Raw genomic sequence first — 72,089 nt, 5'->3', positions numbered from 1 at the left:
TAGCTGATCCCATCGTCTCACAAGCAGCCAAGTTGCGGACCAAGGCCTTGTCGTTCATCATCTGCTTCATAGCAAAAGCGAGACTTAAAGTCACAGCCAAAGGCAACCCCTCGGGAACAGCGACCACAACAATAGTAACAGCGATTGCGAAGTACTCCAACAATGCCAAAGCTTCATCCCCGCCCCAATACCAATGAGAACCTTCTCGCCATTTACGTGTAATCAGGCCGTTCACAAGCACTGCAAAAGTCACAACAGCAAAGAACAGTCCAATTTTTCCAATAATGGTTGCAACGCCATTGAGTTTGACCTGTAATGGGGTCTCATCATCTCCTCCTTCACTAAGAGTTGCCATCAACTTGCCCCATTGTGTCCTCATCCCAACGGTTGTGATTATCATCTTGCATGATCCATCTTGGACTTTTGTACCCGAGAGAAGAAAAGGGTATTCCTCACTCACCATAACAGGTTCACTTTCTCCCGTTAAGCTTGATTCATCGATTAAAACCGAGAATCCTGACACAAAAAGACCATCAGCTGGGACTTGATCTCCTATAGATAAGTGCACAATGTCACCAGGAAGTAAGTCATATATAGACATTTTCTGCCTGAATCCATTCCTTGTGACTTGGATAGCAATCTTCTTCTTTTCTTTGTCGAGATCCCTGAACTGCAAGGACTGACGGTAATCACTTGTTGCAGTAACGAATACAACAAGTAATATGGAAGCTACAATGCCGAGCCCATCATGCGCCCCTTTAGGCCAACCTTCTGTAGCAACCCCAACTATCAAAGAGACGAAAGAACATACGCCAAGAATCATCAATGTCATGTCCTGGAGAGCTTCCCAAACAAAAACCCAAAAACTCCGAAGTTGAGCTTCAGCAAACTTGTTGATACCAAAAATGTCCTGTCGACGAGCAAGGACAGTTGGGTTTGTTGTGGTAAGCCCGTTTTCAGTTGATGTACGAAGCTTATCTGCAATGCCAGATACCCCTCCATGGGACTTTACCTTCTTTAAGTCATGGCCTTCGACAATACAGCTCAATTCGTCAGCACAGATATCATAACCTGCTGCTTTCACTTCCTCTGGGACTACATAATCACTTGGTGTCACACCTATAATCACAAAACGACACCATCCGTCCCGAAGCTCAGTTTAATCCCTTTCATAATAAGGTAATTACAGAGTAAAATGTTATAATAGTATTAACCTTGGATAAACTGAAATGCAGCTTTGGAAACCAGGACAGCAATTCTCAACTTCTCCTACAATGTGAAAAGCAAAGATTTGAGTTTATTAAAGCTCAGTTTTTTCCAATAAAAGAACAAGGATTTCTCCATTTTTCTTGAATTCCTAGATCTTAGATTGTCATTTGCCTCATTGACCTCTATAATTAAGCAATGTAACCTAGAATAGATTAAGAATTTTCATGTTTTGTAGTAAACAGTCAAAGCTGTGTCTGTTGCTATAAATCCCATGGGTATCAGTTAAGTTTTAAATTAACTATACATATTAGATAGTTAGATACTACAGCCAGAAACTTTTACTAATTTCTCTTCCCATTGTATATTTTAAAACTTATGTTATAATAGAAAACAGTAGTTTCGTTTTTAGAAATAAAATTTAAACACCCAAATTAAAGGAAACCAAAAAACTAAAAGAATTGATAATCCTCTGACTTCTCCTAGTCCAAGCTGCGGATCTAATTCTTCTAAGTTCTGGGTTAACATAAGCGTTTATTTATTACACGGTAGTAGGGATTGTTGGACTTAATTATAGAGTTTCACACTGAATTCACCTCCAAATTGGATTGAGAATGAGTATTAATTTGGCGGATATTAGGCGGATATATGTATAAAATGTCCTACCCATTATGGTCCATAAATAGTGAGTAGGCGGTGGGTATAAATACCAACTTGTCCCGCCCCATACCCACTTAATCCGCCCCTAAAAACAAAAATAATTGATTTCCTTTCCTTGATTGCTCGGATTCTCTAACCTGTCTTATCCCAACGAAGAAAAAATAATAATAATGTTTTATTTGCAAGTCGAAATTAAATAATAAGAATGGTAATAGAAAGTTAGAATAATTTTAGTAACAAAATTATGTTTTTTTAATAAAATTGTTTGTTCTAATTTAATCACCTCATTTTCTTGCAAAAGTTATTTGATTTATATGAATTACACTTTGAAATGTGCTGTTAGGTGACAATGAAAAGTTATGAGCAAAATAATTTTTAATTTTATCGTCAAGAGAATCAGATAATACATTTCATAAAAACTCACACTACAAATAATTTCTATTATTACTATTTAATATTATTAACCAAATAGAGGACAAAGTCATTGTTTCTCTGATTGACTAACTTTTAAAAATTTATATTAATCATGAAAATTGAAAACCGAATTTGTTTAAGGTCCTCCCGGATGATCATTTTTCCTATTTTACCCTTTCTTTTTCCAATTCATTCTCATTGTTTAAATCTAACCTTCGTGACTAAATGCAAGCAAAAAATGTTCAGCTACGGTCTTGAAGCGAAATGGTCATTTCGAGTCTTTGACTTTGGTTCCATCGTTTTTAGTCCTTTACCTTTGTATATTTAAATAGTTTTTATTGAATCATATTCAATTAATCTTATACACATTTTTTTTTACTTTTAATCTTATCCATATAATTAAGGAAAGTTTTATATAGTAATGTTAAATTTTCGGCTTTTTTGCGTTGTAGACAAATATTTAATCTTGAGTTTTTAATTTTTTCACGTACTAAACAGAAGAAAAAGTTTTTAACTTATTGTTAACTTTACGCTATTTTTATTCAATATATTAACTTTTATTCAATTAAAAAAACAACGCCGTCATCACCCTACTTAACCCTACATTTCAAAATTCAATCAATATAAGCATTAATTTAACCAAAATTTTAATATTTTATTTTTTACATGAAAGCAGCTTGAAAACTGAGGGAGTATTATGGAGGGATAAATTATTATGAACATGAACAAATAATATTTATGAGAAACTCAACAAAAAAAGGAGGAGAACACAAACCTGATTGGTTCGACGCATAGCAGCAGCCTCATAACGTTTAGAGAGATTAGCCGTAAATCTAAAACGACGTTTTGGGTTTTTAACAACACCACATAAATTCCTCCATTTTTCCAACGCTTCTTCTGATGATCCTTTCGGTTTCACCTCAAAATTCTGACTTAAATACCTCTCCATTTTCGCTTCCGAATCTGACTCAATCAATTACGCAAACACGATATTGGTCTAAATTTATTTATATTCCCTAATCAACAGAAATGGCCGTGATCTTCACTCCATTAATGTATAGGCCAGAATTGACCTTATCTACTAAATTACGCGCTACTTTAAAGGGTTTTTCTGGGAAGAATTTTCGACGAAAGAGAGAATAAATGTTTTTCCAGAAAAGGAGCAAACGTGTTTTAAGAGATTAAGGGTAAAACAAAACTGGGTAATGCATTTATTTCTGGTAAACAGTCAAGAAAAAGGGGAATCTTATGTCAGTATTGAGAAATGAATATGGAAAAATTAGCCATTATTGTGGGTTTCTGGGTTGCTTCTGATTATTTGTTGGGAATTGGGATTAGGGATGAATGAAGGAGGAAGAAGAAGAGAATGGTGATCCGAAATTTGGTGGGAATCAGGAAATTGTAGGTGAATTTTGAGCGAATTGCTCGGATACGTCCTCTGTTTACCTTATTATATATATAGGTGCACACGACGAGCTTATAACTAACGTCAAGTTCTTCTAATTAATTGTACCAAACAAACGTAATGGAGATCATGATATTTGTTGTTTTGGTTGTAAGGTCAATAGAAGACACTACTCACTCTATGCTTATAAAAACATATATAAACATATATATATATATATATATATATATATATATATATATATATATATATATATATATATATATATATATATATATATATATATATATAAAAAAGAGCCTTTTGATTTATTTTATTGATAAAAAATATTATAAAGTATTAATTATTACTTCATGATAATAATCATAATATTATACATGTAAGTGTTCTATTATGTTTTATTCATTCATTTAAGATCTTGCTAATTGTTGGGATTTTGGTGACTCGAATCAAGTCCAAGATTATGAAGAAGATGAATCAAGTGTGGGTCAAAAATGTTGGGTGCATGGGGTACGGAGATATGCGCTGAGTTTTACGCGGGGAGCGGAGAAAGTTCTGTCTTAGGCAGATTGTTGGGCGCGTGCGCGAGGCGCGGTATATTACGCGGGGCGCAGACTTCATGCGAGTAATGCGTGAAGCGGGTTTTTTTCCACGTTTTTGGCCAGTTACTCATAGTTTTTGACGGTTTCTTTTGTATTTCTTAACCCTAATTTCTTTTTATTATGAGGTATACTATATAAAGGCCCCATATAATTAGAATTAGTGCATGCAACACAAATTGAGGAATACTAAGAGAGAAAAAGTTTAAAGAGCCATTGTTGTGGCTTCTCGTTCATCTTGTATTCTTCCGGTTCATAGTGAAAAGTTTATTCTCGGTGCCGATGGATGTTGGCCTTTAATTAACTGAGATTAGTTAACAAGTATTGACATAGAGGGATTTTTCAATTTATCGAAATTCCAATCATCCACACGTCTTATCAAGTGGAGTACCTGATATTGGACACCCTTGCTTGTAGATTGTAGCTTGTTCGTAGGGAATTAGTTTTTGCACTCAATAAAATTTTTATCGATGCCTAGTATTAATATTGAAGTTGGTCAAAAGTGCAATAAATTAAAACTTATGAAACACGATTTAAATATTCGAAAAAATTTTATATACTTCCTCCATTTTAAAATAATTACACCAAATATATTTTTGCGTAATCTAAAATGTTTGTCGGATCTTTTATATCTAGAGTTATATATAACTAAAAATTATAAAAATTTGATATTATGAAAATATGCGACGTGACGAATAAAATAAGATCCGACATAACTATGTTTTTTCTCGTATAATAGCCGAAATATATAAATTAGCATAGAATGATGAATAGTGCAACAGTTGGTTTAGTGCAAGTAATAAGGGATGGAGGAAATAGTAAATATTCGACTAATTTAATTGGGGTCTTACTGGCTAACATGATTTTTATAATTAAAAGAGAATATACATACTTTCTCCGTTCCACTATACTTGCAATAGTTGACTTTTTATGCAATTTAATGTGTTATTTCAATCATTTATATATTGAATTATACACATCTAAAATTTATAAAAATTTAATATTGTGAAAGTTTGCAATTAGACGATTCAAGCAAGATCCCACTTGAATATATTTTTTCCTACACATCCGCAACATAAAAAATAAGCTTGAACGATGTATGGAGTTAAAGAATCATTATGTTGTGAGTACTTTAGAACGCATGAAGTATTTTTCAATTACTATATGAGGGATCTATGATTCTTACCTTACATAAGAATATCAAGAAGAGTACTATTGAAATTCACACTCAATCTAGATTAAGTGACTTATCAACTACTTAAAAAAAAGTGATTTAACAGAAGTGTCAATTTGAACTTTAAAAGTGGTAAAAGTCATATATATACTCCACTCTCATTAACGATTACTACAATTGCATAGGATTAGTTGTCATAAAGATAGAACTTTATTTTTAGTTTCGGACTACATTAATATAAATGTGTACCCTTTTATCATTATATAACAATTACTTGTGCTAATGATCCAATTATTGACAGCCTACAGTCCAAGTCAAACCATGAAGAGCATAATTGGATCAACACACGTGCTGAACCTACTGAACTTAGCACGAAAACCCTACAAGATAAGGAAGACTACCTCCAATCTGGACCAAGTATGAGCATAAAGGCATGGCAAGACCAAGAGAGATCAAAAGAAGGCCTCCCAACATCAATCAGACAAAACAGAAACCTTGATCAATACAAACAGACAGCAGAACAGATAGAACAACAAACTGTCTGTCAGCCTACCTTTCAAGACACTGAGAGCCCAACCTGGTGCGTGAAAGAATGAGGAAAATCAGAGGAAGGCATCTCTATACATGGGCTAAGAAGCCAGGATCCAAGGACAATGCTGATAGTCCTTACAGAGCCCACGAGTATAGCTGCAAGGTCCTGTGTTTGTTAGTTTTCTGATAAGGCTGATTTTAGTTGTAAATAAGACTTATTGCATTTCTGTTTTAATACTCATGCATAGCACGTGCTCTAATATTAGACACGGAAGTAGTTAAGTTTTTTAATCATCAAAACTAGCTCTTAGAGTCCTATATAAAGGGACACCCTCAATTGTATGATTCATTCAGATTGTTAATAAAAGTTCCTTTAAGTAAATTGCTTGCAATTTCCTTCCCTGGGTGAGTTCTTTGTGAGTGAAACAAAGAGGGCATTCGGTTTTTCCACGAAGGTTAAGAGAATGAATCTTAATCTTGGTGTGAGGAAGAGGCCAATTGGTTGATATAAGGCCAATTTGTTTCTGTCCAAGGCACAAAACCATTCATCAGAATTGTTTCTGGCCACCTTCTGTTCATTCAGAACAGGAGGCTTATTGTGTGACATTTGTTCAAGATCAATCTTGGTGTTGATCTTGGAGGGATTGATTGAGTTCTTGGATCATTTAACACTTGCACGCATCAGCTAAACAGTGTATGACAAGTATAAGACCTTTTTTTAAGGCAAAACTACATACTCCCTATGTTTCAGAAAAATAACCCCATATTAAATGGGTGAAAATCAAAAAAATTGAATAAAAGTTATAAAAAAATATAATTTTATTTTATAAAAAAATAAAAAAAATATATAAATAAGATAAAAGTATAAATTAAATACATAAACAAAATTTAAAAAATAAGTCATAACCAAAAATAAGACTCACTATAAATTATAAGTAAAAAATGGTGCTAATTCTTTGAGTCGGAGCATAATATAAAGATTCAAAGACGTGGGCATTCCATGTAACGATCATGAGAGGTACCATTACACGCCGGTAGTGCCGGGAACATGGCCATATAAAAGGTAGTATACAAGATGTCATGATGCACAACTGTTGATGGTCCACACCTCTAACTAATCACTGCGCATATATTTTAAATACTACCAACAATTGGCCAACGAAGGTTACTAATTTTAGTTTATAAATTAAGGATACTAGTATAAAATCCAATGCACTGTATTTTTTTCATGACTTTTTTTAAACATTATCTCTTCTGAGAGACCGTCTTTATAAGAGACGACTCTTTAGGCCCAGGCTCAACAATTAAAAAAGGAAAAAAAAACGAAAAACTGACGCGCGCGTTTGAGTCTATTTGGAGTTGGTGTTATAACCTATTGAAGTTGGTGCTATATTTTATTAAAGTTGGTATTATAACCTATTAAAGTTAATATTTGGAGTTGGTGTTATAACTTATTAAAGTTGGTATTATAACCTATTTGGAGATATCAACTTTAATAGGTTATAATTCCAACTCTAATAGGTTATGATACCAACTCTAATAGGTTATAATATCAACTTCAATAGGATATAACATCAACTCTAAATAGGATTACACAACGCGAGTTTTTTTGGTAGTTGTTTTTCTAAGTAATAATGGGCCGGCCCATTTGAGACGCGTCTCTTATAAAGACGTTCTCAAGTAAGAATTTTTGTTTTTTAAATGTAAAATTTAAATTATTGTGTAATTGCATATTATTGATAATTAATTATTTTGATTGAAAAAAATTAACCAATGAAATTTCTCAACCTTATTCTGAAAATGATAATATATTGTATTTTATATTAAAGGAAAAAAGTGAAATTCTATTATTTTTTTTAGTGTAAAATTATAATCTTACAATTAGGTGTCTATATTTTTATTAAAAAATATTTTGTATAAAAAGAAAATAGTGAGATTCTATGCTATATATTTACTATAATATTGCCGACACAATATAAAAATGTATTGTCATGTCATATTATAACATCCAATAATTTTGTTGCATTTGGCAAATGACTGTTAGATTGACGTTTGTCATTTAGCAGCAAAATTATAAGTGCATGATTGTATTAATGTATATTATATACTTCCTTTGTTCCATTAGCTTATTATTGACTTATTAATAGTGAGAAGTTTCCATACAAAATGTCACAATTGGGTGCTCAGTATGAAGAAGGCGTAAATATTGTATTTGTGTTGCAAGTTTATGACAAACTTTAGGTTTTTTAATGTAAGACAACTTAAAGTTTTGTTTTTCATTTGGAGACAAACTTAAAATTAAAAGCTAATTATTACATTAAATGTTGTAAGGTTTCAGTCTATCATAAAAAGAATTCTAACAACATTTAAAATCAAAATGTGTGATATCAATCTCATGAGCTTTTTGGGTAACACCTCTGATCAGTCAATAATATTGTACAGTTGCCCTGACTCCTTTCACCTCTACTTCTACACACTATGTTCAGCGTAACAATTTCATTTCATCAAAATTCGAGTACATATATTTTTTTTTACACTTCAACAGATTTAACATAAATTTAATGCGAAATAAATTTGAATCATAAAGTTAATAATTATCACAATCACATTCAACTCTCAGGTCAATAGTACTCACAAATTTAAAATTACTAATTAGATATAAAAAAATCTTACTGATAAATCAATATATATTTTATACAATTTGTTTTCAAATATGAAGATGACTATGATTTGAAAGTATTTAAAATAAGAACATGTATCATAAAAAGACTATATCGAAATTAGTTGTTGAAAATTCAAAAAGTTGCCGTTGACTTTTATAATTTATCTAAAGTTCACATCTAAATTAAATTTATACTCTTATAATTACATGGTGGAGAGAAATTGGTGAAGCACAAACACTTGCCCTGACACAACGAATAGAAGTATTTCCCACAAGCTCGGATTAATCTCATGTCATGATCACCATCATACCATACATGTTAACTCGTACTCAGCTTCCCACATTTGTTGGGCGTACATGATAAGAAATGGCTCAAACTATAATATTTTATCATTATCTCGTTTATGTCTTGATAATAATCCCCGAATTTCTTTCTTCTCTAATTCTTTTATTAAGGATCTCTCCACCAATCAAACTATACTCAATGGTCAAACCAATCAAGGAGTATATATTTGCTCCTTAATCTCACCAGTTGTCTATTTGACCATCTCCTCCAAATATACCTCCTCTACATGGCATCATCGTCTTGGTCACCTATTTACAAAAGTGTTTAATTTACTTTCTACCTTTTTAGATGTACCCCCTAGTACTCCATCTCTTATTACTCCATGTAATGATTGTCAAGTTAATAAAAGTCACAAATTAGCTTTTTATAATTCCACCCTTATTTCTATTGCTCCTCTTGATCTTATTTTTTATGATGTTTGGACTTCTCCTATTTTATCTTATGATCATCTTAAATAATACATTATCTTTGTTTATCATTTTACTAAATATATATGTTTTTACCCCATTAAACACAAATCAGATTCTTTAAATGTTTTCCTACGATTTCAGTCACTCGTTGAAAAATATTTTAATCGACCAATTAAACAATTTTATAGTGACAATGACGGTGAATATATTAAATTAAAACCTCATTTTTCATCTTGTGGCATTACTCACTTAACCTCTCCTCCTCACACGCCGAAACATAATGGATATGCTGAATGTAGACATCGTTATATTGTTGAAACCAAAATTACTTCCTTATATTTTTATTGGTTATTCTTCGACTCAAAGTGCTTATTATTGTATGAATCCTCTTACTAACAAAATATATATCTCTCATGATGTCAAATTTTTTGAACAGGAATATCCATATGTTTCACTTACCAACAGTCTAAAAACCATCTCATTCTCCTGTGACATTAATTCTTGGGTTCCTTTTTCTGTTCCCGTCATTCAAAAATTAAATCAACTGATTATATATCTCATCCGTCTTCTACTCCTCAACTGTATATTCCCTTAACTAATTCCAATACTTCTACTAATTTGGAATTAGATTTAGAATCCCCTGCTCCTTCGCCAACAATTACTCCATCAAATTCTAGGCATTTGAATGCAAATACCACAAATTCCATTCCACACTCTATGACTCCTACACCCAACTCCAATATTATCTACCCTCAAAGTGATACATCTCCTAATAATAATCTAAGTCAACCCCATTATCATCTCTACCATTCCACAAATTGCTCCACAACTTCTTCACTATCTTTTGTCACAAGGTTTTAAACCTACCATTTCTATTTCATTTTTCCTCTACTACAAATCTCATTTATCTTATTGTTTACGTAGATGACATTATTATAACTGCTGATTAGGCAAGCATTGAAACGGGTTCTTCGATATCTTCATGGCACTATTGGGCAAGGTATATTGTTCCGCTGAAAATCCCCTGTCCTACTTCATGCCTTTACCGGTGCTGATTAGGCTGGTGATAAACATAATTTTCGCAGTACTTCAGGTTATATTATCTATTTGGGTTCTAATCCTATTGCTTGGAGTTCCAAAAGACAGAAAACTTTGGCCCGCTCTTCTGCCGAAGCTGAATTTCGTGCTGTAGCTGCTACCACTACAGAGCTTGATTGGTTAAAATCTCTCATGTCCGAATTAGAATATACATCCACCACTACACCTACCATATTCTGCGATAATCTTAGTGCAACACACTACTCTTGCCAATTCAATTTTCCACTCTCGCATGAAGCACTTAGCAATTGATTTCATTATGTCCATGAGAAAGTTCAAAATGGCAGTATTCGTGTTACTCATATTTCCGGAGATGATTAACTTGCCAATGCACTAACTAAGCCCCTTCTTTGAGGAAAATATCTAACCTCAAAAGGACATTAATAACATGACTTATGGAGTATCCATAGAAAAGGGTGAGTATCATATACCCAACTAGGTGTCCATAGACTTGGGTTGGTATATCCAACAATAATGTAAACTTGGATAAAAATAAAATATGTCAATGTTATCTGTAAATTTGATTGGGTACCGATTCATACGAGGAGAATTTATCTTTTATCTTATTTTTTATGTCCTTTAAATAACCCCTTAGTTCATTGAAAACATTAATTCTGGTAAATCTTCTGATTATCTAGTTAGTTAGTTTATTGAGTCTATTTTATTCCTTGTTTATTAGTCTTAGATTCTTTACATCTTAGTCCCGTCTATTATATTCACATTCATTACTAATCTAAATCCATAATTACTTCCAAAAGAAATGATCGTTTTGATTTGAATTTATTCCAAGATTATTTCTAAAACTAACCAATAAATTTATCTTTAATTTTAACGGTAGAGCTAAACCTAGCAGTCCAATAATTATTCATGTTTTTACCTTACAAAAAATATATTCTTTCAATTCTCACAATTCAACTTTACATGTTCCAAAAATGCTCAAAAATCTCAGAGCGCAAATTTTCTTTCAAATTTTCACAAAATTTACATCCTAAATATACCTTAAATTATCTATTGAATACTATTTTACCCATATACTTCTATTATTATAGGGAGAAAATTAAAATACATGTCATGTTTAATAAGCATACCATAAAATTCATTAAAATTTTAAATTTTATTTGCACAATGACTTGAAAAATTGTTTTAGCTCAATATAATAAGAAAATCTACCCTTTTCTTATCTTAATGAAAAAATTACATGGTACGTTTATTATTTTGTAGTGCAAACAATATAAATACATACTCTATAAATCCATAACCCACTGGGTTAAATTTGAAGAACCCATCCAATCTGATAGGTCTAGCCGTCTAGTTATGTAACTATAGAAAAACAAAAACATATTGTAATTAGAAAGGAAAAATCAATATCAGATTTAATCTCAGTCAAAACAAATATCACTTTTTCTAGATAAGATCGTATGTTCGACCATCACCTCCTTCTTTTACAACTTATCCTACAATAACAAAAACAAAATGCAAAAGCGAAGAATCTAACCTCCATTTACCGATATAAATTAACTTTGAGAAAATTTTATATAGACGTACTATGTTAGTGTGCATCAATCTTATAAAATAAAAATATATAGTATTTTTACTTAACTAGTTTAATTAAATATAATCACCGAATAATACTTGCCATTATTAAGTTGATGTACACTAAAATAAAATAAACTAAGTTTGTATTTCCTCCATTCCACTATAATTGTTATATTTGACTTTTTACGCAATCCAATGCTTTATTTTGATAATTTTTATATGACTATACTGACACATGTAAAAATCATAAAATGTTAATATTATGAAAGCATATAATTAAAAGATTAAAAAAAATCTCAATTAATTATATATTTTCTTACACATTAATCATAATATAAATAATAAACTTAAACGATGAATAATATTAATAATAGAAATGTAACAAAATATTTCAAAGGAAGTATAAGACATATCTCGAGACCTTTGGTGTCGTCCTCGGTCCTTCAATCGCGTGTGTTTTGTTGGTGTTCGACTTGTCGCCACACTCTTTTCATTTTCTCTAAAGATTAGTTCCTCCACCTCTTTCTCCCTGCTTTCTTCATTTTCTTTCTCCTCCATTCTTTCTCTTCTCTCTTTCTCTCTCTCGGTCACTTCAACAATGGTCAACGGTCCTGGCCTATTCTCTGACATCGGCAAACGGGCCAAAGGTATTCTCAATCCTCTTCTTCCTTCGAATTCCTCGCTTTTTGAACTTTTTTGATTTGTTTTTTGAAATGATTTCTCTGTTGTTTTGGATTTGGGAGTGCAGATCTTTTGACGAGAGATTATGTCTCAGATCAGAAATTTTCAATTTCTTCATGCAGTGAAACTGGTGTGGTATGATTTCATTTCGTGCCCTAGTTTCATATATTTTGTTACTATGAGCTGGTTTTGATATAACCGCGAATGGTTTGTATCCAGATTTTAGTTAATTGTTGTTATCTACGCTTTTCTTTTTGTTGTAAGAGCTTTTTGATGTTATGGCACTTCTCGAACTGTGGAGATTGGATCTTGTTAATTTTATGTTTGATGCTTGTATATCTATTTTCAGTAGATTTAAGTTTTTTTCTATTTTGTGTCTTATAGTTGCAGTTCCCAGTTATTGAATACGTTTTGGTGAATCTTTGTAGCAAAATGCCGCCCATTGCTTAGATGATGTGAACATGTGTTTAAAATTAGATCCAATTATGTGCTCGTATGATGGTTTCTGGTGTTGGGAAGGAGGAGGGAACTATAATTAGATCTCAATTCTTGTACATTGCTATTTTTCAGTTTTTCTTGCCAATTGATTTTGTGATGAATTGAAACCTGGATTTCCACATAAACATTGTTTGCTTTGTTTCTGTTTCAGTGGCGGAGTCCAAAACTTGTATTTCACATGTAACATTGTAGTAGTATGTTATTTACTTACTTTTTGTGCAATGCATACTTACTAGTCTTTACTCTTTAGCTAAGGAGAAAGAACTTTGGTAGTTCAATTTCTGAAATTTGAAACTTCGAGAATAGGAGAAATCTACGCTTTAGGTGTCTGTTGCTCTATTTGTGTGTGGTTTTAAGTTAGGGAATTATTTGATCAGCAAGAAATTTTCTATTTGTGGAAAGGCATTTCAGCCAATTGATTTCTACCTTTTTGTCACTGATTAATATTGCTTTGATTGGGAATTGAAGATCCAATTATACTGAACAGCTAGGCGAAAGGGGTTAGAGAGTAAGAGATTTAGGCTTCTTTGTTCTAGAGGTTAGATTTAATTCTCCATTCCCAAAGGGAGGAGAGTCTCAAGGAAGGTTTTAGACGTAATATATCTATTTCATTACGTTGACAATGACCCTTGTTATCAAGGAGTTGACACGAAAGAACATGTATCAAGCCTAGGCCTTTTAATTGAAGTGATTATACTAATTTAATTGGTCTTTTTTTTTGGAGTGTGATATGGAATGGATAGGCTAAAATCATATTGGGGATCCATTAACATGACTAGGTAATTTGTATTAAATGATTTTCTATATAACCTCATACTTGAGCCTTGAAGTGAGTGTTACTTGTAACTCTATTATCTTTTATCTTTTCAATACATTAAAATAAGTTTCATTGTTGACGTATGTGAACTCTATACAGATAGATATTAGTGATAGGTTCTGTATGATAAAGTTGGAATCTTTTTGTGGTTTCATAGTTTGTGGAGCAGGGTAGGGTTAGGAAGCTTTGAAATTTGGGGTTCTTATGATCAAAGTTCAAATCTTTTTGTGGTGATTAAGTTTTATTTATTTTGGATCTATGAGTGGGTGTAATAATCAAATCACAAAGTTCAAAGTTATTTTATGAGCTCCAATTTGACGCATGGTTTGAGGGTTTTGCTTTTGCGGTTTTTGAAAGAGAAGAACAAAGCTTTTGTTATGATTTATGGAGCATCAGTTTAATTTATGTGGATCTATGTGTGGGTGAAGAAAGATGAGTGAAGATTTAAGCTTTGTTTATTCTTCATTTGACGCAGGAAGAATAGGGAAGATGGGATCTTTTTTATGTATGGAATTTGGTAAATGGAAGGGATGAGGGTTTTTGGTTTTTGGTTTTTGGTTTTAATGTTTGATAAATGAGTTAGGGAGTTTATTAAAACAAAATAGGCGTATTTGATAAGGGAAGAAAGATATAATTTTGTTGGGTTTTAATGGAAGATAACGTAAGGAGGGAAGAAAGAAAAGATTGGAACCTTTAAATTTTATGTGGTATGAGGCCTTTAGGATAATACATCAATCTAAATTTAATTTGTAGTGAAATCTGTATTAGAAATTAGACTAAGTATATTAAGATCACAGTTCAGAATTGCTTAAGTGCTGAATAAGCAATGAACGACAACTTCTAGCCACAATCCTGAATCGTTTTAAAATAGCTAAGGTTTGACCGTTTAGATTTTTTTAAATCAAATTTCAAGTCTGATTTTCTATTGATGATGGTGCCTCTATCAATAGAGGAATATAAGAAAGTCGTAGAATCTACGCCAAATCATCAGCTAAATAAAAAATAAAATAAAATAATTTTTACCTTTTGAATTTTTTTTAGATGGCAATAGACTTATGTTTGTTGAGTAGCTATGCCCTATGAGTCTCCAGTAGTATTTTACAAGGGTATAGGCCTTTTTCAGAGAACATATTTGGAACTTTGCAAAGTACATCCTTTGCTATTTTAAATATAGAACTTGTTTTCAATAGATGAACATAAGAAAGTTGTAGAATTTACTCTAAATCACCAGTTAGATAAAATTAAAAGAAAATAATTGTGACCTTTTGAATTTTTTTCTTATTAGATGGCAATAAATTTATGTTTGCTGAGTAGCTATGCCCTATGAGAGTATGAGTCTCCAGTGGTATTTTACAAGGGTATAGGCCTTTTTTTTGAGAACATATTTTAAACTTTGCAATATACATCCTCGCTATTTTAAATTTAGAACTTATTTTCAAGTTTAGACAGGATTTGGTTACACATTGTGCTTATTTCTCCTGTGTATTATTATCTTAGTTTAAAAAAGCATGAGTCGTACCAAGGTGCAAAGGTCCTTGGAGCCTAGGCGCAAAGTGTTGGTAAGATTTTTCTAGGTGAGAATTGAGACGCAGTTTCTTACGAAAAAGCTTAAAAAACTATACAAACATATATGATACGTAAAACAACGTGATATTCATATTATAATAGCACACGAGTTTGAAAACATTCATTATCATTGCGGGAAACACTATTCAACACAAAATATCTTAAGAAAGCATATCTTGGAAAAAGAAAAAAAAAAAACTTAAACATAGAGAAAGATAAAGAAAGCAAACAATGGTTCTTGAGGCTTGTAATATTTTGTGACACACAATTAAAGAAACACTAATACTCTTAATTATAATCATTGTCCTCATAATCATCTTCACTATCTTTGTATAATCTTCATCTCCACCAATATCCTTTTCATCCTCATTTTCCTCCACTAAAACAATATTAAGATATGATTGTGGAGTGGAGCTACTTGCTTTTTACCTTTATTGCTTTTGGAGGAAGGACCCACATTACATCTCACTGTTGAAGACTTGATGTTGTAGTAAAATAACTTGGATCATAAATTCATAATTTCATATGCATTGAAAGCTCTACTTGATCTTGATCCCATGTCAAGTCAAATCAAGTTCATCACCAAACGCAAACTCTACTTCATCACCAGAAGAATCATCTTCCTTCCTCGAAAGCATTCGTTCATTGCTTTCACCTATATCCATCAAAAGAATGGGGTCCATGATGTCTTTTTAAAGAAATAATGTCTCAAAGCACGATTATATTTCACAAAGACCAAATCATTCAATTGACTTTTACATGATAGTATTTTACTATCATGTATAATTGATGATTTTGCAACTTCATTTGTCACATAAAAACTCTCAGGTTGTATGCTTCTCCAATCCATCCCTAGAATAGTGTATGGGATCATCATCGTGGATCAACCCTTAATAATATTGAAAGATTTGCATTTGATTACTTTTGTTGTCATGATGCACTTCTTAGAGTTATCCTTCAGGAAATTCGTTAGTTGGTTTGATTTGTTTCTATTATATGTTGGTTATTTGGGTTAATTTTGGGTGATAATTTTTTTTAAAAATTTTTGATTCTGCTCAATTCTTTGGTTATGTTTCAATTTTTTTCTCCTAGTTTCTTTTTTGTGTTTGATCTATTTCGAACACTAAGCCTCTAACTACTAGTCTATTATTATTTCAACTAGAAAATGATTAAATTGTGTAACAAATCTTTTCATAATCCCACTAATGATATCTCAAAGTCATGCAACTATAATGGATTTGAGCCTATTGCAAATTATGGAACTTGTCCCACATTGATTTTGTTGGCCACTGATGGGGGTTTTATAGATCAAGTGGGCTCTCTCGCCGTCTTTTAAATGAGCTCTTCTATTTGATCTATAACATTGATATTAGAGCTAACTTGGAATGATGCCTCACACTCACACAGTGGTAGCTTGGTTTAAGCTAGTAGTGGCCAACGTGGCTTTTCTCATTGTGCTCTTACTCAGTGGCTATTGAGCCTCAGTACAAACCCTTAGGCGTCTACTGTGACTTTCCTAGATCTAAACTGAAGTAGAAGTAGGATAAATGTACTTGCTTATCAAACCAATGAAAGTTTATCACTTTTGTAATTGGGCAAATTATAATCTGGTAAAAAGGGAAGACTAAATATAAATCCCATCTGCTAGACTCTGCACTATGGAGCATGCATGTGCTGGTTTTGGTAACTACTTGTCAATGGGATCCTCATTTGTACGATCAATGTAGCTCACACAGCCGGTCATGCTGCCTCCTTTGAATTTTGTCCTGAAACTATACTCTAGTAGTCAAGTTGTTCTTAGGCTTCCTTTCAGTCACAATATCCAACTATTATGTTTTTTCGTTGCTAAACTTCTCTTTCTCTTTTGTCTTCATGTTCAAACATGTTTCCAGTACCTTTTATGTCTGCAAACTTGAATTTATATGGGATGTGCAGTATGCTACGTAGCTTATTATTAATTGTGCCATATGGTTGCAATCAAACCTTATTGCAACCTGCTTGACCACCTTGACCCTTACCTTTTCATGATATTGTGGAAATACGAGCTTCCCTTACTTTCTGAGTCAGAGACCAAGGTGCCTAGCCCTAAATTACTCGAGTGCAAGGCCTAGCTGTGTGCTCTCGTGTCATATGGCTTCAGATCTTCCTTATCAATTGTGATTATTGCAACTCGCTTCATCTTTGTGTTTCTTACTTTTGCGAGTCTGCTCTTTCCGGAGGATGCTTGTGTTAGTAGTTGCCTTTCTTCCTGAAAATAGAAGCACTTGATATTTGGGGTAAAACATTGTTCCAAAATAGCCATCTTCCTTACTTTTCACAGGCTTCGCCAGTCAGTCTCTTGAGATTCTCTGTCTAAATAAATATTCTCATCTTAAGGCTTCATTGTGCTTCCAACAAGCAATTTATCATGATTGCCATATTTCTGTGGTAGGGATGCCACAACATGGTTGTGTCAGCAGCCCTCTTTCCCCCCAAAGTTTTCATTTAACCCGGCCATGTAACTTGATCAAATGATATATCATGATACTTTAATCCTCTAATTCATGTTCAAAATATATTTTATTGAATGGCTTTTTGGCTAGATTTACAGATGATAGTTCTTCCCAAACTCATTTCAATTTCATTCTGTAAGAATTATATATAATCTATGAAGTGAGGTTTTTGGGTTGTGCTAATCTCTTGGAGTTCTCTAATAAAAGATCTACGATTAAGCTTTATAAATCTCTAATACAGCACTCCTATTTCCTTCAAAATAAATTAATTTAGAATTGAAATCGTGTTTAGATCTAGTAATTTTTTTAACTAATTATAAAATAAACTGTTAAAATGGATATCAATTTTTTTCTCGGAGACCAGAGTATCTGGAAGAGATGCAGCTTGATCTGTATTTGCCAGCTTCTGGTAACAACCTGCTGTTTAGATCACTTTGGCTCGACTGGTTGGGCATCTTGGCTAATGGTTTGCATGGTCAATCATGTATATTGGACCTTAATTTATCAAGTTTGTGCCTTGTTGATTCTGACAATCACCTTTTTGAAAGGAACAAATATCTTTTGTGCTTCCTTTTCTCAGGGTCCATCCGATGACCTGCATCACAATTACCCCTCCTGAAAGTGGTATAAATGAGGGTGTGTTTATGATGGCAGGGCTAGGCTCTAGGCATATTTTACTTGTATCATCTAATGCCTTATGGCTTTTGTTCTAGTATCTATCTTTTCTCCCACCTCTTGCAAAAACAGGATATTTGGTGGGATTATAAGACGTCTTGTTCATTCTCCAATAAGAAAGGTGTCCTTGTTCTTGTTTGGTGGAAATGCCTGGCATGCAGTTACTATCTTGTTGCATATTCGTGTTTCTTTGTTGATTCAGTAGGCCTAGTGCCATTTGTAACAATGCTTGCAGGATTGCATCTTACTTTTCTTTTTCCTCGGCAAACCTATAGGCATTTACTTCAACAGCTGTGAAGAAAGGAGGGCTGTCATCCGGAGATGTGGCTGCCTTGTATAAGTACAAGAACACCACAACTGATGTCAAACTTGACACGCAGTCAAATGTAAGTTTATGTTCTTTGAATTTGTTGCGGAGATTAAGTTGAAACTGTATAGGCACTCTCTCAGTAACTCTTTGTGGCAGATCTCCACAACAATCACAATCGCCGACGTAGTTCCATCAACAAAAACTATTGTTTCATTCAAGATACCGGATTACTCATCTGGCAAGGTATATATACGCCCCCCAAAAGTAGATTTATCTTTTATTAACCTTATATTAATTGTATTATCATTTGTCAAACAGCTGGAGGTTCAATACTTCCATAATCACGCAACCTTCACCACAGCTCTTGGTCTAAACAAAAACCCTGTTGTTGATGTTACTGCAACACTTGGTACCCCTACAATTAACTTTGGTGTAGAAGCAGGTTATGACACTACTTCCGGTAACTTCACTAAGTATACTGCTGGTTTTAATCTTTCAAAACCAGAGTCATGTGCTTCAATTCTTCTGTAAGTCCGATCCCTGAACTAAGGTTTCATTTTAATAACGCTCTTGATGCAAGATATTTCTTGGTTGGTTTGATGAGAACGGATACTTCTATAACACTTGAGCATCTTACTTCAACAGGGGCGACAAGGGAGATACCGTTAAGGCTTCATATTTACATCACTTGGATCAGGTGAGGAAAAGTGCTGCTGTTGCTGAAATCAGCAGAAGGTTCTCTACAAACGAGAATACTATCACAGTTGGAGGACTATATGCAGTTGATAATCTGACAGTTGTGAAGGCGAAGCTGAACAACCATGGTAAACTGGGCGCTGTCCTCCAGCACGAGGTCATTCCTAAATCAGTGCTCACCATCGCGAGTGAATTTGACACCATGGCCTTGGACAAAACTCCAAAGTTTGGCTTGTCACTTGCTCTTAAACCTTGATAACGATATGATGGGTTCTTTGGGAGATTTTGAACAGTATCATTTCCCCCTGTGGCTCAGTTTATTGGAGCTACCAATAAGTAATTTTGCAGATATATTCATTGTAGGTTCTCTCTGCCGAGGATCTGTTGCTATTATACTCTCTAGTTTATTTTGTCGATAGTGTTCGGGTTTCTTTTACCTGCAAGAACAAATTTGCAGAGATTTCCTCCTGATAACAATTTTTTTTAGTCGGAAGAAGTTTTAACTTTCAATTGCTTATTCTGTTCTGTTTGAACAGAGACATGAAATGAATTTGGTTTTTGACCTGATTATCCTCTTGTATTTATTAATGCAGTCTGCTGCTTCTTATAACGTTTAATTATTTCTGTTGGTGCTTAATTATATACTCTATCTGACACAAGTATTGAAAAATTGGTAGCGATCAAAAAACAACAAAAAAGTTATGGATAAGAACTAAAAAAAATGATAAAAACACTACTTGAAATAGAAATATTCAAAAGTTAAAGATGAATTAAAATGGAAAATATAGTATAATATCTCAGGTTCAGATGGAGTATATAATTTAATTTCTAAGGAAAAATTAATAATAAAGCCTTAATCCCATTGATTAGAATTGGTAATGAACAAGTAGTGTAGATTCTAATCTCAGGTGATTATCTACATATTTTAGTTCACCCAGGTTTATTGAATCACCTCACGTCATAGACAATTCACATTTTATTTCTTTGGCATTGGGAATATTTGACGCTTAATTTGGAGATGAAAAGATGCAACCTAAGTTTTATGTCCAAAAACTGAAATTGATAATCAGGATTTTATCATAATTAAATTATGTTATTTTAGGAATTATATTAAAAGTTTCTAGCAAAACTAGTTGGCCAAACAGGAGCAACTTTTGACTACCGAGTCTAAAGGATGCTTTATAGACATCAAAATGTTGATGAGCGGGGTTTAAGGTTAATTTAACAGCTAGGGAAGTTAATTTATTTACATCACTATAAGATAATTTCATAATACAATGTCAAATTTTTTGTTTAAAAATTGAAATAGTATTTTATTACTCCTATATCATTAAGTTAAAAAGAGCTTTTTAGGTCATTATAGTATAACAAACTCAAAATCCCAAAAAAAATAAATAAAATGCATTAGATTTTTAATCAAAAATATAAATGTAAAAATATTACTATTTGATGGATAAATTTAATAAAAAATTATCAAAAACTACTTATAGAAATTGACTTTTAGTAAAACTTACCTCAAAAAAAGTAATTTTCTGTGAGAACTACTTTAAAAAGTAACTTTTTTATTAAATGATACTAACAATTTTTTTTATCAAAATATTACACTGAAATATGTTTGTTTATCAAAAGCTAATTACTAATTAAAATCATTCATTTAACCGTTAAATATATTATTGGCCGTTATTGATTAAGTAATCTACATTCTCAATCCAAATACCTTCATCTCCATCTTCATCTATAACTTCTCCATTTTCCATGTTATACGTTGCTCATCCCGTAACTAGCTCTTGGCCTGGTGAACCAATGGCTTCTCTCTTAACAATACTCATCCGTCTATTCGAGTTTACTATTAAAAGAACATTTGTTCTTAGCTCTCACAACATAACACTCTCATCACTCTTAGCAGCAAACTCAAAAGACAAACAAAACACAATCTAAAACACAAATTGTTCCTTCGAGCGATAATTGCCACTTAGGTAGTACGGATCATGCTTACTGTTCAAATGGTATCCAGTTACAAACACAGCCACGTTACAAGCATTAGGTCTGCTCTTGCATTTTTTTGGTCTACAATTCCGTACTCTTTTATATCATTTTCATCCAACTTATTTTGATATAGCAAAGTTCCAGAAAATTCATATATAACTCATCTTACAAAAACTAGTGACAGCCAAAACAGCACAAAAGGTTTTGTCGGTGTTAAATGATGATTTGAATTCATCAAATCAATTCTATGCATTAGTAAGTGCATAGAGACAGAATCCCATGAATATATTAAATAGGTGAGTTAAGCAATGTAACTTAATGCGTAATTGATGATGGTGTTTAAGTGCTAAAATTAATTCATAAAGTTATGAATGAATTAAGAAGTGACTTAAACATAAGTATGAATGATAATTAATGAGAAAACTAAAGGGTGAAGATTCTTATATGAGGCATCCCAGTAATGAAGCATTGCCTTAATCGAACATTGGATTCGATTTTTTGACTTTTAGTGTTCTTTGGAGCTGTTTATTATGAAGTTAATCCCTTGTATTAAGTATGCAATACTCATTAATGTAATCACCTCTATAAATAGAGGTCTCATATGTTCATCAGACATATCCACAAAAATACCCAAGCCTAAACACATAGTCTATATCTCTTCTCCATTATAATATTTCCATTTAAGTGTTTTTTAAACTCCTTTTTGATAATATATGAGATATACACCGAAAGATGCAATCTTAATTGAGTGAACCTCGTTAAATCATTGTGTCATTTTATTGCATTATTTTCTCTTACAAACATCATTTTCATTGAAAATGTAATTTGTGCATCACAAAACTTCATACGCTCGATCTTGGTGATATTGGTGTTCGAAACACCAAGTTTGGGAGTACTACTTTAAAGACAAAAGTAAAGCTTCCGTTGCAGTCACCTTTAACAGAAATTTATTAAAGCAAGTAGTTTATAACCAATCAAAACCCTAATTGGTTAATAAAAGGGATTCTATCACAACACTAATCAAGTAGCAAAGGCAGCTAGAGGTGTTCAACCGAGTCACAGGTTGATTTCAAGTTGGGTATTTAGAGTGGATTTAAGATCAAATTTTGTGTCCACTGATTTTTACATTATTGTAAATTCATTTTTAAGTCGAGTCAAATCGGGTTGGGTTATAAGATCGGGTGAATATCAAATCATCGGGTTTATTTTGAACACCTCTAGCAAAACAAGGGTTTCCAGTCCTCAGCATACCCATTTTACACCGAATGATCCCTAAATCCTCATCCGTAACTGAGTCTTCACAACACTAAGCCAAAGAGGCAGCTACTATTATAATTGTTAAAATCGTCTTTGTTTACTTAAAAGAGAATGATTCCGTCAAAACTTCATTTGGTCTGAACATCAACGAAAACTCCATAATAGGAGTGGAGTATACTACACTGCAATATTCACAATCAAAAACATAATGAATATGAACATAATGGCTGTAACATTACCCAAACCCAGATAAAAAAGCTATTGGACTAGATTTGGTTCACAACATAAATAACATGAAACTTTAGGTACAAACCCAACACTAATCAGAGAGGACCACCCCAACATCACAAGCAAACATCAAATGAGCATATCCCATATAGCAGAAACAAGAACAATGCAGCAGGCTCTCTTTCATTCCATTAAACTAACAAAATAAACGCACGTCTGGTGTTACTACTAAGTGGTGGCCATAGAAAAGGTTTGTAGTGTAAATTTTCATGAAATATACCATGTCATTCATATGATTATTAAACATTAATCATGAAAAATTTTGTTCACAAATTTTCATTACCACCCAAGACAACATCACCAAATTGTAAAACATTGGAATAAATTTTGTGAAGAATATGAATTGACAAAGTAGAACGAGCATAAACAATAAACTTTTCATTACCATTCTCACCAAATAATAGCGAGTTATGAGTCTTAAATGGTTCCCGCCCATGAAGGGCATACGCAGTCTGATGTACACAATCTTACTTTGTTGGTAATAAGAAAGAGGTTGTCACACTTCACAAGCCAATACTCTCCTAACGCAAATTCCTCGAACTTACCATCTCGTCAACAATCATCATTCATCAATTCAACTCAACATTCATCAATCCATCCAATCACAATCATCAACATCAATTCACTACACTTCACAAAGATAAGCACAATCTCAAACCAACAGCCACCAAACATCCCAATTCACCGCCATAATACAAGCTCAAAAGCTATAAATATGAAGTTCAATCAATAGAGTGAACCAGAATTTAATTTTAATAAACCAATTTTTTTCAAGACAAACATATAAACATACTTAACCCAAAAGTCTCAAAGATAACCATGCAAGGAAGACTACTCAAAAAAGGCCGTCAAGAACTACAGAGACACAACATACAAACACGCTTGAATAGCCAAATGAACAATTAATAGACTTCTAATTATTCACCATCAAACATACCCTAATCCAAAAAACAATAACTTTAAACAAAAATCAGTTCCCTAAGTATGAACTACCAAACCAAAGCTATCAATCCTATAAAACACTCATTAACAAAAAAAAAAAGAAGCCACATTCAAACAATCCTTCAACTATAAACCCATCTAATCATCATTAAATTGAAAACTTGACCAAAAACAACCCTTAATTACAAAACAAAATCAAGCCCATAACAGTAACAACCATGTATGATACATCATAATGTAAAATCCATCAAAAACAGCGCACAACAATAACGCAAAAACTATAAGCATAAGAAAAGTATCGCATTAATTGGAGAGTAATAAAGAGTTCCAGCCAAAACCCTAACCATGTAGCGAAAGATCACAAATCTTCTTATGGCAAAGCAAAAAAAACTACCTCAATTCAGTACCAATATCAAAAGATCCAAAAACATAAACATAGATTCAGAAATGCGTTTCTCATACATTACCAAAAACTTAATCAATCTGCTGCATAATATCCTCAGTTGTAAACTTGGTACCCTTGTCCTTATCCGCTGCAGCCCTTCCCTTAGCCTTGCGATCCAAAAGCGACTTCCTGTCCTTATCGAGCCTGAGCTTGGTAATGACAACCTTAGAAGGATGAACTCCGACATTAACAGTAGACCCATTAACCTTCTCACGGGTAATCCTCTCAATATGGATGACCCATTTCTTTCTGTAAACTTGAACCACTTTCCCTTCACGTCCTTTGAAGGTACCCCTAACAACTTGGACCTCGTCGTCTTTGCGAACAGGCATAGATCGGACATTGTACTTGCTGCGAAGATCACCGGAAAGTGGTGCGCTCATGATAACACGGCGGAGGCTTGATGGGGCCGAGAAATGCGCCTTCCTGCATTTGCGGCGAGAGCTTGTTACTCTTGGATTGTACTTCATTTTTTCTGAAGGGTTTTTTGCTCTGTTTCTCGGATGAGAATTTCGAGAGGTGCGGCAATGGAAGGTGGAAGTTATTAGGGTTTGATAGGGTATTAAAGGAGAGAATAAGTCAGGGTTTTTGTTAAATGGGCTGAGATGGGTAATGGATTTCTTTCCTGGATGTTATTTGAATTGAATTGGCCCAAATGGGCCTGTTTTAATTGCTTTTTTTTTTTCCTTTGATTTTTGTTTGAGGTACTCTTATGAAAGAACGTCTATTGATGACGACTTTAAAATAAAGAGTTCATATGTTAATAATTGTATTAATTAGACTATTTAGGACATGCATCGAGAGCGTCTCATACTAAAATCGTCTCACACAAGAATTTGTGTGTTTGTTGACAGAGTATCACTAGTCGCAAACCTAGTAAAGAGGAGTATGGGACTTTTTGTGTTTGAATATTCTCGAATGCAATGGCTGTTTGTATGCGATCTATATCAATATAGGCTTAATAGTACATTTTATTCAAAACCAAAAAGAAAAAAGTGCATTTCTTTGCTTACGTTTCAGGCCGTTTCTAACTATTTTTGGCACTAGGCAAAACATAAGAAAGAACCTTTATATAAGTAAAATTTTGGTTCTTTTTTCTCCAACTATGCATTGTATAATTTTTTTTCCCATTACATTAATGTCAAATAAATATACAAATTTAAGATCATATAATAATAAGATGCTTATGCACAAACTAAATTTTAACAATAAGGATTAACTCAATGTGGACCCCTTCTTAAGTTGGGCTCAAGGTAGTTGCACCCCAAAACTATCCTCAGAAACGGCCCTTATGTTTTTTCTCACACCAGTTTCTCTTCTCCTCTCTTCTTGAGCCCATTATTTTTAAGGAATTGAATATCTTTTAATCAAGTGTAAATAAATTGAAATATAAATAAGATTAATTAAGAGATAAAATATGTTAGATTATTTTATTAAATTATATTGTTTACTAGAAACCAACTTGGATTTGTTTACTGATGGGATTAGTTTAATACTAATATAATCGAGTCTTATATGATCATACATGTAAGTATTAATCAAATAAAATTATAAAGTATAAAATAACATAAGATGCTTATTGGTATTGTAGTGATAGTTTATTGCATTTTTTGATTATATGTTTGGATTGGAGAATTAAAACACACATTCTTCTTTATTATGTTTCTTGGAACATAAATAAGGCATATGAAGATACACTAGTTCCTTTTAATAGTTCATGCATTGTGTTTTCCAAAAAAATTTATATTCACTACATACACAATTCTACACCAAAAGAATAATAAAAAATTTTTCTTATTTCATACTAGTATACATGGATAATTGATGGTTATGGACTAACAACAGAAAACTGGCGTTTAATATTCTAATATTTTTGTTCAATGTAATTTATAGCCAATTTTACAATATGAAATTTATGCGTTGAGAGTAAAATATTCTTCTACTAATAGTTCATATTATGATTTGCTTGTAATTATAAATTAGATGTTAAAATTTAATTTATTTTTAAAATTTTGCAATTCACATCTAGCATCCTAGAGTTTTTCCCAAAGCTTGGCCTAGTCAAACTTTTTTTAGTCCGGCTCAACTCGACCCCCTATCCCTCCTATTCCACATCATATTTTATGGTTATCCTCACACAGTCACACCCCACAAGATATGAGTATCTGTAAATTATTACGTTTGAGAAGCACCCCTTACCTTCCTTCAACTAAATATCAAATAGAGACAAAATTATTGTTGTCTTTTCTTAGTGTACGTTGGCTTGTTGCTCTTCTTGCACTTTTTAATAGAAGCATAGAACTAAAAAGGAGCGATTATATGTTGTCAAATTGTTAAACCGAACTAAACAGAATAAAATATTATTTTAAAACCGTATGGTAATGGGAGGAAGGGCTTCAATGAGTTATCAAGTGTGAATATCATCTTTAATTCATCGATGTGGCAAAAACCATTCCAACACTCCCCTCACATGTAAACTTCTATCAAGTTTTTATGTGGGATTAGGAATAATCAATTAAGGTAGGAATGACATTCTCTTCGGACATACAATTCAGTTTTAATTGAACTTTTGGCTCGAATACCATGTTTAATTGAGTTGTACTTATTGTCAAAACCAGCATATAATTGGGGAAACATATGGTTTGCACCTCATATTTTTTTCGATTATATATTAGCATTGACAATAAGACCAACACAATTTAACATGGTATCAGAACCAATAGTTTCCGATAAACTAGACAAAAATGTTGGTCTTCCATAAAAAAAACTACTTGCGGTTTCAAAAAGGATGTGTTTCCCCAATTAAAAAAAAGGGGATATAACCCACATGTGATTACATATTGAAGACTTGGAGAGATATTAACTAACATATAAGCTTAATGGACTAATTCAAATATTATCGATTTGTTTTATAATAATGAAACCTCATCGAATTTGTATAGAGTTAACTTTCCATTTGTATAGAGTTAATGGTTTCGGCGGGCTGCTTATTGGTTTTTAACTATTGAAACAGTTGCAAAAGTTGGCTCATCGTAACCGGTTGTTCAAATTTGGTTTTAATGAAGATCTCTATAGTATCACGAAAGACAACAATCTTGCATCTACAAATTGAGGAGATCTTAGTAAATAACAATAATTTATGAAATTAACAAATTAGTCTTATGTAGTAGGATATAATAGGATGAGAGTTTTGAGATTTTGATTTACTATTTTAATTATGTTTATTTTACTATTATTCTTCTTGTCTTTTATGGTGATTTACATAACATAATCACTGATTGATAAGAATTTATACTACAAATTAGATTTAATTTTAATGATTTAGATTGTCATTTGATTTCAACTATTATGAATTTTCTTAATGTTAATTCTCATGAAGTTATTAATCTCAAAAATGATCAAAAAAGAATAAACAAATACATGCATTTTATTTTAAAACATTGGTATAAATTCAACTCATGCGCACAAGTAAGAAAGATCATATTAATATCAAGGTGAAAGGGAATATATTATGGAGTAATAGGAATTACATAAGTTAGAGTACTAATTCAACTAGATCGGTAAGAAGATTGGCTGTAATAAAATTATTCTCGTCATCTTTTATTTTAAAAAATTAATAACCTCTTTTTCAATAAATTAAATTAAAACACAGTGTTTCAAATTTCAATTTTTCTACCTTACATCTCCATCATATATATATATATATATATATATATATATATATATATATATATATATATATATATATATGAAAAACTATGTCTTAAAATTATATTATATCACTTTCCTTATATAAGGTTTTAGGTTTGATTTTTGTTGTTTTTCCTACTTTTTCTTTCTCTTAGTCTTTACTGTGCTAAAAAAATGTAAAATTTTAAATTCTTTTTTTAAAAATTAATTGAAGAGGACATTGGGCTAGGTCAAATGATCAGTACTATAAAATATAAATATGGCATGTTATTTAGAAACCAAAAATTATTTTTAATTGGTTTTAATGTATGCAGATTTTGAATTTACACTTGATTTAATCATATAACAACTTCAGTCAAGTATTGTAAATTCATAATAAATATTTTTTCTAGTATTACTATAACTTTTTTAAACTTATGAAAAATTAATATGTCAACTAATTGCTACGTTGGTTAGTATCTTAAAATTTGTATTAACTGCTCTGAAAGTTACATAACATTTGACATTTAGTTTAGCACAAATTCTAATTTAACATGGTGTTAGACTTGATAACAACAACTAAATTAGTTAAAATATTTATTTTACATTTAAAATATTTAGTTTTATCTATTTAATATTTAATACGTTATTCTGAATATTAAAACTGAAACTTTAAGTATTGATATACTCATTTTTTTTTCTTTATAAAAAATATCTCAACATGAAGATGGCTGGTTCTAGCCTGGCTAACTACCTCTTAAAATTAGGAATCCCAAAATAGTTTTAAGAAGTATTTTTTATACTCAAGTTTTGTAGATCAAACTTAATTTTTCGCTTTTAATAAATTCATTGGATTATGAGATGAATTTATAAATGAATATTAAAACTTAAACTATTTCATTTTATACATTTTGGTGTTAAATATTTTTACAGTTGGTACAATTCTTTAATTTCGTAAATGACGTAAGTGTCGTAAGGACCCAATTTCTAAAAAAATTACAAAAAAACCAAGGTCTCCAATCCATAATCTTTATTTTGCCACTAAACGTAAAAACGGTCTCATATAAGAGTTTGCTAGTAGTTTTTAAACACCTTTTTTATGACCCAACTCTCATAACAAACTTATTTTAATTTGTTTATCATCATAATCATCCTACACAGTGTATCTCACTCATAGAAAAAATTATGGACAGGATTTGAAGAGAGAAAAACGCCGACAACTCATACCCATAAAAGATAGCGCGGCCATATAAGTCGTCCGGCTTACCTTCTTCAATGATCCATTGTCCAAACTACTTTGGTTTTTAGCAATTTCTTCTCACCAAACAAATCTGAAACTACCAAACAAGCTAGAAATTTCGTGTTTTATGATCCCCACTAAATAATAATACTCCATTCCATACTTAAGAGTACTTCTACTTCTCTTTATTATTTGAAAATCTCACATCACCAAATATATAAATATATATATATATATATATATATATATATATATATATATATATATATATATATATATATATATATATATATATGTGGTTAAGTTCTAGTGAAAACAAAGTTTATATGAGAATCGTGAGAACCAAAAAATATGCTACCTTTTTACAAAAAAGGTGTTACTTTTGCACAAAAAATGGGTTATTTTTGTTTTTATAAAAATCTGGTACTTTTTACCAAAAAAGTGTAACTTTCAGAAAAAAAAATATAAATGCAAAGTAACACGTTTTTCTGGAAAATTAACACCTTTTTACGGTTTTTATATAAGGATGGTCTCCCTCTATATATATATATATATATATATATATATATATATAATATGAAAGCTCCTTCTGCATTTAAGACTCTTCACAAGCACTGCATTTGCCTGTGGATTATGGAGTTATCATTTTACAACTAAATAAATTAATTCTATATATATACTGGCAAAGAATTTATCACTATTTTACCCAAAAATTCTGCTCTTTTTTCACTCTTACTTCTATTATTATAAGGCCCATTTCTGTGCTTTCTTATACCAACCAAACAATCCTTAGCACTTAGAATTTCTTCTTCTGTTCTTTAAATATATTTTTATTTTCCTTTTTTAATTCTCCCATTTTAGTTATCTCTAGCTATGTCTGTTTCATTTGGAAGAGAAGAAGAGAAAATGAAGGTGAGTTGGAGTAATAATAATTTAGGAGTTGCAGAGACTATTTTCGAAGACGAAGATGAAGATGAAAATGAAGAAGATGATGATGAAGAGGATTTAGAGTCTCTCTGTTCTCCTCCTTTGCCTTTTCCATTGTCTTCTTCCCCTGCTTCTCCTCTTCGGTCTGGTGTTGAATCCTGGTACGTTTATGATAGTAAATATCGTATTTATCACTAATCAATTTCATTATACACCGAGTCCAAAAAGGTTTTTAGTTGAAAAATTATTAAAAATAATTTAATATTTTATTCATTTGCTATTAATAATTATTTTTGTTGATTATTTTTTGATCATTTTATTTTTAATATGTACTTGCACCCGTCATATCAGATTTGGGTGGGAGGGGTGGAGCCGTAGTGGTTAGGAATGGGGTTGCATTGTTAAGATTATTGCGTAATATACTGGGAGCAAATGTATAATAAATGTGGAATTATTAGATTATAATTCAAATATTGGGATTATTTGTTTACGGACGGGTAAAATATTAGATTATTAGATTAATGAAAAGAAAATTTGTTTTTCTTAATCAAGGACTGAAGCTACCGGGAGAAAACCAGACGTCAAAATACAAGTCCGCGGCTTATGTTTTTACTTGCATAAGGTTTGTACGTTTACTCTTCCTTCTATACTTATTCAATTTAAAGTTTATTTATTTTTAAGAAAAAATTAACATTAATAATTTAAATTTTTACTTATTTGTTGTGAATAATTTTATTTTTGGATTATTTTTTAAGAATCTAATTTTGTCATATATTTACCTACAATATACCAAACTACTAATTAATAATAGGTAAGAATAAGGTAAGCTGTCAGCAAACTAAAACAGAGGTTGGATTATTCATAGCGAACTAAGGGTAAATGTTGGATTATTAGAAAATAATCTATAAATGAGATTATTTATAGAGGTTGAGCAAAATGTTAAATTATTAATATTAATTTTTCCTATTTTTAATTTCAATTAAAACAAATTCATCGGATAAAGTTTTAAATTCAAGTCTTACCTATCCCTCTCCTTCTCCACATCTACGTTTAATTTGGTTTAAATGATACTCCTATTTTTAAAGAGAATAATAATTATGATATTATTATGTTTTGATGGAGCTTTAATGTTATGAAAATGATAATCAATAAGGTATTGAATTAATGAAAAAAGATGGATTAATCTAATGGGTTAAATAGAACAAAAAGAACAAGGCAAAAGACATTAATAAGAAAAATGATGTGGACAATTAATACAAAAGGCTTCATATAGAAATTGTTTCGATTTCCAAAGTTGTTTTGATTTTTTAGCATTTTTGAAAATTCTGAATCAAAGATTTGTCTTTCATGGGATTTTTAAGCTTTATTTGAGTACAGAGTACTCATTTGTTTTATATGTTAATTCTTTCTATTGTTAATCAAATAAAAACATGTCAAAATAAGTTTTCAAGAAATAAATTATCAAATATTTAAATGAATGAAAATTACTTTTAAATGCCTTAAGTCTAATGTCATTCACAAATTGGTAATATATTTGAATCCATCTAACACGAGCTAGTTATAATTTGTATCTAATAACTAGATGAAATAAAAACAATGATTAAAATAGTCATAATTATAGTCATTAATTTTCTATTTCTATACAAGTCGAGGTCTGAGGAGAAAAAGATAACAAACATACCATATTCGTATCTCTTTAAGGAGAGGATAAAGAAAAATGCACGCACACAAATAATCTCCAAATAGATTTGTAGATAGCCCTACAAAAAGAAAAAATAAGTTGCATATATCTTGCCTAAAAAAACACATGTAACTAACAAATCCCATTAAAATTTTAACCAATTCATAATAATAAAAAGTTAAAAACAACTATTGTTGGAATCCAAAGGAGAAGTCTATACCATAAAAATAATGGTTTGTAAGTTGTATCCTCAATTCATAAAATCACAACTTTTAAATATATAAAAAATAATTATTATAACAGTTTGACTGTTATGTAAAATATTAAAATATAATATTAATTAATTAATTACACTGATATATTATTGCATTATTTATTGATAAATATATAGCTCATACTATTAAAAACAATGAAATTAGTGCATTTTTACGAATATTTAATCACTTTATTATCTTTGTAAATTTGTTATGCTTATATAACGTTTTTTTGGGAATGGATAAAATTCATGAGTGGAAAATAAAAACATAAGATAGACAAAGGAGGGACAAAAAAAAATAAAAGTTATTGTACTTTAATTTAAACCAATAAATGCACATGAAAAATCATTTTCTTGTATTAAATTCTTCAATTCAGTACATTACTAACAGTTTCCTAAATTAAACGTTATTGGAATTTCACAGGAAGTTTTAATTTCAAAAAGCGGTTACTTTAAGCGGCAATTAACCAGAGTTTCAGAATTTACACTCTCTCCTCCGTTTAAAATAACGGCCAACATCTTCAAGCAAGTAGCCGATTTCTGTTACAACAATAACGTCGTTATAACGCAGTACAACATCGTGGCTCTTAGCATGGCTGCTCATCTTCTTGAAATGAGTTCATATAACGATCTAGAAAATCTCCGTGAGTTGACGGAGTCTTACTTTTGTGAGGTAGTTATAGTTAACAAGACGTTAACGAATAACGTTTTCCGTTCGGGTTTGACGTTGCTTCCTGAAGCCGAACAAACGGCGTTTATGGCGAGTAGATGTATTGAAGCATTGTTGGATGATAATGAGGGTGACGGAGCTGTTAGATGTGCGGACGGATTTAAGACGGTTTTGCCGAAGGATTTTAGAGTGGTTACGGAGTCAATGCAAAAGAGATATACAACAAGTCATGATCTTTTGTACAGAGTTGTGGATCTTTATTTCCTGGTAAGTGTTACTGCGTGCCAATGAATTTTCATTAATTATTATTTTATTGTTTGAGTACATTTTAACATTTTTTAAATTTATTAATATAATTTATTCTTTCTCTTTATTTATTATCACTTTTTTAAAAAATACTCTCTTTCGCTCTGATGCAAATCTAATAAAACAGATGAGTATTTATTAAAATTATATACTGTTATTATTTATATAAAACAAAATAAATCATTAAAAGTTAATTGTAAAGAACTTTTTGTTTTTACTAGCTACAATGAAATTGCCAATGTGTGATGATTTGGTGAAAGAGAGTCACCTAGTTTATACAAAGTATATATAGTAAAAATTATACACTAATTTTTTATTGAGACCGTCTTACTGTGAGACAACTTAAATTGAGTCAGCCCAAACTATTTTAAAAAATTGCTATCGATACAAGTGGAATTCAGATTCACAAAAACTTGGACGGGACGGTCTCATTATAAGACCGTCAATTTAAAAACTTTAAGGTCAAAATTGATACCTTTAAAGTCAAAATTAATACCTTTAAGATGAAAATTGAAAAATGCCCAGAAAATGAAAATAATGCCCAAGTTGTTACACGTCGCGAATTGGACTAGCCCAAATTGATGGTCTCATTATGAGACCATCTCGTCGTTGATTCAAATTTCTTTCTTTTATTTTTATGTTTTTTATATTAATGGACTGTTTACAAGGGCCCGTTTCACGATCAGAGTGAACTTCATGCATACTTTATTTAGTTATCCTGTTTGAATATGTAAATTTATTATTTTAAATATCAATTTGTTGAGAGTGAACTTCATGCAAGAAATCAACAAGTAGAATTTTTTATTAGAAAATTTAATTTTAAAATTGATATTTAGGTGGTTATCTTTTAAAGATTTTATTTCATTTAACCTATAAAAGTCTTAACTTAAAACGAGGGGTTGTACGGTGTACAATGAAGATTGAAGGTAAGGAAAGGAGGGGTTTAATTTTTTTTTCCCTATTCTTTCTTTTTCTTTCTTTTTTTTGCAATTTGTTTAATTATGAGATTAGAAGTCATGTAATCACCTAAAAGTTAAATATGTAGAGTTATTTTTTATTTTTTTTTGAGGTAAATGAAGACACATTAATTTGCACAAATAAGAGATCATGAGTATTAGTACTTTAGTTGAGGACATGGGAAACTTCGGAACGACTATATGATAGGTACCACCATAACATAAGTCCATAACTACCGAACATGGCACCAAGAAGTAATACTAGCTAGTGTTATAAATATGATCACTTAACTAATAACTCGAGTAGTACTGTTGTATGTACAATTTAATATGATTTTATATGCGAATAATTTTAGATCAAAAAGTCATATTCGGTTTTGTTAATCGATCGAGTCAATTTTAAATAATTCTAAATTTCATAATTAATAAAAAAAAACTAAATCATAAAGCGTTTATCGACATTTTGATAAAACAATTTGATTTGCAATAATGAACTTGAGATTGGTCTTCAGCCGTTGAACTTTAACTTATTTAAATGATTAAACTTAAATTAAAAGTTTGTATGCAGTGTAAGTCTTTCTGATACCTAACACCAACTAATATTCAAAATAAATAAATGAGAATAGAACTCGTAAATCAAGTATCTGAATAGAGCATAAAAAAAAGTTTAAGTTAATAGTTAAGCTTCTAAAATATTTTATATTTCCTCCATTTCATTGAATTTGCAATATATTTTATTTTAGTTCGTCCCATTTAATTTGCATTATTTCTATTTTTAGATAATGACCCACTACTTTCTTTTAATCTCATCCATACATTTTAACTCTCTTTAATTTCATTCACACAATTTATTCTCTCTTATCATTATTACCATTTTTTAAAAATTTAATTACTTTCTCTTTGATGCAAATCAAAAAGGACATATAAGTATAATATATGATCGCAATTTTAATCTTTTTTAGAAAACATTTAATTTTCATTTGTCAACTAAAATTGAATATTTTGATTCTTAAAACATCGTTTTATAAAATCTTTTCCAAGAATAGTCATGTTCGCAATGTGATCCACTATTCAACCAACAGATAATGAAAACGTAAAAGTTTTTTATAAGAAAATGTGATATATATAAGCAGGATTTTTTAAATGATAATTTGAAAGTAAACTTTAGAAAATAAACAGCTAAAAATGGAATTTTTAGTTAGAATTAATTTCCTTTAAAAATTTGAACTTGAATTATCATAGGAGTAACAAGCAAAGGTAGTAGTAGTACGTAGTAGTAATAAAAATTTCTTTCAATAATTGTTGTAAGGATTTCAGACAAAAAATTAATAATACTCCTGATTGTAATGTGATTTTGAGACAACAAACTTGATAATAGTCCTAGTTGTGATGTGTTGACTTGTTTCACCATTCCAAAAACAGGGCCGACCCTACAAGGGGTAAGAAGGGCTTACCCTACAAGGGGTAAGAAGGGCTTGTACTTCAGACTTATCTAAAAAATTAGAAAAATGACGCTTTGATTTTAAATATTAAGGAGTCTATAATAGTATATTTACTAATTAAGGGTCTAAAATTAAAAATTTTACCCCAAACCTTTCAAATCTCAAAGTCGACCTTGTCCAAAAACAACTTCAAATTTCAAAATTGTTTAATGTCATGTTTGGGAACGATAATTTCATTTGAAAATTTAGAATTGGCCCAAATTTATTGTTTGGTAAATCAAACATTTTCAAATTTGGATTTGGATTAAATTCCACCATTATTTTTAAAATAGTTAAAGTTTAAAATTTGAGAATGACTACTCCAACCTTATCATTCTCAAATTCTTTATTTATGATTTCATAATTGAAATCTATAATTTGAAACAAATGAAATACTTATTCTCAAACACTATATAAGGCTATTTGAAAAAATTGATTTTAATTTAGGGACTCAAACACTCAGCACTCAGTGAGATCAAATAATAATCTTAACAAATGAGGTTGAGTAATAAAGGCTAAATGAAATTGTGAATGAAATTAAAAATAGCTTTTAAATTATTAGAAAACAATAAATACAAAGTACCTGAGATAAACTAAAAATAAATTAAAATTAGTTGAAAATTTTATATATGGACCATCTGTTTTACTTTATTATATTTTTAAATTTAACAATAAATTCATATTTGATTTTTAGATTTACACCAAAAACACTTTATGTAGATTCATCTAATTTATATATTATTTTTGTCCAGTTTTATATTTTTAAATCTATTATTCCATTTGTCCGCTAATTTTTAAATTTATTAAAAGCTATTCTCCGATTCATTATATTTGCTATATGTTCACTTTTTATGCTATCCAATGCGTAATTTAGATCATTTATATTTTAAACTATTCTTAATTAAAAATTAAAAAAATTGATTGAGTGAAAGTATCTAATTAAACAATTCAAATAAAATTCCACTTGACTATATTTATTCTTACACAGTAGCCACAATATATAAAATAAACTAAAAAGATAAATAGTACCATTAGTCTAATATAATGACTATTTCAATTTTCAAAACGGATGAAATAATTAAGTAGTCCAAAAGTGTCGTAGCACATGATAGATTTCATCAACAAGCTTGCATGTATGTTTATTTCTTTCTACATAATGATATTTAACACTATTTATCGTTCAAGTTTATTTTATATATATTGCGGTTAATGTGTAAGAAAAAATATAGTCATATGAGATCTGGTTTGAATCATCTAATCGCATACTTTCATGTATATTACTTCCTCCACTCTGAAAAACTTGCTACATAACGTTTTTTAACACTATTCATCGTTCAAGCTTATTTTATGTATTGCGGTTTATATGTAAGAAAAAATATAGTCATGTGAGATTTTGTTTGAATCATCTAATCACATACTTTCACAATATTAAGTTTTTATAATTTTTAGATGTGTATAGTAAACGGATTGAAATGCAGCAAATATAGTAAACAGATGAAGTACATGCACACATGTCTCCAAAATAATCCGAATGATAAACTGATTGAAATCTTTTTTATTATACATTTATATTAGGTCGTGACAATTCGTTACATAACCTCATCGTAGCCCACTCGTGTGGACACGAGACATCCGTGGACTCGGGCCCATAAACCCACGGGTCAAGAGCATTGACTTGCACATGCACTTGGTGAGGTTCATTATTTCTCAAAACTATATGGTAGTAGGTTGATTAGCCCATCCAATATATATATATACAAGTCCACAACCCACTATTATATATCGATATGAAATCTTGTCTCACATGTAAAGTATTTCCTAAGCAGGCATACAATGGAAGGATGTCAGAAGATGAGAAAACTCAAATCACAAGCTGCATAGACTGCAACATTCTTTCTCCTCCTCTTTTAATGCACGCCGTTCAAAACCCTCGTATGCCTCTCCGTTTCATCGTCCAAGCCATGCTCATTGAGCAGCTCACCACTCATCGCTCTCTTTTCTCGGTCCTCAACACCGCCCACCACCACCACCGCGACTCTCCAGTCAGCACACTCGGTGCGATCCTCGAAAGGGACGCAGCACTCCGACAGGTGACACAACTGAGATCCGCTATTGACACTACTTGCTCTAGGATCAAAACCCTAGAGAAGGAACTTTGTGGGATGAAGAAGCTTCTTTTGGAGTCTGAAAGGGGTCCAAGTATTTTATTAGATCATCAAAAGAGATCTTCTAGTTGTCGTTTTAATAGTAATAGTAATAGTAATCGTAAGGTGGAGAGAGGACAGAGAGGTTCGATTTCTTCGAGTTTTTTGAGGTTCGTAGGTGGTGATGGTGGTAGTGGTAGTGGTGGAAGCAACGGTGGAAGTGGTGGTAGTAATGAGTTGGTTGATGATATGATGAAAATGGGGAATTCTAATACTAATAATTATTGTGATGTTGGGAAAAAGAATTTTGGGCAGAGGTTGATCAGGGGATTAAGAAATGTTTTTGGGGTTTCTAATAATAGAAATGATTCTAAGGATAAGGATAATAATGGAAGATTTGATAATGGACGAATTACGAGAAGGGGAGTTGTTATGGATGAAAATCATCATAGTTTGAGTAGATGATGAGGAAATCATATATATTTAAATTTAATGAATGGTGAGTTAGGATTTTAATTTTTTTTTTTGGTTATGTAGTTTAATTACTACTTTGTTGTTGATTCATTGGTTTTGTACGTAGAGTATAAACAATTTATCTATTTAAGTGTATTTAATTTATTATGTAATTGTGTTGCTTGGAATGAACTAAATTTAATTAATTAATATCTACTTAACTTTATATGTTTTCTCAATTTATTATCGAATGTTGAAATGAAAGTTAGATCAAGTTATTACTCGATAACACTAGAAAAAGAAGTTAGAGTTATGAGCCAATGATAACCCAAATGGTCATCAAATAGTCGTCGATATAAATTCTATAGCGAACATTTTGTGACCATTTAGTTGAAATATGGCCGCAAATAATGACTATATTCTAAACAAATAAGGTGTACTCTTTCTCCTCATCCTTTTTTTCTAACTTTTTTTCCCTTCTCAACAAATAAAATATACTTTTCCTCCTTACCCCGCCCTTTTCTTTTCTTTCCTTTTCTTCCCTTTCCTTTCTCTTTTTTTCTTTTCCCTCCTAATTTGCTACTCAATCATAGCGTAAGAGAGATTGTGTTTTTATTAAAATTTATTTGTTATTTTCTCTCCAAACGCCTCCCTTCAAAATCCGTCCATTCTTTTTTTGCTATCCAAATACTCTATCTTTTTAAATCTCTTCCTTTTCTTTTTCTTTTTTTTTCCTGTTTTTCTCTATCTGAACACAGTAATAAATTATTTTTCTAAAATAGTTATTGGTCAAGTTAAAAATTGTAGTTTCGGCCAAATTTATAACTTTTGGCCTCCGACTTATGTCTACTAAATGTTATTCTTAATGTTCAATTTTCTCTAACTTGTATTCGATGATCAGATATCCAATTTCAACCTTCAACGCATGGTATATCTGTGTAGTGAATGACTAACAATTCTTATTAGAGACAGTTGTATGATGAAGTATGTTCAAAGTGACTCTTTTAAATGGCTAGAGTGAGTATATCTTTAAACTGTCAATTTTAATATTTAAAATGACATGTTGAATATTAAATAATTACAAGAAATATTTTATGTACTAAAATAAATGTTTAAATTTATTTAGATTGTAGTATTTAGTCCAATTGAGAATTGTTATATGGTAAAATGATCTCAAATAAGAATTTGTGGAATGACTTAACTGGTTCAAGATAAGTTTAAAAATGATATTTTGATACTTTATTATTGTTAAAACTTGGTTTAATAAAATTCTCTTTGAAATGTTTAGGTGTGGAGAATCATATTTTATCTTAGTTGAAAAGCAAATATTATTTTCCAAGCTAGACAAATTCTTGTGAATTTAGCATTAATTTTCACCTATGTTTTTCCTACTCTCAGTCTACCCTAATCTATCCTATAATAAAGAAAGATAAATAAATATTTAGTGCATATGCATGCTAGCTGGAAGGGATTTTTTTTTTTCAAGTTTAGGCAAGGCACCTTTAAAAGAAATTATACAAAAGGCATATTACAAAACAATACAATATGTACTTGTTTGGTAAATAGCTTTTGAGTTGATTTTATTGTTGTTTTTGTCTTTTGGTTTATTGATCAGTTACAAAGGCAAAATAATGTGTTTGATAATTTCAGCTAGCTAAAAACTAATTTTTACTTCAAAATGAAAAGGTAGACTTTGTTAGCTTTTTCTAATGACTTTTGGCTTTTTGGCGCACTTTTCTCTAATAAACAACCAATATTTAATTTTATCAAATATGTCTCAAAACAACTCACTTATTTAGCTAGCTTAAAACCAATAAAAATAGCTAACACTTTCAACTAATCAAATAACAAACCAACTAAAAATTAGCTAGTAGCCACCTGTCAATAAACAATAACTAACACTTAACAACCGTTTGTCAAGCAAACCTATTAATATGTTATGATGTATATTTTTTGATATTTTTTTATCAAAAATACACAAAAGTGGGACTTAAAGAGGCCATGTGCAAGAGTTGTGCCTTAGAAGTTTGTACACCTCACATTTTACAAAACGAGTAATGCTTTAACAATTAGCATGCATTGGACTGTGCACGTATGTACACTATAACATTTCAAATTTGCTTAAAAAAAAATTCATTTTTATCAAACATAGTTGGTCATGGAAATACAAGTATAATTTATGGTCCTCTCAATTTATCTTACACTAAATCTAAATGAATTTACTTCAAATCTATTTTTGGATAAATGTAATAGTCCGAGTTAAAATAAATCGGATATTCAAATGTAAATATGAATTTCGGATTATATATTAGACATTTAAGTTAAACCGAATTCTCGGACCGGCGATGTTCTAGTGACAAAGAAATAAATAAATGACAATAATAATATATAAGTCAGCGGATATCTTAAAAGTTTACAACTCGAAAACCTTTCGGCCTCATCAAACCAATTAATGTCTATAAGGTAAAAGTACTTGTGATTGAAAAATAAATTAATGTTCATTTAACATATAACAATAATCAAGTGTATCGGATTGCTCAACTACAGGTTCTAATGTCCAATCATCACTCTTCCAATTACAATCAACCTGCTAGTTGTCGAATAACAACATCATTGAACGTTCCAAAGAGCATAAACAAGTACATGTCAGAGACTTCATACAATGCATTATATAGGTTACATACAAGCAAGGAGTCCATCCTAGCATGCAAAAGCTCTAACAACTTTAGTTCATAACCGACCAATTCCTCAACTCATGTCGTTACCCGTCCTATTCGGTTCGCCAGAGTGTTACCAAAGTTTGGAGGAATACACATGGGAGATGATATGTAAATTTTATTAATCGCAAGCGCACGGTGTACGTGTAGCTAAACGGGTCGAACTCAGGGAAGTGAGTTAACTAATTTGTTCGATTTATGACTACGAGACACGGATCAACAAGTGGTTGGGTTGAGAAATTAATACTACAATGCAAATAAAACTAATAATCAAAGCCCCAAGGGAAAGAAGCGAGTTGTAGCTAAGCGATGCCAAAAAGCCACAACTCGTCGCTCAGCATTACAGTCCAGAACAAATGCGACGAGTCGTCCCACAAAATGCCTCGACTCATCGCACATCTGCTTATCTCAGTATAATAGTCCAATGTAACAATTCCATAGAGGTAATAAACACAATCATCCTCAATTTTCAAGTTAAACTCCTTTCAGATTATTTGAGGTGTCTAAGCCTTAAGTGATATACAACATCACATTATAGAATGAATATAACATTACTTTACATAACCAATTACAAAAGTATGGTCTAAGCGTACGTGTACCTTAGTAGCACGACAATCCAACACAATCACCTCACGTACGGTATCTCAACCTCTTAAGAATCGAGGTCCTAAAAACAAACACACATACAAAAATCACGTATTAGTATGTGTTCACACATCAAATCCACTCTATACCATCAAGGCACCACTATACTTCATATTATTAAATGACTAGATCATAAAACCCAAAATTTCTTATTTTAAAAACAACCAGCAACTTTACAGCCCTTTTTGAACAGTTTAAAAATTTCAAATCGAAAATCCGACTTCACCACTGCGTCCGAAAGGTATCAATTACCTTGGGTAAAAAATTTCATAATTTTTAGCACTCATTTACTATTTTTAATTGATTTTAGCGTCTAAGGAACTTTTAATTTAATCGGCAGTGAAACAACGAATGAAATGCACCCGAACCATAAAGGCATAAGGCGCGCATCCTGAGACATAATATGTTCTGTTCAAATTTTTTTCCTTTAATTGATTATTTTAATATTATTCCTCAATTCAACGGATTTTGACCACGATACAAAAACCGTATCACAACAACATACGTTTATTACCTTTTACCAAAATACTCAAAAATCGACCAAAATTATTAATAATTTAATAAAAAAAAGAAAATATATGAATCTAACTCCATTTTCATATTCTCATTTATTCATATTTCATACTAATATATTCCATATACATATCAACCAAAATCCTTAAAAATCAAACACATCTAAATTGCTTAAATGATGATTATCAATCTTATATCTTGAACACAATTAACCTTATTTTCTAAATCAACCCATCACACAATTTCTTTTAAATCTCTGCCCATGAAAAACTTATTTATAAATTAGTGATATATACACATGTATACATAATTTCATCATCATATAAAATCACGAAAGAAAATATAAACATACTTTTAATAACATCTTTTTATCACTAATCTATTTTTTTTTCTATGTATTTCAAATAAAAAGCATAAACATGATTATTTAAACAAATTAAAATTTTGTTAAAGGTTTATGAATCATGAAGACTTACCAATCAAGGATCAAAAGGCTTCAATTAGGACACTTGAATACCCAAAACCAAACCTTGAATTTTTGTTTCTCTTTTTCTCTCTTTTTGTCTTTGTTTGAATGGAATGGAGAAAATGGAGCAAAAATTTCTGATTTTGGTTCTATACTAAGCATCTATATGAAAGGGTTAAGACATGATTAAGAAAGTGATTAATTCATAAGCTTAAATGTCCCCGTGAATGACATTAAGGGGAGGAGTTACATGAACCTTCTAGAAACCAACCACCCCTTCCCTTTCCCCTTATTAAATTTTTTTTTTATTTAATACTAATAATTTGATTAACTTGTTCAATTAATTTGTAAGACGATATACATCGTTACGCGATAAAATTGTTACGCGACGAAACATGCGTACCACGAAAACTTAAACGATGACGAATTAAAATGTACGTGTTTGTATATTTTAATCAACTAAAGTATATAATATAATTATTTATTTAGGTGGTATATTAAATCGTAACTTAAAATAGTGGCAAATTTACGGTTAATGCAAAATCACCACTTATAGTGTTTTTTTTACTGATGCGAGAAATCGCTACTCAGCGTTTTATTGGTACAATAATTATGTTGAAAACAAACATAAGATAAACAAAAATAATCCAAAATTTTTGTTTGTGGGGCTACTTTTTGGAAAAAAAAAAATCTCAATACTAAAATTTACGTGACAAACTAATGTAAAATCCGATGAGGTCATTATAGATCACCTTGCTTAATCGTCTAACAATAATTACACTGCTTAATCACCTGAATCATGCTTTTAAATAAAAAAAAATTAGATCCCAATTCCCCTCAATAATCATTTTATGACTCCTGTCTTGATTTTGTTGGAAATTGAAACAACTTGACAGCAATCACCCACTTAACTATACTTCGTAGACTTATTATGCAATTTCGTGTGTTATTTTAATTATTTAATTATATAATGAATATGTATTTAAAAATTATAAATTAATATTATAAAAGTATGTAATTAGATAATTTAAATAAAATCCTACTTGATAATATGTTTTTTATATATTATATTAGGTATAAATATAATATATAAAATAAGCTTAAATAATAAATAATATCAATAATTGTAATATAGTAAGTATTTTAAAATAAAGAAAATACTTTTATAAGGTAGTGGGAATATGCATAACTTTTAAGTAATGATTTATTTTGTTGTGATTGGTGTGACTTGAGTACACATTTGATGAGGTACATCATGTGTGAGCTTTGGGATGGAATCCCATGAATGTGTTAATGTGGGTGTATTAAGTTAAGTTTTGATGATTGATTTATGATGGTGATTAAGTATGGATTAATAAGGTAATGAAGTGTGAGAGTTATGGGACTTAATGAAGAAGTGGAAAGGTTGATTCAAGATGCTCTACTATGCAAGTCGAGCAATACTGTCAGAAGCCTCTGAAGAGCCGCTCGACCAGCTCGCTCGACCGATCGAGCTTCAAGTTGGGTCGAGCGAGCAGACAGAATGCAACCAGAAACTTCCTAAAGTCCGCTCGACTAGGCCGCTCGACCGAGCGAGCCTCTGCTTTGGTCGAGCGAAGTCTCTGATACTCTAGAATGTTGATTTTGACTCTTCATATACTTAGGGATGTTTCATTATCATTTAATCATAACTTTAATGTACTTAATGTTACTTAGTATGATCTCTCCTATGAATAGAGAGCTCTCATTCACTTTGTTATTGGTGAAATCATCCACAAATACACCCCAAGCCAAACACTAGCCTATATCTCTTCTCTATTGTAATTCTCCATATTTGAGAGTTCTTTAAACTCCTTTTGATAAAATAAGAGATACTACACACCGGAGGACGTAGCCTTAGTTGGGTGAACCTCGTTAAATCTTTGTGTCATTTTATTGCTTTATTTTCTCCTACAAACATCGATATTATTGATAGCGTAATTTGTTTGTCACAAAACCTCATACACTCAATCTTGGTAATATTGGAGTTTAAAACACATTGTTCTAATTCTAATACATCCTCGTTTTCATATTCACTCAATTAGTTACTATGAATACACCAATTTTAATTTCAATGATGCAATCGCCTTTACTTAGTATCCAATGCAAGTCAATCATAAAGTTATAATTAAGTAATTATTTATTTTTATATAGAATTTTTTTTAAAAAACGTGTATTGATTTGTCAAAGAGATGAGCTCGGACAAAGAAAAAGTAGATTTGGCCATTTGGGAATGAATTGGTGATCAATTGAGCTGGTAGTCAGCATGCATGTAGCCATTCTAAAAAAATTGCCATATATTGATATTATATCATGTAATCTGCAGTAGCATAAGTTCTATTTTTTTAAATGGGTTGGGGTGGGTCAAGTCCGATCAATGGCGGATTTAATCAATGTAATATTCATAAGTAGGCTAAAAAATCACAGTTAAAGTCAAATTCTTATAATCTAAAATTTCACAAATAGTGATGTATATCATTTAGTTTGTCAATTTATATTCAATTGTCATAAACAGAGTAACTATATAAGTTTATAAATATGAAAATACATATTATTCGACTAAGAAATTTAAATAATGGTTAAAAAATTTGTAGTAAATAAAATTTTTCCATTGACCCTTAGCTGTTTGATAGACCAACACAAAAAGTCAATCTATTATATATTTATACCGATTTAAATACATATTATTCGACCTATTTATACCATTGTTTTTTTAATTGGGCAATTTTAATTGGTCATTTTATTTGGGCAACAAATTAATGGCTAGATATTACTTGAATAAAACGATGAACAATAACGTCACAGCTGTTGAAACAAACTTTGCTTTGCATTCTTAACCAAAATACTCCTTCCACTCATTTTGCCAAGGTGGATTATGATTATATCACTTGGCCCCTCAAATATATACTTAATATATGTTGGAATATAAATAGCTAAAAAAAACGTGGAATAAGAAAATATAACATAAATAATTCAATATTTCACTCTTTCGCCGTAAATAATTCCAATTTTAAATTATTTTTTAATAATCTATCTTATAATATATATTTACCCACAACATACTATCTAGTTATAGGGGTTTCTTGACTCACGCATTCTCTTTACTCTCTCCTTGAGAGGAACATGTATGGTTTATCCGCATCTTTCAAGAAGAAAAATCCTTCATCCGGACCCTGCTTTGTGCGGGATGAGTGTCCTTTTATACTACCTAGTCATAGGGTACCCTACCGCCAAACTAAGATAAGGTTGTATTATTCACAACAAACTAAGGGCAAATATTGGATTATTAGAATATAATCTAAGGTTGGGTTATTTGTAGTGAATGAGCAAATATTGGATTATTAATGTCAATTTTTTGTAAAATAAAGATTGAATTTGTGGATGAAATTAGAAGAGAAAATATGTGATCGATGTAGAAGTTTAAGAATTATTAGTGCTTTAATGAACCTAAACACGACTTTATAAAAAATATAATTATTAAGAAAAATAATTGTTTAGGTAGCATTTAATAGTGTAGATACTTGTTAACAAACATTACACTTATAGCGTTTAAAAATCAAAAGTAGCTTCTTTTTTTTTATGAATTTTTATATTTTTTTCAAACAATTATATTTTAACAAATGCTATAATTGCTATTTTTACCGAATAATAATATCTTAAGATAGTGTTTTTTTTTAGTTGTAGAGTAGAGTTCACTTATTAACTTTTAGTAATTACTTATCACTTAAAAGCTAGACTCCTGAGAGATGTCTCTCTGGCCCAATTCATTAAAATTTATTGCCTACTCTTAAACTATATTTTCTTTATAGGCCAACCCATTCAAAAATAGTCTTTCAAGAGATTATCTCTCAAAAGAATTTGTGAATCACTTATAATCTTTAAGTAATCATTTAAATATTTAGATTTCACAAATTCTTAAATAAAATAATTTATGGTGAGACTATATCCATTAGGCTAATCAATGTATATGTATTGTATTAAAGACTTAAAATAATTAATTTTAAGAGATTAATTAAAAAAATAAATTAATTATAATTATAATGACACGATTGCATACAACGCGGATAATATCGGCTATTTTGTGAAGTATATTTAGATTTAGATTATATAGCTAACACAAATTCTTATGAGAGACGGTCTCTTTAAGAGACTATTTCTAATTGGGCTCGCCCAAAAAGAAATATATAGTAAGTTTCTTGAAAGACATTAAAAATATTCTAAGTAGACATTTAGAATATTGTAAGTACTTATATACTTAGTCATTGGGCATTAAGTATATTGTAAGTAAGCATTAAAAATATTATAAGTAGACATTAAGTATACGGTAAGTAGGCTAGTAAGCTAAGTTTCTCAGTAGGCATTAAAAATATTGTAAATAGACATTTTAAGTACTTTTTCGATGGGCATTAAGTATATTGTATGTAAGCATTAACTATTAAGGATAATATAAGTAGACATTAAGGATACAGTATGTGGACATTAAGGATACAGTAAGTGGACATTAAGGATACAGTAAGTGGACATTAAGGTTTAATAGGCTGGACCTTAAAAACGTGTTTCAAAGAGACGGTCTCTTAGGAGACTAAAGGGTTAATTAATGGGAAATTCCACATGGTAGTATCGAACTTTCATGAAACGCCAATGGTAGCACTTTTGTAAGATTTTTCCACATGGATTCATCGAATTTATGTCTTATCCAGCTGTTGTAACATTTTCTGTTAAATTCTTGTCAATTTCCGTTTAATTTACCATTTTGATATTTCTACCCTTATTAAGTATTCATTCTTGTTTTATAATTTGCCCTAAACATTTGAGAGTGTTGATAAATTAAATGGTGAATTAAACATTTGAGAGCATAAAAATTATTTAGAGCAAATTATAAAGACAATAACCAACAATTAATAAGGGTAGAAACTTTAAAATGGTGAAATAACAAAATTGACAAAAATTTAACGAAAAATACTACAATAGTTAAATAAAGCATAAAGTGAATACTGCCATGTGAAAATATCTTATAAAAATATAATCATTAATATGTCATAAAAATTCGATCTTAGCATGTGAAATTTTTCTCAATTAATAATTAATAAGAGTGCGGAACGGCATTTATAGAACGAAGCATCACAACTGACAAATAATTTCCCGCCAGCCATTTTGGCCCAAACTTCCATCCCATAGCCGTCGCTCTCTCTCCACATTCCTCTTCTTTCCTCGTCCTCAGTTTATTGTGTCAATTCATTTTTCTATTTTTTTCGACGGTTTAAATTTGTGATTCCAAACCTTAAAATGGCGGTGGCTCTAAAAGTGCTGCCGTCAATCGGGACCCAGCCGCCGGAGATTATTTCATTGTTGGAAGTTGGGTTTACGAATTTTCCGGCGACCCGATTCTGTCGTGATTTGGGCTTTCACATTGACATTCATCAGAAAAAGAAAAAAATTAAGGTGGGTTTGGTCAAAGCTGTGAGAAAGGTGGATGAAACGTCGTCGTTGAAGGTCATTAATGGTCAACCAGATCTTGACTTTCCCTACGGTTTCTCTAACGGAAACGGAAATGGAAATGGTAATGGTAATTATCTTTTCAGAAATTAACTTATGATTCAAGAGCTCTACAAATTTCCAGTATTTTAATAAAGATAGTCAGTTTCAAGGAGATTGATTCGTTTGTATACCAAACATTTTAAAAAGGGAAATTCTTATTCTATCCGACCTCCTCATTTTGAGGCAAACTTTTCTTCTGGTGTTTTTCAACTAAATCTAAGAAGATTTAGATTGGTTGGTAAAATTGCTTGTATTTTTTATTCAGTCATCATCAATTTATATTTATTTTTCTGTGGGTTCTGGGGTTTTTGGGTTTTTATTAATTGATTATTTCTGATTTGAAATTTAGTGTATGAGTTATGTAATGCTTTGATTTTTTCTTTCATGGTGTTTTCTGTTGCTGGGTATTTTGAAAGTTTCAGACTTCAATGGTATTTCTTGTTTCTAATACTTATGTGATGCTTTTTTATATTGTCTTTGATACCACACGGATTGAATTTCCTTCACCGTTTTATTAGATCATGAATTGAGATTGAGTATTGAACCAGATTTAAATTTCTATTATGTTTGTTTATTCTTTGTAATGATGATTGGCTGATTTCAAGACTGGATTGGTGTATATAATTCTTTTGTTTTCATTGATTAAGCTTTGATTTGCTACTGATATGGTGTTGTCATGGATTAAAGTCAGGCTTGTTTCATTTGATTTGGAAAATGGCATTTGACACTTCTTTGTTATTCGAGTTGATTTAATAGGATTAAGGTTGAGTGTTAAGATGGGTAATTGAGGTTTATGACTGTTTTGAATCAATGTTAGTCTTCAATTTGAAGATGTTGTCTATAGTGAAATAATCCCCGAATGCTTTTGCGTGTTGCTTATTGCTCTATGATACTAATCTGATTAAGAAAACGATTGATTGGTTTGATGGTCGTTCTTGGACAGTTGTGTCTTTTGAATATTCTGGACTGTATGATACATTATGTTGATGTTGTTTTTTGTCAGTATTTGGATTGATTATTCTGGACTGCATCAGTTCATTGTAGAGTCTAGAGCCTGTCTGGTGTTGCTTTGCTATATTTGCTTATAATGTTTCTGTAGATATATTTTGCTCAATTTTGATAGCCGAATCATTAGTTTATGATGATCAGGAAAACTGATTAAGAGATCACTTATGGCTTAACAGGCACAGCTCAAAGGCAGATGTCAACACTTGAGAAGTCTACCAACATTGTATGGCATGAATGTTCTGTGAACAAACATGACAGACAACAATTATTACAACAAAAAGGCTGTGTCATATGGATTACTGGTCTCAGCGGCTCAGGTTTGCTTATGTAATTGACACTTTGGATATTCATACCATATTTTTGGCTTGTGTGTTAAATTCCTTTGTAGCTTTCGCAGTGATTGCTCTGAGAATGTTGTGTGGCTCTGTTAGATACTTCTCTTTTGATTTTTATGGGTGGGGTGTATGGTTTAATATGTAGACCACCCTATCCCATTCATAGTTGTATAATACAAGGTTGGTGGCGTTTTGTATTTTTATTTGGAAAAATTGTCCAGAATAATCCCACTTATTGCCCATCTACTTTGAGTAATCCCTACTATTAATTATTTCTAAGATAATCCTACCTTTGTAAAATATTTGTTGGTAGCACCCCTTTCCACATTTTAACCGGCTATTATAGGTACCTACCACCAAAGAGGAGTAGGTTAAGACTAACGAAGAAGCATAAGCGGAAGAAGAAGTGAGTGTAATGGCTAATATTGGTTGTTGTTCTTTACTTGTTTGTAAGAACATATCTATGGTATATAGTATCTTACACAAATATGGATGGAAAAAGAGTGTGATTCAGGAGCCAAATGGCTGTATCTCAATTATTAACGTCAATATGGTCAAAATGATTGATTTCCTGTCTAATACAGCATGGGTCACGTTTGCGATTATGGCCGCAAAACAAATTTCACGGAATGATTTTGTATTCGAGTCCCACATTTCTACCGCTATAAACTCAAAAACCTTTACAATACGTCATGTTTCAGTGAAGCGGCCTTGTTTTTGCACTATAATTATGACAGCTTTAAATCACTAGTTGTATTGTAATATAGGCATCTGATTTTATCTGGACCTTTCTATTGTATACTTCACTATTAGTACCCAGTGTTGCTCGTTGAATGTTGAACTGTTTCTGAATTTTATTCGGGGTTAATCTTGAATATACGTTCCTTATTAACTTAGTGATGCTTGGGTAGAATTTCTCCTAGTAGCAGACAAATCATTGCAACTCTGGGGATAAACCCTTTTCATTTGGCTAGAACAAAAATGGTTTAGCCATAAGCTGAACATAATTTCCTCTGATTCTTTTTACTCTCTTTTTTGTATTAGCGATTTTCTCTTGTGATGTACGTTTTTCCTTGTCATTCTGTGTAATAATTGTTTTTTCTTTGTCCTTGGCTTGACTTTATAATCTTATTATAGGGAAAAGCACTTTAGCGTGTGCTTTGAGCCATAGTTTGCACACAAGGGGAAAGTTAACTTACGTCCTAGATGGCGACAATGTTAGGCACGGTTTAAACAAGAATCTCAGTTTTGGAGCAGAAGATCGCGCAGAAAATATTAGAAGAGTTGGTATGTGCTTTGTTGAATTCACTTAGTTATTTTTTCCCTTTTTTTATCGACTAATTTTTCATGCTTCCAGGTGAGGTAGCCAAGCTTTTTGCAGATGCTGGTGTCATCTGCATTGCTAGTCTAATATCTCCTTATCGAAAGGATAGGGATGCCTGCCGTGCATTATTGCCAAAGGGAGACTTTATTGAGGTATTGCTTCTTTTTAGGCGATTTGTCTTCTTTCTGTATTCTTTATTTATCTCAAAAGATTAAGGAAATTGACTCAGCATTCACTTCACAGGTCTTCATGGATGTTCCACTCCAACTTTGTGAATCCAGGGACCCAAAGGGCCTCTACAAGTTGGCACGAGCTGGTAAAATAAAAGGTATTTTTTGCAATATTTAGTTCGTGTGATTTGTTTCATCGCCCATCTCCTTTGGCTAAGGCTAGTTTAAATAATAGACTTACATTACAAATTCTTGAACTTGACGAACAAATGCTTGAACCTTTAGACTACATTACAAATTCTTTATCTTGCTTCCCTTTTTATGAGATTTAACATGTTTAGCCCAGCCTGCCGATGAGCTCTAGCTTTGATGGGTCACAATTTGTAGATTCCAGACATTTGACAAGCCCACCTCACTCATTTCTTATTTCCGTGCATTTAGTTTCATGATTGACATCATATATATGTTTGCGGTTCCTTTATTCAAGCATTTGTTTCTTTAATACTACGTTCCCATTACCATCTGGAAGTTCTAGACAATGACATGTTTTACTTTGATTACGTGGCTTAGGTTTCACCGGGATAGACGACCCATATGAACGGCCACTAAATTGTGAGGTACACTCGATAGTTTTGTCATTTGTAACATGTCTCAAACATTTTGATAAAAGTCCTGCACTCTCTGTCGTAGGATTCTTACAAAAGTTATTGACATTGCAGATTGTCTTGCAACAAAAGTCAGACACTTGCACGTCTCCTTGTGAAATGGCCGAAACTGTAGTTTCATATTTGGAAGACCATGGATACTTGCAGGCCTAATGTGACCGTAATATCCTTACACAAATCCTCGGCACCTGTCTATAGTCCGAATAAAGTATATCCATCTACATCTGTGATGCCAATTCGGAAACTGCTCGTTTCCGCCACCTGTGTAATTTAGTTTCTTGACCCTTCCGTCCTCATGGTAAATCCATTTTTTAAAGATAATTATTATCTTAATTATGTGAAAATTACCCAAGTAGCATGGATTTAGAACAGATTGTGAATACTGTCTGTGTATTTATATCATGCCCATGAAATAAAAAGTTTCTTTGTGTTTAATATCAGTAACTTGTACCAAACCTAAGGAAGATGGAGATAACTCCACTATGACTATTACTCTTATTTAGTGGGGAAAGTTTTGCATTTGGAAAATGTATATCTATCTTGACAGATTAACTAATGGCTCCACTTGTCTTCATTGATTTTAAAACTGGGAATTGGACTTTTTTAAGTTTTAATCAATGAAATGCCACTTGTTCTTTTATGTCATCTATGCATTAGTGTTAAACAAATTCTTTGTTAAAACCGTATCACCGTGAGACAGCTTAATATGAACTGGTTTAATATTAAATACAAATTTTTGTGAGAGACGGTCTCTTTGAAAGACCATTTTTATTTTTTAATTGGGTTGACCCATTATATATTTTTTAAAATATTGTAAGTAAGTATAAATATAATGTAGTAGACATTTAATATATTGAAAATAGACATTAAAGATACGATAAGTAAGCATTAAGGATAATGTAAATATGCATTAATAATACGGTAAGTAGGCATTAATATTATTAATGGTTTGGGCTTGAGACACGTCTCTCAAAGAAACAGTCTCTCAAGAGACTAGCTGATATTAAATTTCTTAAAATTTAATGAAAAAACTGTTTTTATCTACTTAACTTTTTTATAAGTTTAACTTTGAGCTGCTTGTATGAGCCCGTCTTACGATAAGACGATCTCATATTGAAGATTTAAAAAAAATACTTTTAGTGAAAATTATATTTTTTGGGTTGCTTATAGAGTTGTTTAAAAAATCACAAAAATTAAAAAATAGGGAAGAGGATGCAAAAAATTATACATTTTCTCTTTATTTATCATCATCGTCATTATTTATTTCAGAAAGATTTATATATATAATGACCTCTATTTATAATAGAAAATCTAATTAATTTTAATTAATAAAAGAAATCCTTTCAGGAAAATTTTCAAAGTTAGAATCATTAGGAAGGGCAACTAATTTGAAAATTGAAATTGAGAAGTTAGCTTTTTTATTTATTTGTTTAAAATAAGTTGGCTTTTGTAATTTCAAGTGAATCTTGGTCATGAGAGCTAGCTTTTGATGACCTCACCTCTAATCGTAACCTAATATTTGGTTTAGGAGTCATAATCTAAGTAGGAGTGTGAGCTTAGCGTATACTATTTTAGTTTTATTCAATTTGCATTATTATTTTTTTTATTTATTTGTTTAAAATAAGCAAGGTTTTCAATTTATTTCCCAAACTAAGTAGGTTTTTCCCAGAGAAAAGGTTCGGCTTATTTGTTGTTACTAACAGCGAACAAAAAAGCTTGGTCGAACAAAAATTTTAACCTTTTTTGACCAAACATATTTGGGGAAAATGAGGGAGAAAAAGACAGTTTTAAATATAACCTTGCACCTGTTCGCTGTTATTAACAGCGAACAAAGAGGACTGGTTAAAATCTTTGTTCGCCGTTAATAACAGCAAACAGACTCTATGACTTTTTTTGACCTCTTGTTTTTATTTGCTGTTACTAATAGCGAACAGCCCCAAGCCATAAGTATGAGAAAAAACGCTTATCTTGGAAAATATTTTAAAACTTTGACTATTATGTGTTGGCCGTTAATAACAGCGAACAGACTCTTTGATTTTTTTTGACCTCTGGTTTTTGTTCGCTGTTACTAACAGCAAACAGCCCCAAGCCACAAGTATGAAAAAAAACGCTTATTTTGAAAAATATTTTCAAACTTTAACTATTATGTGAATTTATATATATATATTTTTTTACTTATTTATTTCAAATTTTCTTAAGATTTTTGCGGACATGTTCCAGTTGGACTTTTGGGCCAGTTTAAGGATGTTATGGGCTGGACACTTTTTAATCAAATAGTGATGTTGGTAAACTTTTAATTTTTCATGGGCAAGCTAGCTAGAAAATATCGGAGTGGGAGTAGATAGTACTAAAATTTATTTAATTTGGTTATCAAACATGAGACCATGTTCATATAATAATTTCATTTTTTTATTTGATCGCTTTAAGGTTATAAGTGACCACTCTAAAATTATAAAAAGTGATCACTTTAATACTACTTCCTCCGTTTTAAAATACTTGCATCAAACACATTTTTATGCAATCCAATGTGTTTTTCGGATCGTTTATATCTAGAGTTATACATAACTAAAATTATAAAAGTTTGATATTATGAAAATGTGCGATGAAACCAATAATACAAGATCCCACATAACTATGTTTTTCTCATATAATAGCCGAAATATATAAATTACAATAGAATAATGAATAATGCAAAATTTGGTTTGATGCAAGTAATATGAAATGGAGGTCATATAAGTTACCACTTATAGGATTATTTTAAGGTTATAAATAATCACTTTGAGAAAGTAAGTGTACTTCAGACTAGCCCAATAAAAAAAGCCTTAACTATGGACAAAATGAGAGCAAAATAAAATTAAGTGAACAAATAAAAATAATATATCCCTGTCTCTCATAGTCATGACTCTTGACTTGACAAAATTGAAATTAAAGATTGTACTAAATGATAGGATGTGGTGGATTTGAAGAAAAGTTTAGAGTGGCTATGTAGAATTTTGTCAAAAGTTGTTTGGCTTATTCTTAGATTATTTAAGCTTGTCCAGAATTTTGAGTGCGTCCAAACAGATTGTTAAGTTATACAAACTTTCGGCTTATGAAGTTAAAATCATATTCTCTATGCAGAAGAACTAAAACCAGTCCTTTTTAGTATTATTGTCCCATTTAAAATTCCGTATGTTTTCTAATGCACATATTTAATTATATATATTTTAAATTGTATTTAATTAAAACTTATAAAATATTAATATTAATAAAATTTATATTAACATAAAATACACAAAGTTTCACTTAACTATATTTTAACTTACAAATTAAAAAAATTAAAAATTAAAACTTATCGATAATATGTATTAAAAAAATCAATAATTGGAACAATACTAATGAATAGAGGGACTACTAGCTAATTTTATAAGTAGATGGAAGGGTGGTAGTTTGTGGCCATGCTTTAACATTCTTGTAGACTCAATTAGGAACGGGAACAGCAACAAGAGGGGGGTGAATTGTTGTTGTTACTAGTTTAAGCGTTTTTGCCCTGTTTTTGCGGAATAGAATAAAATAAACAAAACTTAAACTTGGAGCAAAATAAATGAAAGAGACAACGAGATTTTTACGTGGAAACCTTCTGGGCCTAAACAGAAGGAAAAACCACGACCCTTTGGGATTTCTAAAAACTCCACTATGTTTACGGCAATTAGTTACAATTACAATAAACACCTTACTTCACTAGAAGCGAAACAACTAGGCCAACTCTTCTCTCTCAAATAGCTTTACTCAAAGCAACAAATTTAGCTTCACTAAAAGCTAAACTCCACAATAGCTTCACTCAAAGCTATTTAATTTCCCCCTTAGACTCACTCGAGTCTAATTACAAATTCTCTCAAAAACCCTTACAAAAAGAATTATAATTCTCTAAAATAAAATCAATGAGTTGCACAAGAAAATATTATAAAATTAATTGGCAATTTTAAGAACAAAATATTTCTTGTAAAATCCAAAAATCGTATGAAAACAATTAAGCACAAAACCGTTGGATTTTCTTCTATATAAAAACCGGAATTAACATAACAATTTATAGAAAATAAGATTCCTAAGAAAATGGAATATTCCAATCCATTATCCCATTATCAAAAGATCATGGGAGTAATGTGGATAAAGCAGCCATACGGTTATTTGATTAAGTCAAACCAGACAGAAATAACCGCTGTCTTCTGTTCCCTTCAAGCAGCAGTTTCTTCAATAGCTGTTCCTGTTCCAGTACTAATTGCTAGAACGTGTTTGCTATAAATAGAAACGGTTATGCTTATTACGAATGGTTACTTGCTAACTTGTAGGTATAAGGACAGTCAAAAATGATAGCTAAGACCCATTCAACAACCACTAATTCTATTTTTAGTAAATCCAATATTTACTAAAAATAGATCCTAAAATAAAGGATCTAGGAAAATAAGGACGTTCATTCATTTTTTTAAGAAAAACGATTTGCCAATTATTTTAATAAATCACTACTGCAACAAATTAATTTTATTAAATACATTAACTAAAAATACTAATTAAAATATAATAACCAGAATTTTCAGTCAACGTAGTCAACCTTCAGCTTAGGAACAGTGCGCTGTCTCCAGACTTCAGTTTAGCTAGAACATCCAACTTGGGAACAGTAGATCTGTTGTCTCCATTTTACATCCCAAGCGATATGCTTCTCCTAACCTCTTTTGAAGCCTTTTGACATGTACGTTTCCATAAGCTAAGTCATAGGTACTATCAACGATTATTATCACGACCGGATATCGACCTGCACAAAATCTCTAAAAACATATTTGCTTAAATAAAGTGTAGTCATCATCAAAACTCAAGAGGTCCAACAAATTCCCCCTTTTTGATGATGACAAACTTTTTAAACAAACTTAAACAAAATAGAGTAAAACCAATATTGAAGAGCATGTTCGAGATTAAAACAACTCTACATTAAAAACAAATTACTCTATTAATTAGAAATATTTAAAATCACTTAAGCATAATCAAAACATCGGAAGTAGTTTATAACTTAAGATTTCAAATAAAACTAAACAAAACAAAACTTACCAAAATTCTAAGCATTGTAAGAACTTTTATCATAGCATTCAAGTAATCATCAGAGCATATACATCATAACAATCAAAGTATGTATCTCAGTATGTATATCAGAGCTAAACTTATTAATCATCAGAGCATCAGAGCATAGCTACAGTCCTAATGTTCAACAGAATAAATGTATATCAGACTAAGCATACTCAAGCATTATTTAAGTTTGTGCTAAATATTCCCCCTTTTGACATGATTCAAAAAGAAATGGAGCAATCAAGCCACAGCACTAAACATATAGTTATAGTCAAAGAGAGAATAAGGATGCACAAATTAAAAAAACATAAGCAATGAATGCAAACATGATCAACAATGATTAAAATGACAAAAGTTAGTAGCATAAAAGGAAAATATGATCCAGAGTATTAAGATGATCCAAAATATTAAGCAGTACCCCAGCTGGTACAAATTGAAAAACATAAAAAGATTGTTTAATGAGAGTGATAGTTGCAACAAATAAGAAGGAATGAAAAAGGAGAAATTAAGTTGCAGGAGCTTCATCATCAACATATTCTGTCTCCACCTCTACTGTGTCCAGTTTGGCCCCCAAACGTGCTTCCATTTGGTCCATTTGAGCAGATAGTGAGGCTATAGAGACACGAATTTCATCTTTAAAAACAAGAAAGCTGGACTGCAAATCATTGAGTTTCAGGAGAATGGAGGTTAGATGGTCAGTGGGAACTGTAGTGTCACCTAAACCTTGATGTGGTGAAGAAGGTACTGGTGGTGGTGATGGTATAGGTGACTTTGGTGGTGAAGATGGTTGTATTGGTGATTGTGGTGGTGATGGTATATGGAATGACGGTGTGGCAGGTTTAGGTGAGGAAGGTTGGCTTGGTTGTGCTGTTGTGTATGAGGTAGAGTCATCATCAATAACAACAACAGGTTTCTTTCCTTTAGAAGCTAGCCTTCTACTCTTCCTAGGGGTTAAACCAGGTGAAGAACCCTTCTCATTTTTCTTTTCTTCTTCCTCCACAGCAACCTTCACCAGTTCCTTCACTACTTCCCCCTTACAAGAGTTTTCCTCCTGTTCTTCCTCCTCAGAATGCCCCTCTGCCTTCTTAGTGGCAGAGGGAACAGGCTCCTCCTGTTCCTCCTTGTTTACTTCCTCCTCCTCAACATTTTCTTCAACTTCTTTTTCTTCATCGGTGTCCTCTGATTGTTCAAAAATGTTCTCAAGGGTCCCATTTTCAGTTAATCTTAGATGTAAATTTTTCAAACATTTACACCCACTTTGTTGTTTGGACCCATGGGATAGTTTGGACCATCAAGAGGAACACCCAATTTCTTAAATATCCAGGTCAACAGTCCACCATATCCTAATACATTCCTTTTAAAAATACAATCATTTAGATGACAAATCATTAAAGAAGGAAAATTAACCTTGATGTGGTTCACCATCGAGTAAATCAACGTAGCATCCCTCAAACTAACCTCACTTCTTTTGGATGTGCGAGGCAAAATAAATCTTCTTGCTATGTTGTACAACAGTTTGTGCATTGGTGACAGCACATTATGACTAACTTTTCCTCTTTTTTCATTCAACCCTAAAAACTTCCATACTGACTTCTCATTTATACCAGAAAAATTAATTTTTGACCCAACAACATATCTATCAAAACCAGTTGAGGGAACACCCAACCATCCTCCTAAAATCAGGTTATTAAATTCAATTTTGATCCCCTTTACTTCACTAGTACAGACTCCATGGTCAAAAGAAAAATTTAAAGTAAACTCACGCATTAAGTTGGGATACATTGGGTTACAGCAATAGTTTCCCATTAAAGATTCCCAAGCTTGATTTTGCAATATGGCGTGAAATTGAGGAAAAAAATTTGATTCATACCATTGTTTGTCCAATCCGAAGCCAACAATCATTTCTTTTGATATCTCTTCAGCAGATACCTTAACATTAACCTTTGCCCTCTTTGAGGATGATTTCCTCACTGTAGCATCTCCTTTGCGCTTCGAACTTTCATGCACTTCAGAAGGATTAGGTGTGTCCTGCTGCTTTCTTGATGAAGACTCAGTTTTAGGAGTGAGTGGTGTTGGATAGATGACTTGAAGAGGTGTGGGTTGTTTCATTTTTGGGGTTTGATTCTTGGTTTTCATGGTGATTTGAAAAATCAAGAAAAAGAAAAGCTGGGTTGAAGACGGTTTTGGGAGTGAAATGCAATTGATGATGAAATGAAGGATTTGACGTGAGAGAGAGTATAAAATGTGTGTGAGGGGACGTGTGTTTAAGTGATTCAAGTTCCTTATTTAATTCGTGCATATGAACACATAATGGAAACAGACGAATTTAGTGAAGAACTATGATGATTCAACTCCTACTTCTTAAAAAAAATTGCTGGAGAAATTAATATATCAAATATTATGAAAATTTTTTTTTATGAAAATAAAAGATAAATGGAAATTTTATGCTACCACAATTTGATCAAATCAAACATGCAATCATAAGAGCACTCACGGTATATACTTTTAAATAGTGCGTACCTGATTCTTTCAATAATTGATTTTTCAATCAAGATTTTTGTGGTTGATCGACTTTTTCAAATTTTCATTTTGTCTTTAAGGATCACATTTATCACTTACTTCAATTCAACTTGATCATGCCCAGTTCTAATCTCATCTTTTCATGTTGTTCCCTTGGGAGCGGCTTTGTCATGATATCAGCTATTTGCTCGTTTGTATTAACATGCTTGACGATAATATTTTTATTTTCGACGTTGTCCTTAAGAAAATGATGCCTAATGTGAATATGTTTTACTCTAGAATTATGCACTGGATCTTTTGATATGCACATGGCACTGGTATTATCACAATAAATAGGAACACATTCAAACTTAATACCAAAATCTCTTAGCTGTTGTTTTATCCAAAGCATTTGGGAACAGCAAGCTGCAGCTGCTACATATTCAGCTTCGACAGTGGATAGTGCAACAGTGTTTTGTTTCTTGGAACTCCACGAAACTAAACACGAGCCAAGAAATTGTACCATACCTGAAGTACTTTTTCTATTAACTAGATCACCTGCATAATCTGCATCAATAAAACCTTTCAAATCATAAACATCACTTTTAGGATAAAATAAGGACAGGTCGTCTGTTCCCTTCAAGTATCTCAAAATTCGTTTTACTGCTGTGAGATGTGATTCTTTGGGGTTGGACTAAAATCTAGCACATAAAACAACACTAAAAGAAATATCGGGTCTACTAGCAGTTAGATATAACAAAGAACCAATCATGCCTCGATACATGGTTTGATCAATAGTTGTTCCATTTGGGTCTTCATCTAATCTAACATTTGTAGCCATTGGTGTATGGTTGGGTTTAGCATTGTTTAGTCCATATTTCTTAAGAAGTTCTTTGATGTATTTTTGTTGATGAATAAAAATACCATTTTCAGTTTGTTTAATTTGCAACCCAAGGAAGAAGTTTAGTTCTCCCATCATACTCATTTCAAATTCGTTGCTCATTAGGTTAGCAAATCCTTTACATAGCAATTCATTCGTGGCACCAAAAATAATGTCATCAACATATATTTGAACAACTAGAATATCAGAACCTCTATTCTTAAAGAATAAGGTTTTGTCAATTTTGCCTCTTACAAAAGTCATTTTGAATCAAAAACTTTGATAGTCTTTCATACCATTGCCTAGGAGCTTGTTTCAAGCCATAAAGAGCTTTATCAAGCTTGTAGACATGATCAAGACATGAGGTATTTTCAAAACCTGGTGGTTGTTCAACAAAAACTTCTTCATCAAGAAAACCATTTAAGAAAGCACATTTCACGTCCATTTGATATAATTTAAAATTCATGAAAGCAGCAAAAGAAATTAAAATTCTAATAGCCTCTAACCTTGCTACCGGTGCAAATGTCTCGGTATAATCAATACCTTCTTGTTGATTGTATCCTTTGACCACGAGCCTTGCTTTGTTTCTAACAATTATTCCATGCTCATCAAGTTTATTCCGATACACCCATTTCAATCCAATTACCTTTTTGTGTTTTGGTTTGGGTTCCAAATGCCATACTTTATTTCTTTCAAATTCATTTAATTCATCTTGCATGGCTATGATCCATTCGGAATCCTTTAGAGCTTCTTCATGATTCTTGGGCTCGAGAGATGATAGGAACGCAAAGTGTGCACAAAAGTTTCTCATTTGAGATCTAGTTTGTGTTCCTTTATTCAAATCACTTATAATCAAATCAAGAGGATGGTATTTTTGATATCTCCAAGGTTTTGGCACAAAATCTCTTGTGGGAACAGTAGCATGTTCTGGTTCATCAGCTTGATTAACATTCTGTTCAGCTACTGGATTGTTCTGCTCATCTGTGGGAACAGCTGGATTGGGAACAGTCTGCTGTTCCTGATGTTCTGGCAGTTCCTGAACTCGATCAGTACTTTCTGCTTCTGCTGGACCCGGCTGTTCACCAGCTGTTCCTTGATCTTGCACTTTCAATTCTTCATCATCGTCCTCTAGATTTGCAAGACCTATCTTAAAATTATTTGTACCCTGTTCACTTGACAAAAAGTTAGATTCATCGAAAATTATATGAACGGATTCTTCCACACTCATTGTTCTTTTGTTATAAACTCTGTATGCCTTACTATGTGATGAGTAACCGAGGAATACTGCTTCATCACTTCTTTCATCAAACTTACCTATGTTTCGTTTACCATTCACATGAACAAAACATTTGCATCCAAACACACGAAAATAGGAAATATTTGGTTTAACACCTTTAAGCAATTCATAAGGTGTCTTAGAAGTAATGGGTCTTATTAACACACGATTCAAAATGTAACATGCAGTATTAACAGCGTCGGCCCAAAAATTTCTAGGTAAACCACTAGCAATTAACATGGTTCTAGCCATTTCCTCTAAAGTTCTATTTTTCCTTTCTACTACATCATTTTGTTGTGGTGTTCTTGGTTCGGAAAAATTATGACTTATTCCATGTTCACTGCAATAACTCATAAAACTTGAATTTTCAAATTCCTTACCATGATCTGACCTTATGTGAATAATTTGATTATTAGTAGATTTTTGTATTTTGTTAGCGAAGGAAAAAAACTCATTAAAAGCTTCATCTTTACCAACTAAAAATAGAGTCCATGTAAATCTACTATAATCATCAACAATAACAAACACATATCTTTTGCCACTACGGCTTTGTATTCTCATAGGTCCACATAGATCCATATGTAATAATTCAAGTGATTTAGTGGTGGTCACAACATTCTTTGATTTAAAAGATGATCTCACTTGTTTTCCTTTGGCACAAGGATCACAAATTTCCTCCTTAAGGAATTTTATAGTTGGTAGTCCTCTAACTAGGTCTTTTGATCTTAATGTATTAATCAATGAATAACTAGCATGACCTAGACGCTTATGCCAAAGAAGTGGGTCGTCTTCTATAACACTTAGACACGTTAGACTGTTTCTGGGAACAGTGTCCAGGTCCACCACATAGGTGTTCCCTTTTCTGATTCCCTCAAGAACGGTGTCTCCAGTGTCATTCCTAGAAATAATGCATTTTTCAGAAGTAAAGTTTACAGAGTTACCTTTATCACAAAATTGAGAAATGCTAAGTAAGTTATGTTTCAAATTCTCGACTAAAAATACATTATCAATGGCATGGGAACAGGACCTTCCAACCTTTCCTTTGGCTATTATCTCACCCTTCATATTGTCACCGAAGGTTACTGTTCCCCCATCATAGGCTTCAAGTGAGAGAAACTTAGATTTGTCACCCGTCATGTGCTTGGAACACCCACTGTCGAGATACCATGAGCTGTTCCCCCTCACTTGGACCTGAAAAAAAAATTAATGGTTAGTTACAGGAACCCAGACTTTCTTGGGTTCCTTGTCGATTTTGCATGAATCATTTTTCTTAATCTGAATGTTATCGACATAGTTTCTGTTGGAGACAGTGTACTGTTCCCTTTTGGTGCACTGGTCCTTCAGATGACCAGTTCCTCCACAGAAGGAACAGAGCCTGTCGCTAGGGAGATCAACGTAAGTCTTTTTCTTCTTGTTATTCTTAAAATATTTTAGGCCTTTTGAATTTTTACTTTTAGCATCTTGAATCCATTTGGGAATAATTTTGATTTTCCCTTTTTCTCTTGAACTTAATTGAAGCTTGTCATCATTGTTATGGTCGGATTCCTGATTTAATTTTAAATTTTGAAAGTCATAGCATAAATCTTTAATAGATGCATCATTCAATTCTTCATTTAAGCCTAATAATTTGTATTGTGATAACTCAATACTAAGAATAACATTTTCCTTTTTAATTCTCTCCATACTTTCCTTTAGGATTATGTTTTGATCCAACAAACCGAAAAATCTGTTTTGGACATCATATCCAAAGGTGTTTATATAGGAGACATGGTCTTTGCTTATCTTGAGCTCCTTTTCTAATTGGAGACACTTAACATTACAATTTTCAAGATTGGCTTGTGTCTCTTTTAGCAACTCAATTAATTTATTTTTACTTAAATTGGATGGATGGATAGAAAATGAAATAGAAGTATTTACCTGCTTTTCCTTGCCTTCGTGCGTAGCCATGAGACATAGGTTAGCTGTCTCCTCTTCTTCGAGAACAATAGTTTCATTTTCACTTTCAGTTTCTCCCCATGCAGCAATCATGGCCTTGCGAAAGTCGGTCTTGTTTTCTTTGTTCAACGGTCTTCTTGAATCTCTTGTCTTTCCCTTGCCTTTTTCATTCTTCCACATAGGGGGCACTCCTTGATGAAGTGTTCGGTACTTCCACATTTGTGGCATTCAAGATTGGTTTTTGTTCTTCTCTCTTTGTTGTTTCTTTGATTTGTATACCTGCTGTTCCTGAAGAACTTCTTGAATTTTCGTACCAGTAAGGCAGCCTCTTCCTCATCGCATTCTGACTCGTCCTGTTCCCCAACTGCTAGGGCCAGTCCCTTGTTCCTGGAACTGTCGGTTGTTCCCAAATGTAATTCATGTGTCATTAGGGAACCAGCCAGCTCCTCTAGATTAAACTTTGTAAAATCTTTGGACTCTTGTATAGCAGTAACCTTGGCCCTCCAGCGCTCATCTTGAGGAAGGCTCCTAAGGATCTTCCTTACTTGTTCATCGGTGGGAATTATTCTTCCAAGAGAGACAAGTTCGTTTGTTATGTTGGTGAACCTAGTGAACATCTCTTGAATGCTTTCCCTCGGTTCCATAACAAATCTTTCATATTTAGACATTAACAAATCAATTTTGGAACGTTTGACTTCACTTGTTCCCTCATGGGTAACGGCTAGCAGGTCCCAAATCTGCTTGGCAGATTTGCACCTCATTATACGATTGTGTTCATTTGGTCCAAGACCACAGTGAAGCAATTTTACTGCAAGAGCGTTTAATTCCATTTTTTGAAAATCTTCTTTTTCATATTCGGTTATTGGTTTGGGAACTACTTCATTGTTGGAGTTAGTAATGGTTACCTCAAAATCTCCGATTTCAATGACTCTCTACACTTGATAGTTCTCAGCCTTGATGAAGATTTCCATCCTATTTTTCCAGTATGTATAGAATTTTCCATCGAACATTGGCGGTCTTTGAGTTGAATACCCTTCTTCCATTCTCTCGTTCATAATTGACATTTTCGGGAACACCAGAATCTGCCCTCAGGGTTTCCTGATCTACTGGGAACAGGGCTCTGATACCAATTGTAGACTCAATTAGGAACGGGAACAGCAACAAGAGGGGGGGTGAATTGTTGTTGTTACTAGTTTAAGCGTTTTTGCCCTGTTTTTGCGGAATAGAATAAAATAAACAAAACTTAAACTTGGAGCAAAATAAATGAAAGAGACAACGAGATTTTTACGTGGAAACCTTCTGGGCCTAAACAGAAGGAAAAACCACGACCCTTTGGGATTTCTAAAAGCTCCACTATGTTTACGGCAATTAGTTACAATTACAATAAACACCTTACTTCACTAGAAGCGAAACAACTAGGCCAACTCTTCTCTCTCAAATAGCTTTACTCAAAGCAACAAACTTAGCTTCACTAAAAGCTAAACTCCACAATAGCTTCACTCAAAGCTATCTAATTTCCTCCTTAGACTCACTCGAGTCTAATTACAAATTCTCTCAAAAACCCTTACAAAAAGAATTATAATTCTCTAAAATAAAATCAATGAGTTGCACAAGAAAATATTATAAAATTAATTGGCAATTTTAAGAACAAAATATTTCTTGTAAAATCCAAAAATCGTATGAAAACAATTAAGCACAAAAACGTTGGATTTTCTTCTATATAAAAACCGGAATTAACATAACAATTTATAGAAAATAAGATTCCTAAGAAAATGGAATATTCCAATCCATTATCCCATTATCAAAAGATCATGGGAGTAATGTGGATAAAGCAGCCATACGGTTATTTGATTAAGTCAAACCAGACAGAAATAACCGCTGTCTTCTGTTCCCTTCAAGCAGCAGTTTCTTCAATAGCTGTTCCTGTTCCAGTACTAATTGCTAGAACGTGTTTGCTATAAATAGAAACGGTTATGCTTATTACGAATGGTTACTTGCTAACTTGTAGGTATAAGGACGGTCAAAAATGATAGCTAAGACCCATTCAACAACCACTAATTCTATTTTTAGTAAATCCAATATTTACTAAAAATAGATCCTAAAATAAAGGATCTAGGAAAATAAGGACGTTCATTCATTTTTTTAAGAAAAACGATTTGCCAATTATTTTAATAAATCACTACTGCAACAAATTAATTTTATTAAATACATTAACTAAAAATACTAATTAAAATATAATAACCAGAATTTTCAGTCAACGTAGTCAACCTTCAGCTTAGGAACAGTGCGCTGTCTCCAGACATCAGTTTAGCTAGAACATCCAACTTGGGAACAGTAGATCTGCTGTCTCCATTTTACATCCCAAGCGATATGCTTCTCCTAACCTCTTTTGAAGCCTTTTGATATGTACGTTTTCATAAGCTAAGTCATAGGTACTATCAACGATTATTATCACGACCGGATATCGACCTGCACACAATCTCTAAAAACATATTTGCTTAAATAAAGTGTAGTCATCATCAAAACTCAAGAGGTCCAACAATTCTTCCCATAGCTTCTTTACCTAATTTGATCATGCAAGCGTTGACAAACTTATATTTTGACTTTATTCTTAAATATATAATAATAAATACATAATTAATCAGTCCAACGGCAATTCAATTGCCTTTTGTCCACTTAAACCAAACCATTGGAATATATTATAAATTTTTTTGAATGATCTATTATTATAAAATGTTAATTTAAGAACAGGAAATCATCCTAAAAAAAATAACATGAAATTCACATAGAGTTTCAATCAATGTGATTAATCTGTATTTTTTAAATAGATTTGCATTATTTTTTATTTTTACTTTGCTTAATTTGAAAAAGAATAAATTAGCAAAGAGAGTGTTGATTGCGCAAAGAATGTGCTCGAACGAGCATGTACGTTGTGAATAGGTAATAATTGTTGTGAATATGCCTATTCCGTACCTTAATCTATTTTGCAAGTTTGTTGACATCGACTTGTGATATTATCCTTTAAATACAATAATCCCTAAACCATGAAATCAGATCGTAATTTTTAATTAACCATTAACATGAATACATAATCCTTAAAGAAATTTCTCTCTATTGTAATTCTCTACTGTACTTCTCAAATTGTATTGAGTCTCCCTCTACCAAATACATACAAGATACTGGTGTACAATAATACTACAGCTGTCATCGTCTCTCAATCTATTTGGAAGAATCCTTCTTCTTATAAAAAGGTCATTCTCAATACAGCATGGCAGGATGCTATGCAAGCTGAAATTTGAGCCTTAGAGAAGAATAACACTTGGGATTTTGTTTCTTTACCCCTTGGTAAAAAGGCTATGAGTTGTAGCTTTACACGTGAAAAAGTTTTAAAAGGTCTTATACAACTCAGTTCTCACCCCTCTAAGCTCCAGCTCGCTGAGCTTTTAACCAAAGCTCTTCCATCTCATCAGCTTCAACCGTTGCTATCCAAGCTTGGCATGATCACCCTCGCCCCAAGCTTGCAGGGGGATATTGAGTCTCCCTCTACCAAAAACATACAAGATATTGGTGTACAATAATACTACAACTGTCATCATGTATAACAATTGGTTACCACATGTCAGTTGTATATTTTAGTTGTTAGAAGAATTTGTTAGAATTTTGTTATTCCTTTCTTGCACACGTTAGCTCACTACATTCATTTAGAACATTTCTAGCTTCTTGTTTATATATATAGATACCCATTGTATTCTTTCAATCATCAATGATACAGTAATACTCTCTTGTCTTACTACTTCCTTTGCTCATGGTTCGAAATCTCATCAAATTGAGTTTTAAAAGTACATATGTCTCATCAATCAATAAATTCATCTAGGACATTGTATGACGCAATACACATTGATTATTGAACCTCTGAAAAATCATATGGTGATTATTTTATGTTTTCTATCATGTTTTGATTTGCAAAACGGTCTACCATTATTCATGGATGATAAAACAACATTATAAAAATCACCTCAATTTCAAAAAAAGGCGATGTTGGAAATACTTTACATGTGAGAAAAATTCTCATATCGACAAAATAGTGGGTTGTCGACCTGCATATATATTGGGTAAGCTAATCTTATTACAACCATATACTTTTGGGAAACAATGAACCTCACTAAGTGTATGTTTAAGTCAATGCTCTTAATCCGTAGGTTTGTGGACCCAAGTCTACCGGTAATCCGTGTCCACACGAGTGGACCACGGTTAGATTATGTTACGAATTATCACGACTTAATAGAGGATGGTTGGATATGCAAAATACGAAGAGAACAAACTAAGAGAAAAGGTGAAAGCAAGTATTCTACCCCATTTGACTATTGTAAGAGTACAAGTGCTATCAGCTATGTAGAGTATAAACGTCAATACAATGTCACAGTCCGTACATCAGAATATTTTGGGTACAAGTATAAAAGGGTGCATGTTATTTTGATAATTTGTAGTTTTAGCCTGGCATCCTAAATGTACGAAATTTAGAAGCTAGCTACACCTTTCCAAAGGAAATTTCTGAGTAGTTAAATTGAATTATTGGTACTATAGATATTACTCCATACAGCTATAAAATAATTAAAATAATAAAAAATTAAAATCTTTACTAATTATGGTTTCAGTTCCTTTAGAATTTATCCTATTAACTTAAAAAAACTTTTACTGAACAAGATTAAAGATTAAAAAGCAGATTCAAAAGAACAAATAGTATGTTATAACTAATTTTGTTATTTGATAGATATTCTTACTAAAACTCTTAAGTCATTCGTATTCATTTAACTTTTAAAAAATAATTTTAAAAAGTTAATGAATTTAGACAAAATTCAATTTGAAATTAAGATAAATTTAGGTGACGACTGATTGAGGTCAATAAGTTTAGGAAATAATTGAGTTTGAAGTGGCCGAAGCTAATGTATAAAAATTCAATAAATCTGATTATATTTATTGATAATTATAATAATTAAATAACTATTTGTACTGTTTTCCACAAGTAGGATTAAATTTAATTAAATTTTTAAATAAAGATGGTGTTTTATTAGAAAGAAAAGAAATAATCGAAGTATTGAGAGGGAAAAAAAAGAATTTTACAAACTAAAAATAATTTTTATGTAGTTGAGCTGCTAAATTACTCTTCTAACCAAATGCAGAGGCGAAGTTACAAGGGGTCTCAGGTCCGAGGGAGACCCGATTCTTTTGCTAAAAAATGCAGATTTATTGTACTTTCATAAATTTTTAGTTGAGACGGTCTCTACAAAAGGCCTTTTCTATATTGGCCAGCTTATATTTCAAATTTAAAAAAACCCCAAGAGAAAACAATAATTTTTTTATTATCTAAAAAATTATTAATTAAATATAGGATGTGGAATGGATTTTCTTTACAAAAGACGGTCTCTCAATAGAGAATCTATTGTATTTTTAACTTTAACTCTGTTTACTAATATATGATATTTTAATCTGATCAAGAGTGATATATATCAAAAACTATTATATGCACAATGCCTCTTGGGGATAGAATCTTAATTACAGTTGTATTTTTTTTGGAAATAAACTAACAAATTTATATTATGATGCCATTATACTCTTTTTTTTTCATAATTTTATGTTATTTTTTTTGTATGTATGTTTTATTTTTTGCTCCATGTAATGAAAAGAGATAATATAGAAAAGTTTAAACTCCATGTATTGAAAATGATTTTTGCAATCATTTAACTTCGTTTTAGTTTACTAAATTAAGTAGTTAACCATTTTTTATTTAAATAGTTTGCTAATATATTGATTATTTAGTTTCCTAGTTTAATTAAAAAATTCTCCCATTATATCTATAATATAATATCTACGTACTGCCTCAAATTAATTAAATTTAGGTACATGAAAATTTGCCCAAAATGGATAATACAGTCCTAGTTCGGTCATGTTCTGATCGATCTTCTTCACCCTAAAGTATATAATAAAACTAAAAAGTATATAATAAAACTAAAGCGTACTGATGTGTAGTAAAACACCAATTCTTTATTTTAACTAATGGACCTTTTGTTTTTAATTTTTTTTTAATTGATGGATCTTTTGTATAGACCCGTCTCATGGTAAAACGGTCTCATACAAGACGGGCTGGTAAAAAATAATATTAAATACTCCGTTTAGTATAAGTAAATTAAGTTTGGTTTGAAAAAAATATGTAACTACTAAAAGAAAAAGTAATTAAAAATCTTTAAAAATAAATTTAATAAAAAAAGGAAAATTCCACGTGATAACTCTGAGGTTTTGGGTTTTCTACGTGGTAACTAAAACTTTTAAAAAATCCATGCGGTAACCCTGAGGTTTACGTAATTGTTCCACCGTGACCTTTGTGCAGATAAAAACGTTAGCAAACGTTAATTTTGAAGCTTTAAGGCTGCTGTATGCCTATTTATGCAACTCACCATTTTCAATGCCATCAGTTTCAACCTTTTTCCCCAAAACATAAACTCTAACTCTACCATCTTTCATCCAAATCATATGTTTTTCCCCAAATCTAAAGATGGAAGAGTTAGGGTTTATATTTTGGAGAAAAAGGTTGAAATTGATGGCATTTGCAATGGTAAGTTGCATAAATAGGCGTACAACAGCCTTAAAGCTTCGAAATTAATGTTTGCTAATGTTTTTCTAACGTTTTATGTGCAAAAGGTCACAATGAAACAATTTGGTAAATCTTAGAGTTACCGTCTGGATTTTGTAAAAATTTTGATTACCACGTGAAAAACCTAAAACCTCAAAATTACCACGTGAAATTTCCAAGAAAAAATAACAAAAATGGAATATAAGATCTATACATTATGAAATGTAGTACTCATAAGGAACTAATAGTTAAAACAGTGGGGTTCATGTTACAGACAAGTACGTTTGACCCTTTTTAAAATTTTAGGTCTTATATTACAGGTTAGAAAATTTCACGTGGTAATTTTGTTGTTTTGGGTTTTACACATGATAACCAAAATTTTTAAAAAATTCACGTGGTAATCCTGATACTTACCAAATTGTTCCATCGTGATCTTTTGCATATTAAACGTTAGCAAACATTAATTTCGAAGCTTTAGGGCTGCGGTATAATTATTTATGTGACTTACCATTTCAAATGCCATCAGTTTTAACTTTTTCCCCCAAAATATAAACCCGAATTTTACCCTCTTTTATATAAATTATATTTTATCCCCAAATCCAAACATAGTAAAGTTAGGATTTATGTTTTGAAAGAAAAGATTGAAATTGGTGGCATTTGAAATGGTGAATCGCATCAATAGATGTACAGCAGGCTAAAAGCTTCAAAATTAACGTTTGCTAACGTTTAATATGCAAAAGATCACGATGAAACAATTTGGTAAACATCAGAATTACCACGTGGATTTTTTAAAAGTTTTAGTTACCATGTGTAAAACCCAAAATCTCAAGGTTAGCACGTGAAATTTCCCTCACATGTTTAAAATTTTGGCTACAAGTAACTAATTTTTCTATCCAATTTGAAGTTAATCTTGTTTCAGATTAAATTTTGACGGATTTGTTGATAACCAAAATGTAGAAGAATGTAGTGTAGTTAGTAGTTAGAACGAAGGAACTATAATTAAGTAGGTAGCTCATGATCAATATTCATAAATCTAGAAAGAAAAGGTATTTCTATAATGGATTTTGAAGCTAAGGACTTATAGTGTATAATGTATATGCATGCATGTGTTTGAGCAAATCAAGTTCAAAGTTATAATTGTGTTTGTTTCATTGGATTTGGAGTGTATAAACAATATAGTCTTACTCTCTTTAAGATATGATAAGGTAGAAAGCAAAAAAGGTTGAAAAAGGGATGCATGCTTTAGCTGTGAATATTATTAGTGATTTGATTATTACAATTTGGTGTACAAATTTAGAAAAATGGGGTTTTAGTAAAATGTAGAATGGGAAAAAAAAGTAATACAAATTCAGAGAAAAAAAGGTAATGATTAAGTGAATATGGCAGATTTTGGAGGAAAAATGGGAGGCATAGAATGTGAGTAACTGTGCAATTGTAGTGGTGGTGGGTTTGATGATCATTATGCACGCCGGCAGCTTTTCTCTCCTCCCATTTGGCACGCCTGCTCCCACTCATTCTTTTTATTCTTTTAAATGCTTCATTTCTAGGGCTACAATTGTGGTGGATTTGTTTGACCCGCTAATTTTATCGATTAGTTTGACCAGTTGTTTTTAAACACATTTTTAGAAACAATTTATTTTAAAATGGTTTATATGTAACGATAGACTATTTCAACTAGTAGTTAAGCAGAATAAGTTTAAATTGACCAATTAACTATTTTATCAATTTTCTTCCATCAACTTATACCATTATTTCTGTCATTTATTTGTATCTTTTGTGATCTAATTTTTTATTAATAAATTAATTAATACTACTAACTTTGTAATTTTATAATAATAGAGGGCGTATATGATATAATGTCACTATATAAAAATAGGAATATATTATAGTCTCATCTCATT

At 31.6% G+C, this 72,089-nt stretch overlaps 5 protein-coding genes across 8 annotated transcripts in view; 3 read left to right on the top strand and 2 right to left on the bottom strand.

Moving 5' to 3' along the window:
- LOC130821659 (calcium-transporting ATPase 2, plasma membrane-type-like) overlaps positions 1–3,814 on the bottom strand; it is a 7,018-nt gene extending 3,204 nt beyond the window's left edge. The window contains exons 1-3 of the mRNA XM_057687448.1: positions 3,056–3,814; positions 1,215–1,269; positions 1–1,119 (exon numbers count right to left, since the gene is read on the bottom strand). The exon at positions 1–1,119 is cut by the window's left edge and continues 827 nt beyond it. Of these exons, the coding sequence (XP_057543431.1) occupies positions 1–1,119; positions 1,215–1,269; positions 3,056–3,229 (1,348 nt within the window). The 5' untranslated portion in view covers positions 3,230–3,814. The remainder of the gene's footprint in view (positions 1,120–1,214; positions 1,270–3,055) is intronic.
- An 8,644-nt stretch (positions 3,815–12,458) lies between these two features.
- LOC130820739 (mitochondrial outer membrane protein porin 2-like) lies at positions 12,459–20,343 on the top strand. The gene is made up of 6 exons (XM_057686238.1): positions 12,459–12,688; positions 12,790–12,857; positions 19,046–19,156; positions 19,237–19,323; positions 19,399–19,607; positions 19,726–20,343. The coding sequence occupies exons 1-6, from the start codon at positions 12,640–12,642 to the stop codon at positions 20,030–20,032; spliced, it is 831 nt and encodes a 276-aa protein (XP_057542221.1). The 5' UTR covers positions 12,459–12,639; the 3' UTR covers positions 20,033–20,343.
- A 4,187-nt stretch (positions 20,344–24,530) lies between these two features.
- Positions 24,531–25,289, bottom strand: LOC130821287 (60S ribosomal protein L26-1). The gene has a single exon (XM_057686981.1). The coding sequence runs from the start codon at positions 25,162–25,164 to the stop codon at positions 24,724–24,726; it is 441 nt and encodes a 146-aa protein (XP_057542964.1). The 5' UTR covers positions 25,165–25,289; the 3' UTR covers positions 24,531–24,723.
- Positions 25,290–30,200: 4,911 nt separating this feature from the next.
- LOC130821314 (BTB/POZ domain-containing protein At3g49900-like) lies at positions 30,201–38,683 on the top strand. The gene is made up of 4 exons (XM_057687014.1): positions 30,201–30,691; positions 31,083–31,152; positions 32,892–33,404; positions 37,707–38,683. The coding sequence occupies exons 1-4, from the start codon at positions 30,477–30,479 to the stop codon at positions 38,487–38,489; spliced, it is 1,581 nt and encodes a 526-aa protein (XP_057542997.1). The 5' UTR covers positions 30,201–30,476; the 3' UTR covers positions 38,490–38,683.
- Positions 38,684–47,917: 9,234 nt separating this feature from the next.
- Positions 47,918–52,395, top strand: LOC130821025 (adenylyl-sulfate kinase, chloroplastic-like). Of its 4 annotated transcripts, none has more exons than XM_057686624.1 (7): positions 47,918–48,396; positions 49,559–49,699; positions 50,855–51,004; positions 51,075–51,193; positions 51,285–51,369; positions 51,782–51,828; positions 51,931–52,395. In XM_057686624.1, exons 1-7 carry the CDS (start codon positions 48,123–48,125, stop codon positions 52,027–52,029), a joined length of 915 nt encoding a protein of 304 aa, XP_057542607.1. In that variant the 5' UTR covers positions 47,918–48,122; the 3' UTR covers positions 52,030–52,395. The 4 variants fall into 4 exon arrangements, with proteins under 4 accessions (XP_057542607.1, XP_057542606.1, XP_057542608.1 ...); XM_057686623.1 differs by having other exon boundaries at positions 47,918–48,402; XM_057686625.1 differs by lacking the exon at positions 47,918–48,396 and adding an exon at positions 48,454–48,608.
- The last annotated feature ends 19,694 nt before the right edge of the window (positions 52,396–72,089 follow it).

This window comes from Amaranthus tricolor, chromosome 8, assembly GCF_026212465.1.
Source record: "Amaranthus tricolor cultivar Red isolate AtriRed21 chromosome 8, ASM2621246v1, whole genome shotgun sequence".
NCBI lineage: Eukaryota > Viridiplantae > Streptophyta > Magnoliopsida > Caryophyllales > Amaranthaceae > Amaranthus > Amaranthus tricolor.
This window is presented reverse-complemented; position numbering and strand designations above follow the sequence as displayed.

What these genes read in the sequence shown, in the direction of transcription:
- LOC130820739 (XM_057686238.1), top strand. Translation starts at nt 12,640, where the DNA reads ATGGTCAACGGTCCTGGCCTATTCTCTGACATCGGCAAACGGGCCAAA. An exon ending in CATGCAGTGAAACTGGTGTG is followed by an intron (nt 12,858 to 19,045) that starts GTATGATTTCAT and finishes GCAAACCTATAG; the next exon opens with GCATTTACTTCAACAGCTGT. An exon ending in AACTTGACACGCAGTCAAAT is followed by an intron (nt 19,157 to 19,236) that starts GTAAGTTTATGT and finishes TCTTTGTGGCAG; the next exon opens with ATCTCCACAACAATCACAAT.
- LOC130821287 (XM_057686981.1), bottom strand. Translation starts at nt 25,164, where the DNA reads ATGAAGTACAATCCAAGAGTAACAAGCTCTCGCCGCAAATGCAGGAAG.
- LOC130821314 (XM_057687014.1), top strand. Translation starts at nt 30,477, where the DNA reads ATGTCTGTTTCATTTGGAAGAGAAGAAGAGAAAATGAAGGTGAGTTGG. An exon ending in CGGTCTGGTGTTGAATCCTG is followed by an intron (nt 30,692 to 31,082) that starts GTACGTTTATGA and finishes TTCTTAATCAAG; the next exon opens with GACTGAAGCTACCGGGAGAA. An exon ending in TATGTTTTTACTTGCATAAG is followed by an intron (nt 31,153 to 32,891) that starts GTTTGTACGTTT and finishes GGAATTTCACAG; the next exon opens with GAAGTTTTAATTTCAAAAAG.
- LOC130821025 (XM_057686623.1), top strand. Translation starts at nt 48,123, where the DNA reads ATGGCGGTGGCTCTAAAAGTGCTGCCGTCAATCGGGACCCAGCCGCCG. An exon ending in TACTGGTCTCAGCGGCTCAG is followed by an intron (nt 49,700 to 50,854) that starts GTTTGCTTATGT and finishes ATCTTATTATAG; the next exon opens with GGAAAAGCACTTTAGCGTGT. An exon ending in ACGAGCTGGTAAAATAAAAG is followed by an intron (nt 51,370 to 51,781) that starts GTATTTTTTGCA and finishes TACGTGGCTTAG; the next exon opens with GTTTCACCGGGATAGACGAC.